Below are 70,960 nucleotides of genomic sequence, written 5' to 3' on the forward strand. Positions count from 1 at the left end.
GTGGCCAGTCTGGTCTGGGAGAGACTCCAAGCTGTAGAGCTCCAACAACATAGTGCAGGTGCTCCCAGGCCCTGCAAATATCCACCTGGGCAGGCAAATGCATGCTCAAAACCAACGGCTCTAATAAAAAATATATACAAAGAGCAAAGGCCTCAAATCCCCCTATTTGTCTCTTTCCCAGAGCTCCTGGTGCCAATAAAACTCTTCATAGCGGTGAAGTTGTTTCAGCCTCTCCTTCACTGCTTCTCCAAAGCCAGGTCAAATTTAAAGTCCTGCCATATGCCTGAGGGTCTGTTTTAATGCATTTGTCTCTTGTTTATAAAGATTAAGTCCCTCTGTTACACTAATTTGTCCACAGGCAACAACTGTTGCTTACAAAAGATAAAATTTGAAATCTCGCACATCTTGTTTTCAACTCTTTTTCAATTTTCATTTAAGCCATAAATGAGTTGTGGTTTTCCCTGAGGTTTCCCACTCACTCCACGCCCACTGGACACAGCACAAATAACTGCTCTGCAAGAAGACTTAGAGAACAAAACCTTGTTTTCTTGCAGGCAAATGCAGGCCTAGCTCAGAAGTGTCCCAACCAGAATTACACGGCAGAAATCTGACATCCCAGTTCAAGTGAATTGAGGTTCAGAGAAATGAAATTGAAGTTCATTTTCTCCACATTATTGTTAATTCTGTCTGTCTGGAAACGAAACCCTGCAAGGTTAGTTTCTACAGGAGGAGAGATTGGAAAGGAAAGGTGATACCAAGATGCTCGGCAGAGAGAGCTCCACGAAGTGTTTTCAAATTATTAAGCAGAAGAATCCAAAAAATCAAGAGATGAGGAGCCAGGCAGAGGAAGCAAGAGACTGAGGGCATGTCTGCTCCATCCTGGATCTGCATTTCTAGTCTGCCCCTAATTTGACTGTTCTTCTCTGTGGAGATATTTGATTTCCTCCAAGGTTTTAGCAACTCTGCTAGATGAAGCATTCAAAGGACACGCTAGAATTAAACATGTGTATGAATTACCCCATGAGCAGGAATAGGTTTGACACACGATGTGCTCAATCAGAAGCACTCATCACTTAGGCTGGTCCCACTCCACTGGGGAGCATGACTATGTGTGAAGGAGCTGGTGCTTTTCTACAGCGATTAAGGGGTAAGCAGGGACGAGGACACAGCAGCAGGAAAACTGCTCCCATGGAGAGGGCTCCTCATGGCTGGGCAGACTACCAACCAGCAGGGAATCCACCAGATTAAGGCTAAGTAGATCCAACAAGGCAGATTTGCCAGGAAAGCCACCGTGCCCCTTCTGAATCCAACATGCATCAGGCTGGTGGAGTTATCTCTGCAGAGACCTGTGCCTTCCTGACGGGTGAGCGAGCTGATGCACCTGGGTGCAAAGGACAGAAAGGAACTGGAAGTATTGCAAGGGAGGGGAGAAGGTAAAAGAGGCTGGAAGCTATGAAATTGGCTCAAAATGCACTGTAGGTGCTGTTTCTCTTTTCCCAGCAGCCAGCGATGAGACGCTCAGACCAGTCATCCACTACGCATCAACTACCACCAGAGCTGCTGACACTGACGGGAACTGTGACAGCCGTGCCTTCTGGCATCACCCAGGCGCCCCGTGCCATCTGAGCACTGGAACCAGAATGCTCCTCATCTGATTCAGCCACTGAGTCACAGACATCGTGCGGGTCTTCGGAGTGGGAGACGTAAACGTCTGCTTTGCATCTCCCCTGCCCCGGCACAGGCGCCGTCCCCACGCGACACGCTCTGCCTAAGCCACCTCTCCTCTCCTCCTCTGGGCCAACGAGCTTAGCCTGCCCCGGGAGCTGTGTGCTGGGTTTGTATTCACGCGTTCCTCCAGCAGGAAGTGGTCATCTAACCACGCACGGACAAGACTTTGCCTTGCAGATACTCCTCAGAAAATATAACGCTGACCTGTTCTGACTTTAAGGGCAGGAAAAACACCATGAGATTACCCAGTCTCGTTAAAGAAAGCACGCAACCCATCATCTCACAAACCCAAGCACTAGAAACCCCTGCTAAGCAGTATGCAGTGACAGATCTGCTTATTGCTGCGTAACCAACAACCGTGTGTTCAAGCGTTATAAACATACAAAGCCAGCCTTTGTCTCGGGGAGCTTCAGCTTGCAGCACGTTACTCCTCACAGCTCACCACCCATCCACCACGCTTCCGCTTGCACGTTTAGCTTCGACATGAAAAAGAGCCAACCAACGGAATTCCAGCGATGACTGGAAATAGCCCAGCACCGCTTTGCTCTGTGAGACAGCTCCGGCCCATGAAAGAATCTGTGCCCTGAACTGCAGATGTGATTGAACAGTAATTAAGCAATGAAACTGCCTACCAGAAAACCTGCTCTGTTTGGCTGTAACCACAACATAGACAGAAGCAATCTTAGCCCTGGCAGATTTTTTTTCCTTTTTTTCCCTTTATAAACCAGACCTTTCAACACCCACACACTTTACAAACAAATCCCATTCCTGTTGTGACACAAAGATCTCCATCTTGCCTAAGCCTTAAGTTTCAAAAGCTTTGCTGAAGCTGGCCAGACAGCTTCACCTTTAACAGAAAGAAGAAAACGAAATAAAAAACAAAGACACGTCAAGTTCTAACAGCAAAACCCCTGGCTCTGTGGGAGCACAGCAGTGCGGGGCAAACATACCCGCATTAGCTCCCAGCTGAACCAGAGATCCCGCACGCCCTGTAGCTTTTCTGCTCAGCAAAGCAGGGTAAGTCTGGCGGGGACGGAGCCAGCACCAACTCTCTGTCGTCTTGCCCCCACGCAGGCTCGTCCCCAGCACCCTCTCTTCCCACTGTGGCAAGCAAGGCGTTACAGGGACACAGGCAGTGAGGTGGGAGGCAGTGCGGGAGCTGGTGGGCGTTTGAGCTGTGAGTGGATTAACTGCTTATTTATCCTCGCTCTAATTAGAGTCAACACCTCATTTCACGACTGCAGATAACACAGAACCACGTTCTCAGGTACATTGAGCTGAAAATAGGCAGAACACAGGCTCTAGAGATGAATTCTCAAACCTCTGATTTAGGGCAACTGTTTCTGTCCTTAAAGTCTCTGCAAACCCAGAAGAGAGCAATGCACCGACGCTAGGTTGCAGTGGGCTTCACCCCACCCTTTGCCCTAACCACCCTGCATTTTCTGAGCGGTTCCTGCTCAATCACTCCGCACGGCACAACACGAGAGCAAGGCGAGGAAAGGCACGTCTTCCCGCAAGCGCCCAGCCGCAGGTTTGCACCCACATTGGCAACGAGTGTGTGTCCCCAGCCGCACTGGCTGCTGACACCTGCTGTCAACAACGCCAGCGGGGCCGTCCTGCCACCAGCAGGACGGGCACCTTATTATTGCCCAACATCTCAAAATGACCATTTCTTTTCTCTCAGAACTGGGGTTTCAGCAGATGCTCTTTAAGAGCTAATCCTTGCATATCCTTCAACTGTAAATCTTTGTATTTTAGCCTTTTTTTGTTAAATTAACTCAGTGACAGTTAACACAACCGCTTCTGCAGGCTCAGATTTTTGCAAAAGGTGTGAAAGCGAGAGGACTCAGAGAACAGCAACAACAGCACTTTCAGCAAGTTTTCACTGGGAGGTGCTGATTAGCAGGTCTCAGAAGAGCTCAGCTCAGGTCTTTATGTGAGCCCAAGTGAAAAACCGATTTATGTGCAACATCAGTTTAAGCTAAAGGCAAAGCAGGGAACAGAGCCTCAGTGTGACCTGTGCAGGCAGAAATGCTGCTCCAAGTCCTCAGCAAGGTGCTCTATGGTGATGGCAGCTCTCAGAGAGATATCGTGTTCCCTCACTGCTGCCTGGGTTTGGCTTTTGACAAAACATCCCATCTGTGACTCAGGCACTTTGGAGAAGCTCTCTATCCAAACTCTCTTCTCAAGGGCTCCAGCACTGGGAGTTGGAGATACGGATTTTATTACCATTTTTTATTACTAAGCTATGATCACCCAAAGAGCCACAGGCCCAAGGCTCAGTGCTAGGGGCTGAACCTGCTCATGGACTCGTCGCAGCACCCCATACCCAACAGCACAATTTACCCCCACAGACAGGACAGGCCTGACAAGCCTCATGAGGTACACGTGCAAGAAACTGAAAACAGACCATAAACACCCCGTTGGGTTTTGTCCTTGCCTGTCCCAATTGCTTTTACCCTTACGCAAGCTGTGTGCACGGCAGCAGTCATCATCTTCAGTGATCCCGGTTGCTGTGGAATCTTGGAGCAGTCACAAAGAAGCGGGAATAGAGGATGTGGGCAGATGCACCTGAAGGAACACACAGTAGCTCTGAACTCTCTGTAGATTTTACAAGACCGAGAGGGGAGCTGTTAACCCCGGGAAAGCACAGATGGGGAGGGGACAGGCTCTCACTGCCAGGGGGAAGCTGCGCTAGCAAGACAACAGGGAAACCAACTGAACAGGAGGGGTCAGGCAGCCTAAGAGGGAGGAACCCACCGCCTACCCTTGTGAAGATCTGCCCTAGCGAAGGGGAAGTGAAATGTTTTCACGAGTCACTACAGACACCGCGGAGGCGAGTGACAGTGGTCCATCACCCGGTGCAAGTGGCACAAATTTATGTCGAAGTTGATACCTAGTCTCCGCCTTGAACCTCTTCCCTGGGCTCTCCTCTGACAGTGCATCTACACAAGCAGGATCACCACCCAGAGCGAGAAGCCCAGAAGAAAAGCTGTCACCACGTGCAACAAGTGGTTTATTCTTTCAGACCTCGGGGCAATGGGCGCTTAGCTTTCCTGTAGCTTTCAGGTAAGCTGTAAGATGTGGCCAGCTGCTGGGATCATTACAGACCTAAAATCCATTTCTAAAACTAAAAAAATATTACTACTGCATCCTACTAAACTCTCCCTGCCAAACAGCTATGGTATTTCCCATGTCAATTCTTTGGTTACCTAGTGCTGCACTGATAACTTATGCACAAAGTAATCCTTTGCCATCTTCTGCCCAAAACACCTTGCAGTCTTTAAGCAGATCATTGAAGTGTTATTTACAGAAACATAGAAATATTGAGTGGATCTATAGAGGAGTAGCTGCTATCATTCTGTGTAGAGAGGACAAGTTAATTCACTAGGCTCTAGTGAAGCTCTAGGAGTCAGTCCGCAACGGCAAGGCGCAAGTACCCCCCAGGAAACTGGGCAAGGAGGCTGCACCCAGGGCAATAAAGAAGAACGTGGCAGGGCTCATACTGGGCGAGATGCAAAATCTTTATTCCAGTTCTGCATTGGAAAAAACACCACCTCCACAGCTCGCTGTTCGACAGTTCCGTCAGTGCAGGCAGAGGTCACGCTTGCCCAGTGGAGGCACAGGCTTAGAGGACACAGTCCTGTAGGCACTTTGAGAGGAAGCTCAGCTTCAAAGTACAGACACTGAACAGTTTGGCTTAAATTTTTAATACAAAAACTCACTAAAAATGCTAAAATGTGACAAACCATTGGAAATACTGTGACAAACATTGGCCCTTACGCAGTAAAAAACCAAAATAAAAACCCAAACTGGCAAGAAGCTTTGAAATGCATGTTTTCTTCTTCCTCCCGGCACACCGGACCATCGTCTACTTAAAACATTCATCTAAAAAAAATCGATGCCACCTTCACTTCGTACTTCAGTGCAAGAGGCTACTCTCGATGAACCAGTACAAATAAACCCAGTAAAAAGAGGACTGCATACTGTAAGAGAAAGAACAGAAGACAGAAGAGTGCATGTTCACATCTAAAGATGCAGTAATGGCAGCAAACATACAGGGCAAACAGTCCTGCCCGAGCATATAAAGCTCTCGCAAAGTAACTTTAGCCGGGGTGGGAGAAGCAGGCAGAAAATGAAAGAGCTCTTACCTTAAATTTTGGATAATCATTCATTAAGATAGTCACTATTCCAATATAGGGCACAAATCTACAAGAATAAAGGTTTTATTCAAACAAACAGTATTCAAGGGTGCATACGGGATAAGCACTGCCCTGGCACTTGTACAAAGGAAGAGCCACTCAAGCATACTTAAGGCGAAGGTCAACAGGCTTGCGAATTCTTTGCCCCAGGCAGGGAAGCCAGGGCAGCAGGGGTTGAGCGAGGAGCAGCCCCAGAGCCAGAGTGAGTTTTAGCCTCTGCCTGCAAAGACTCTGCCTTGCAGAGCAATTTTGATGAAAATTCTGATCACGCCTGAGTGTACACTGCCTTTGCACCGCTGTCCGTCCAGCATCAGAATGTCAGGATGCAGCTCACAGCTTGATACCTTCGCTTAAGCCAAGCTAAGAACTGAACTACCTTTGTTTTTTAACTCTCCACGGCACCTTCTGCAATGCTTTCAGGCAGGTCACAAAAACCCAGCGGGGAGAGTTCAAGAGGAGAAGGGGATTAACAGATGGCATCGGGGGAGGGCAGTGTAAAAAGCTGCATCTTTCAACTTCACTTACCCTCTCGCTCGCCCTACTACGTCCTTCTTCTCCAACCAGTGCTGCCCTCGTTTGTACAGCCCTCTGTCATCAACAGCGTTGTTGTCTCCCTTTGTCAAAAATTTTATGTCACCGTTTTGCCTAGCAAAGACAAGACAGGCAGGTAAGTCAGAGAAAAAGAACTTATTAAAAGCTGTTCTAGAGCAAGTGCTTAGAGACTAACACAAAGATACTAGAAACAACTGTCCCCTACATGTTCAAGCAGGATTAAAAAGGGAAACTCTGTCAAATGCAGCGGAAAGCAGACTGTTTGGAAAAGGCCTGCCCACAAAGAATGAATTCTGGCCCCAGCCAAGCTCTCCGGCAGAGTTTAAGAACAGAACTAGCAGGATGAGCCATTTCTAGCGAAGGTACTGCTATCACCTCTTTGCTTTTGACCTCTCTCATGTTGGTGCTTCTCTTGCTTCATATACAAATGTTGGGTTCTGGGCTCTACACTTCCACCCAAAATGAGACTTTGGGGTTAAAGTGTATGGTTCTACTCAGTAGCAGTCAGAAGCAAGCTGAAACTTGGAAATTATTAGGAAAGGGGGACAGAACAACACAAACGATACCATTATGATACTGCTTGAACTCGCGATGTGCCTACATCTTGAATGCTCTGCGCAGTTCTGAACCCCCTACATCCTTTTTTGAAATGGAGAGAAGAACTGGCAAAGGTTCAGAAATGGATAACAAGGTCTGGAACCACTTCCATACAAGAAACAACAGACCAGGACTCTTCAGCCTGGAAAAGACAGAACTGATGGGAGATATGACGGTAGTCCAATGACACAGACAGCAACAGTTTTTCACTGCCTCTTCTGACACAAGACCTAGAGGGCAAACAACGAAACCCAGAGGTAACAGGTTAAAACAAGCCAGAGAAGGTGCTATGCTTAACTAACATAGTGCAAACTAAACCATGGCTCTCTGGAAGGATATTTTGAAAGCCAAAATATTACATCAGTTGAAAAAGTGAGCAGGTAGTCCACGTAAAGAAGAAAAGGGGGCTATTAATACAGAACTGTCACTTTGTGCCTGAAATCATAATTTGCAGGAAGCAGAGAAAATACTGCTACACACTCTCTCTAGTCTTTAATTTGTCCTGAGGCAAATTAGTCAGCCGATCAGAAACATGACCGTGGAGCAGATGAACCTTTGCTTTGACCTGGAACCAGCTGCTGCTACGCTCTAGCTTTATACGCCACGTTATGAGCTCTTCCGCCGCCACTTCCATTCAGCTTCCTGGACAGCCAGCAAGGCTTGCTTAGAAGCAGCAGCCTGTGCCGCTACCGGGGGTCGGTCGGCCCCTCGCCCTGTGGCATCCGAACACAGACGCCAAGCGGGAGTGTTCTCCTTACTTGATTCTGTCGGCTTGTGCACAGAAACGACAGATCAAATACAACTCGGGAAAGCATGCAGAAGATCTTCAGAGCTCATGCTGTTTTCATCATGCCCGAATACCAATGTGTCTGACTTGACAGCAGAAGCTTGGAAGGAAAAAAGGGGTTTAAAAAAAAAAAAAAAAAAAATCTTTCTTCAAAGCACATCTGTCTCACAGTGTGGGACTAGCAAATACTCCAGGAGCTTACAGAAAGTCTGGAAAAAGATGAAGCTATACAAAGGTGCAGATAATGCAGTTTCAGCTCTGAAAACCGATGGTGAAGGAGTGCACCATCTTACTGAGCAGCTTCAACGCTCCATCACGAACCAGCGCGAGAAGCCCACAGCACGGGTGCTCTGCTGTCTGAAAGGTGAATGAAATCTGGTCTGGCTGTCCTACACCGAAACCATTATGTAAGTTTTGACCATAGACTCTGTGTTTAGTGATAAAGAATGAACTCAATTTCACTCTGAACAAAGAAGAAAAGGCTAAAAAACCCATTTCCTCACTGAAACAATACTGACGTGAACTGGAGCACGGGCCGCCACAAAGTCATGGAGAACAGGGTTTCTGTTTTCCTTCGTTTTGACACTCCTGTCAACTTTCAGAGACTTTTCAGTTTTCATTCAGTCCATAACTACAGGAAGAAATGGGAAACTCCCACCATTCAGAAGACACTCTTGAGTTCCAAACTGGCACCAGAAAAATATTCCTTAAGTAGTGAAAGAAGCAACTGATACCTCCGAGGCCTGCCTTCAGTGCCCAGCTTCAGGTCACAGTACGTACTTTTCAGTTTTATCTTTCCTGATATGAAGATCTGGTTTGTGTTTGGTTGTCTCATTTAAATGAAACCTAAAATACCGGAGAATGGCTTTACTGCACAGAATCTACGATTGGCACTATGGTTTTGTTACATTTAAAAAAAAAAAGCATTGGATACCTTAAGACCTAGTGCTGAGATAGAGCCAGGCAAAAATAAAAAAGGGTGGGGAATATCTGGAGGTGAACTGTCATGCAGAATGCACACTTCTGCTTCTCCTTCTCACACACTGGCTGAGAGCGGAGAGAGAAGACCCCGACCTTTCTTGACTGTTTAATAATCAGCCCACGCAGCAGCACTGGAGCCAGCTGAGCCTTTAGTGTACAACAGGGGAGGAGGAAAGCAGCGTTTCCCTTAAGAGTTCCGAAGACATGACAAAAAGTGCATACGCAACTTTAGATGTCAAATTTACGAAGTATACTGATCTTATTTTTAAATTAGTGGTATCGAAGAACAGTACTTTGACAACTGACAATTGTTAAATGCTTTTGAAATAGAATAAATCTGAAAGCAAAGAATCTGCTCTGTCCGTTGGGATACCTGCCACCCTCTCATAGCCAGGATTGCAGCTGGACTATTTCTGTGCACAGAGCTGATCGATCTTGACGCTGGGCGAGACAAATGGTCGAGATGTCCCAACAGCTGCGGCTCCTACGAGTACTTGGGGGAAGGGACCTCATTTAACCAGAGCAATCCTCAAATGCCACCTTTACACACGATTCAAGTGATTCACTTCACCTAGGAACAGCTCTCTCAGCCCTGGTAAAGCTCCCATTCAGTCACGTTGCAGCAGGCGATTACTCAGCAGAAACAGCTGCTGGGACCCCGTCCAACCGTTGCCCTCTCAGAGCTGGCTTGAAGAACCAGGGATTCAGTTCAAGATTTAGTCTTCACTCAAACAACTCACAGGGCTGGCTTGCATCCCCGCAGACCGGCCTGGAGCAGTCACAGTTGCATCTTCCCCAACCAGCAAAATAGGAAGGCTCACGGCTGCCGAGGAAGCCTTGCTTGGAAAACTAAACCCTGTTCAGCCACCAAACCAGAGTGACTGCGCTTCATTCCTTCAGACACGTTTGCAGAACAAACAGTATGCGGAGAGCACAGCGCATATCGAGACCCCAAGTATAACAACACAACAGCTCCTACAGAGAGGAAAAGAAACACCCTGCCTCTGCATGACAGCAGGAACCAGGAGCACAAAGACAAGCTTTAAAATAATGCACAACACATACAAAACACCCTTCTTCCTTAAGTTCTGCCTCTACAAACAAGAGTCACTTCACACACACAGACGCAGCCATACCTACAGGAGACAACACAGCAACATTACGCAGCAGCTTGGGATGGAAATGACGGCACAGGAGACACTGAGTGACACAGGGAATCCAGGATACCAGTGCAGACTCCCCAGCTTGTGAATTCTGCTGGATGATCTTTACAAGTACACCAAGGAGGACAGATTTCATCTGTCTGAAACATCTATGTTGCTTCTTCCTACAGCACCTGGAAATCTGTTACTGATGTCACCCCCATTCGTTTCCCCAATGAGATGAGGAAAATTACACTTTAGCTAAACATCTCCAGTACAATCCCCCAAATTCTCGACATACTTCTCATGAATTTTCAGGACGCGATGGACTATAGGAATTTCCCTTCCTTCTATCCTAAAGACCACGATTTCTCCCACTCTGATCGGATCTTCAATTCGGTTAGTGAGGAACAGGAGATCTCCTCTGTGAAATGCAGGCTCCATGCTTCCACTGAAAAGAGAAGAGGAGCAACTGAACAATATTTGAACACTCAGAAGCAGGTTTCAGAGTTTATAGTCCTTTATGAAAAAACACACAATAACCTCAATGAAAAGTTCCTTAGAAAACCACGTGGACTTGGGAGACCAGGTCTAACCTCTACCACACTCGGATTTTCAATCACCATGCTACCAGCAGTTCAGATTTGTTGGGAAATGAGCACTGCCAGCAGTTGGCGTTAAAAGCACACCAAACGAGAAAAAACCTTCTGCTTTCTTAATAACAACAAGGCTCACGATGAGCAGCACCTCCTCAGCTTCTGAGCTCTCCATTGGCAGTGCCGCACTGACAGCACGGCAGTGGTATGAAGCTTTATTTAATTTATTTTAATTTTTCGCAGGTATGTAGATCATCCTCATGAAGCAAGCACTGAAAGCATACAGGCTCTTGTATTCCCATCTGGAACAGACAGACGGGCGTGCTAAAAATTTGTTATTGTGATTCATCGCTTTGCTTAACGATCTCATTTCAGGCACTGCTATTCAAGTTATTTTTTTCCTGTCTTGTAAATGGCAATTGTTAAAAAATTATACTCAACCTTCTTAATTCCAAACAAACAATGCAGTACAAAACAAAACGATGAACTTTAAGTACTGCGTATGTTCGTGTTTTATCTAAAGACAGCGCAGAAGCTGCTATTCACAGCAGAAGATCCCATCGCCGAAGCAGGGATGTGACCCAACGGCCACTGTCTTACTCACTGGGAGCAACAGCGTGAAACATCATCCTCTGACTTCACAAACCTGCTGAGAGGGAACAGGAACACTACTCGCTTTTATTTTACGGGAATTTTGTTAAATGGCATGTGGTAACACTGATGTAGAAGCACAAGGAAAGGCCACCGCGGCCCTGTGCAGCATCTATGTGGCATCCGACAGTGCAGGCATCTGACGGCTGCCCAGGAACTCTGGCCATGGGAATCTGTCCAGACCACCAGGAGGGTGGGAGTAGCACTGGGGGCACCTCCCGCACGGCACTTCTGTGCAGGCAGCAGGCAACACCTAAAACACCTCCAGCTACCGAACAACACCCCTTATTTTCGGCCACATGTATAAAAGGGTACAGCTACAGCTACAGCTCCCCTCCTCCTGGCCACATCACAACTCACTGGGCGGCCAGGGAAAAAACCAAGCAGCTGCAAAGGAAGAGTTAGTGGGTACTTTTAAAGACGCAATGTAGCACATGCTAATGCTCACTGGACATTTCAGCAAGCCAGCTCCCATTTAAAAAAACCCAACAACTCCTTTTCACTCTATGAGTTTACTTGCTGGCATCTCAGAGATTTCCACTTCCTTGTCGCTCACCAAGATTCACCAGACACCCCAGCTGTTCATGCAGCAGCAATGAGACGTGCAGACAGGCAACAGGTGAGGTGCCAGTGCACTGCCACGTTCTGCTACCATGACTTCTGCTGTGGGAAGCAGCGCCATCAGCCTTGGAGAGCAGACGAGCTCTGCCACAAACACTGCTTTCACACAGGGACGATCAGGTCAAGCCACAGGGTCATCGCTCGTGCCAGGCCCCCTGCTTCCAGGCCTCCTGTTCTCAGGTTGCTTCCACTCACGGGGCCGAGCGTTTCTGGGGGAGCTTCGGCAGCCGCACACCAAATGCCCGGGTCACGCTCTCGCCATGGTTCTCCGGAGCCCGGTCTCAGGACCCAGCTGACCGGCGCAGAGGCCACCGGCTGACAGCAGCAGACAGCGAGATGCTGCCTTTGGGTAAGGCTACCAGCCCCCCACCCTCCCACCCACGGAGCGGGGACTCTCTGAGGGCCCCTCGCCCGCTGCCCCCCCCTCACACGGAGCGGGGACTGAGGGCCCCTCGCCCGCTGCCCCCTCCGCACATTCTGCTCTGACCCTCCCAGCGCCGGATTTACCTCAGCACCACCACGATGGGGCTCTCGCTGCCCGTCACCACCATCAGCCCCTTCCAGATCATGAGGGCGGACGAGACGATCATGCCGAAGTTCAGCACCTGGTAGTACAGCTGCGGGGGGAGGGGGTGTCAGGCTGCGCGGCCCGGCCCGGCCCGGCTCGGCCCCCCTTCCCGGCCCCCCTTCCCGGCCCCAGGCCCCCGGCCCCTCCCCGCCCCGGCTCGGCACCTGCCGCTTGTTCATCCGCCGCACATCGTCCAGAAAGTCCAGCGACAGCATCGCCGGCACCGACGGCGGCGGCGGCCACACCGCCCCTCCGCCCTGCCGGCTGCGCTTCCGCTTCCGGCCGCCTCCCTGCCGCTTCCGGCCCCGCCCCCGGGTTGTCATGGCGGCCTGTGCCAAGAACGACGCCCAGGCAGGCACCCTTGGATGCTTTTATTTGCGATACTTTGAAGTAAACATCATAGCAAGGCACAGAGGCCGCTGCGGGTTAAATAGATAGGTGATGGCTCGGAGTGCCCCCTGCTACCCTTAACTCTACGTAGGCTACCGGGTAAAACATCCCCTAGGCTAACGCACACCCTATCAAAAATACAAAGAGTCCAAAGTTCGTATCAAAACACGTCGAGACGAGGAGGTGAGCGGTCCGAATGCAATAAGATAAATAGTTCTTAAATTATTTAAACATCATCATAGTAAACAATAACGAGCGGGGTTCTGGCTCAACGTAATAAAAAAAATAATGGTATAGGAGACAATTATATTACACAAAGCGCGTGTGTGAGGGGGCAACGAGCGAGGAAAGAGAGAGTGACTACAGGGGAAGGAACGTCTCCCAGTGGCAGGGACCGCCGAGCGGCGGCGGGAGACAGACGAGCGCCGACGGCGGCCAGCCCTCGCGGCGCGGCAGGACGGTGGTTCCCGCTCCCGTCTCTGCGGCTGCCGCTCCGAACCAGCCCGCCAAGGAGCCCCGGCACCGAGCCGGAGCTGTCAGGAGTGCCACGACAGTTCCGCTCCAGCCAACGCCACAGCCCGCGGCAGGGGATGTTTTCCAACCTGCTGCCCAGCTCGGCCCGAGCTCTCTGCCGGGACGAGATGCCAAGCACTGGGCCCGGCTGCACCCAACCCCAGGACAGCTTCCAGCAGCGCAGCTCCGCTGACACGCAGCCAGCGAGTCCCTGAGGGGCACCAGGCCCTCCTCAACACGGCGCGTGGCTTTGAGCTGTGCTCACCCGAGGGGACAGGGGCTACAAAATTCTCTTTCAGGATCACTCGGGTCCAAGACATCTCATTAAATTGCCTTTTGGAAAACAGGGTTGTTATTCAGGCAATTAATGAAAAATCGGCACATCTTACAGCTTGAACCCGTCCCGTATTAACGCAGAAGATCCTGGATTGGCCCACATGGTCCTGACAAGCGTGTTTTGCTGAGACAGCGTTATGAGTTAAAACGAATAAAACAAAAGGCAGGATGGGAAAAGAAAAAAGAATCCATAAATAGAAGGAGAAAGCAAGCTAGACAGGGAAGGCAAGGCTGGGGTTCCAGGCAGAGGCTGAGGCAGTGCACACTCGAACAAAGAGAGCTCATCTTAAGGAAACTGCAGCTGCAGAAAGTGCTCCTCGATCCTCAGGAGTTTGACAAGCTCCAGCGAGGATTCTCGCCCTGCTTTCCCTTTTCACCTCTCTGGTCTGGCAGAGAGTTAGTGCTTAGGATGCAATGGCAGGGTTGTTTTTTTTTTTCAAATTTCCCTTACAAACAGAAGTTATCGAAAAGCAACGAAAAGCAACGTCCATCCCAAGAAATCAACAGAATATTTCAAAGATTCGCCCCATCCCCACCCCGTATTGTGAGTAAAAACCCCTCAACAAAAAACCCCTGACCAACCAAAAGGGTTTTTTTAAGTCTTAAGAGACTTTGAATGATTGTTTTGCGAGGTGCTATTAGGACCCTCCACACCACACGTCTGACTGTGTTCACAAAGAGCTGAGTCACTTTTGCACTCTCTGCATTTCAGGTTTTCTTCTTCCGCCGCAGTGTTTATCTCGCCGTTAAACCCCTCATGTCCGTTCTCACTCATCTCCCTTTGTAACTTCTGCCTTTCATCTTCCTCTTCCTCCTCCTCTTCCTGCTCCTCCTCCTCATCTTTTACTTTATGAACAATGAAGAGGTGTCTGTTCAGAGAGATGTGAGAGGTGTAGCACAAGCCGCAGAACAAGCACTGGTAGGTGGAGCTGTCTGTCTTGTGCTGAGGTATGTGTTCCTGAAACTCAGTACTGATGTCTGTCGCAAATCCGCATTTAGCGCATTTCCAATGCGCTTTCAGTTTTTTGGCTGGCGGCACGTCTGAACCCGCAGCGGTCTCTGTCTGGCCCAGCTCATCCGTTGCCATCCTCTTTGGAGATTTTGCCTTAAAAAAATAAGATTAAAACGTTACTTTATTGTTCGAGCCCACGGAAGGGTAAGAGCTAAATTCCACACGTGTATCTGAAGAATGCATGAGGGTGAATACACATCGGAATTTCGATACAAACTAAATGAAGCCATGCCTAGGGACTCCTGCTGCGTTGCCTTTCCTACCAGTACCCAAACACCTCACCCTAACATGCAGGACCTCTGCTGCTGTCCTGCGATGTGAGATGGGAGACCTGGGAGGGGTTGGCTGGGCAGAATGTGATGGGGAAGGAGAGTGTGAGCTTGGTGTAGGAAGGAGGAGCCCACAGAGCAGGGACAGCTGAGGGACACGGGGATGGTCATTAGCCCAGACAATGCTCCTCAGATTTAACTCTGAACATTTTCCCCTCCACTCAGGCTTTCTCTTCATGGCATCTCTCATTAACTCATCCCCTCCGTCTTATAATCCTGCAGCATGCTTCTCCTCCCATGAGGATGGCTCACTTGCATACGTCCCTTCAGGTGATTTTGTTATCTTCTTATCCAGCAGTCTTTGTTCAGGATACAGCTTATAGGGTTGCACGTGCAGACCCAGCTGGAGCCACGTGAAGCCACAGCCTGCCCTGGGTTAGCCAGCTGCGCTGGTATGTCAGCTCTGCTTGGGGGAAGCAGCCACCAGCTCATGGAAGTAAATTCTAGAGTTACCCCAGGTCTCCTTACAGCGTAAATACAGAGGGCAGTCAGTCTTGGCTGCGATCCCTCAATGCTAGGGTGCAGACAAACAATAAATTGCAGTGATATGGAAAACATGCATCTATTTTTAAAGTAAATGGAGCAAAGAAGCCCAATCAGCCAACCCTCCACTCCAAACCAACCCAAAATAAAATCAGCTGAACAGTTACATTTGCTGAAAGAAATGACACAGCCCTACTTAGGAAGAATGTAGTTATCATAGGTAATGCATCTAATCAGTATTTTAAAACAGCAAGGAAATTTTTTGTAACCAGCAGAAAAAATGGCAGGAAGAGGAAAAATGTACCAGGCTCATGCCCAGAGTGGCAGGGGGAAAACAAGAGTAAGAACAAATCTAAGTTTAGACCGGGTTACAAAGTAGACTGAAAAAAGGCCAATAAAACACAGGGCCACACGTTCAAGAATATCTTGAAAAATGCAAGATATGTTGCCCTGGTGCTGCTGCAACTCAGCTGCACTTTTAGTTCTGACCCTGACACTGCCAAGAAGCAAACTGGATGGAGCTGCGAGAAGGGGAAGGAAATCGTTCACATGGAGTAGAGGGCTTCACTGCTGCAAGGCTGCAGCTCAACGGAACACCCCAAGTGAACAGCTACTCGCCAGGTACATTTATTTTTCAATGAAAATATATCAGTTACTTCTGCTGTGTCTCTCTCTGGAGCTTTTGCTTTGGCCATCTGGGATAAGTCTGGGTTTTTGATGCCATGCATGAGGCTGATGTGATTCTCCAGCATGAACGGCTGAGGAAATGTCTGATTTTCATCTGTGCAGTACCTTGGAAATACAAAAATGAAGAGAATTTATTAGAGGAAATGCCCAGCTGTTTGTTTCCATCCAAACAGCTCTTTGTTATGTGCCAAACCAATAGGTGTCATTGGAGACAAATGTTGGTGAGTAATGTACTATTACACTACCAAAATATGCTGCAAATCATCGTTTTAATAATAAAACATTACCCCTGAGAAAAATATAAAACAGTTTAGAATTTACCACAGTAAGCATGAGTGAGAATGAAAGTAGGGCACATTTTATTTACAGTACAGTACTAAATAATTACAGGCACTAGTGGAGATCAGGCCCACCATGATACATGCTACACAAGATAAATAATCAAGATGGAAAACACATGAGAGAAAAATGACTCTCAGATGAGAGACCTATGCACAGATGGACCTCAGGACTTGTGTAACACCGAGGAGGCCTGCAGCAGAACCGGGTTTGCACCCAGCATTCCCAAGCACCAGTGCAGCATCCCATCCACAAGACCATGTGTATCATAACACACTTAAAATTCTTACAGAACTGCTGAACTTCCAATGTTAATAACAATAACCCAGGCAGAAGCACTCATGAACACATCGTTTATATGTAACTATTCGTGTTAAAACTTTGTAGGATTCAAGAGCTACCAGAGAGCATGGTTGACCTTTCAAAAGGAGATGTGAAGGGGATGGGCCATCTGTTAACCTCCTGTCCTGGATGAACGAGGTCTAGTGCAAATCAGTGCCAGGTCTTGCAGACGCATAAACCACCCCCCTGCAGCATAGTGAAACACACAGAGGTCTCTGTTAGCAGCTGGGATACCCAGGATGGACTTTGTACTCTTCTGCTGCCTGCCAGCATGACACAGGGAAGGTCTATCAGCTACGTATCAACCCCAGCAATGAGGCAAGTAACGCCGGACTTCTCTGAAGTGCACAAATTGCAGCTGAAATGTAAGCAGCAAGGGATGAAAAGCAACAGAGGGGAGATGAAGCTTCTCTGGGCAACAAAGACATGTTGTAAAAGGAGAGAATAAGATTCCTACTGATCTTCCAGTAACCAGACAGAAATTAAACAACAGTCAGTAATGATGTGAAAACGCAGAAGTGCTCATTGAATACTTCTGTTTTTTAACAGGAACGCTTAGATGATAAATCACTATTTAATAATGATGGATTTTTTCTCCCACATGGAGGAAAGATGAGAGGTTATTAAGTGGTATTTATCAAAAATAAACATGTTGAAAATCAAGCTTTCCAGACAGTTTGTACTTAAGACTTGGAAAATAAGAGCAAGTTCTCATAACAATAACCAAGTGCATTATGAAAGAAAATACACAAAACACCAGAATATTTTGCAATTCATCCTAATTTAGAATTCTTTTTATATGAGCAAGGGAAGATGCTTTCCTAACCTGAATTACTCCAGTGACAAGCTTGGCAGAAAGATGTTCAAGCAAGTCCTCCACCACTGCTTTCACCTTACAAATTTAACAGAAGGCAGAGACCTAAGCAGGGCAGGGGCAGAAGGGGGAATGTCAGCTTGAGATGTTAGAAGCCAGAGGGAGCTCACCTGCAAGACAGCGTGCTGGAGTCACAAAAATACTCAACTGTCAGATCAATGACAAACTTTACTCATGCTTCATACGGAAATCCAGGAGAAGAGGGTGACACAAAGTTAAGGTGTCAAAACCCCTGAAAGGAGCAAAACTAGTAAAAACTGCTTGGTGGAAAGAAGGAAAATGGACACCAGCAACCAAGGGAAAAGCAAAGGAGCAGCAGAGATGCGATGCCTGACAGAGTGCAGAAAGGAGCCGAGGAGGAATTCAAAGAGATGGGAGAATTTGCAAGCAACAGTGATGGAGGAGACTTTTAGAACAGTGCTCTGGACAAACTACGAGGGATCAAAGGGGACACTGAACAGAAGACCTCGGATCCAAACGAAGAGCAGCTGTTGGAGATGCTGGGACAATTATTTCAAGGGAGAAGTTTCATGTGAAGAGTGCTGGGATTTCAGTAAGTGTCCCACTACAATGATTAAAGAGAGCGCAACCACTGTCCAATTAAGACTTCATCAACAGATTTTGAGAAGGAGCAACTACAAGCTTGAGAATTAAACACACCCACAATTCACTTGAATTTCTAGCTGTGTCTTCTCAGCTGTAAACATAGCATGAACCTTGGGTGATGCTGTGGATCCACGACTGTGTGTCATTCTGAAAAGTAATAGAAAAACTGGACTCTGGGACCTGTACAAGCTAATGCATGCAGTAGGCTGGCACATCCCAGGTTGTTAGGTATATCTGTGCAAATCCTTCTTCCCAGCTAGGCCTTATATGTTCATTTTTATTCCGATACACTCCACTTTGAAAACAACTGATCCAGAGAAAACACAGTTATTCAAATCAGGTGCATGTAACTCCAAAGGCCATCACCCACAAACTTAAAGCAGAAAGAAACATACTGGGAGCCAACATTTCATCTTCTCCAGAGGTTCCAAGTTAGAGCACAGTTACAAGAAATGGAAAGTTTAGAAGTCTTGGCCAAAAAACACGTCAGGAATGTATTCCTATCAGGCCCCAATGGTGATGCCAATACTCTATCCATTTACTAAAAGCTATTGTGGCTCACTAGGCAGTCAAAAGAAATAAAAGTACATAAGGGATGTACTCTTCAAGACAGGCTTTTAGTAACTTAAGTGCAGTAAAGTGACAGCGCACTCTTCAGAAACACTTGCATTAAACCCAAATTTTAGTTAAATAAAAAAAATCCCTCAACCTACATCACTGCAAACTTTCCTTCCAATACAAATGTGCTTTAATTCTGTTTCAGAAGGATGTCTCAGAATGAGACAGGAAGCAAGTCTGCCAGGTCGCTCAGCATATGACTTATTCTGCAACAGAAGATGAGAATGCAGCAGTTGTAGAGGCAGTTTTGTAAGCACTGGGCTTTGTCCTGAACTGAGACAGTATTCACAGTTAAAATATGTTCCCCAGCAATGATTTTCATTCACTGCTTATTTACATAGCTCATCTGAAGTGTCCAAATCCATTTTCCAACTTCGAGGTGCATCTTCCCAAGCAAATGCAGCAGGCTTAATTCTCCATTGCCCTGCAGCTTGCGCAGTCAGTTCTGCCTGTGAAAAGCGGTGGCAAGATCTAGTGCCCTGGTTCATGAGGATTTTACACACCTTCTGTACAGTTCTTTCACGGGGAAGGCACAAGAGTGATGCATGACTACACCAACCACGAAGCAGAAAAAGACTGGCCCAATATTTTACTGGCCGTTCCACAAGGGTGCGCAATATAATTCTCATTTTGCACCTGCAGATCTCAAATCAAACCTTACGCTAAGTTTCCAAAGGGCATTGTGCAGTCAAATGCAAGGACTTATTTTAGCCACCAAGTCTCTCATGTTTAACACATTCTTCTTCTCACTCTCCCTCAGTAACTTATAGCCTGGAGTAGATAGGAGCAGACACGATCTATTACAAAGAGCTTCCAAACTTGAAGGATTAGCCTGTTGTTGAAAACAAATTTGAAAAGTGGCCTTCAGTACGTACCAGCAAGTATAAACTTTCTTTGCTGTGTCGTGATTATTCCGGATGTGTCTACGCAGACTGTTGGAGGCATTAAATGAGCGTTCACACTGTCGACAGGGATATCTCTTCATAGGCTAGCAGAAGAACAGAAATATCTTTTAGTAACAGGGGGACAGAAGGCACTGACTGGATTCTAACATTCCCATGCTCTTCATCTGGACCTTACCTCTCAGGTGGAAAAAATCCCTCTTCCAGTGATAAAGATCACTGAGATTTTGGGGTCCCGCTTATACTCAAGCCCAACAGTTGGCTAATATCAGCACCAGTCGTATAAAAACCAGGACTAATTAAAGCACATGCATTTTTTTTTTTTCTAATGGGAATTGCATTAGCTGCTTCTTCTGTGGGCTCATTTCACCACAGGACGGTCTGCAGAATTAATTCAGTGGAAGGGCCCTTCTGCCCCAGAAGAAGGCAGGACCCCAGTGTGAAGTACAAGTCCACTTACCCTCCTCTCTCCTCATAATTCAGCACAATAATAGGGCAAGATGTTAAAGAGCATCAGATAGTCTCGCTTGTTATCCATGTATGATATCCACACCCCCCTACGCAACTCTGCCCTGTAACTAGCCTCCTCCTTTTCCTACAGTCCTGCACACATTTCTTTCAAAATCTTCTTAGACTAGTTTAATGAATACATGCATGTATTGAGCTTAAATATTTGGCAAATTTCATACTTCTACAGAACTCAAATGGGAAAATCCAGCATTCTCACCCTGCCCCCATCTTCTTTTCTTAATACTTATGAAGTGGCACAATCCAGCACTTCCCAAGTCAATTTAGAAGGAATCAAAGACCATGATCCAGATTTCCACAGCCTCTGCTCATGGGACTCGAGAAGGGTAACTCAGTGTATCAAACAAGAAGTCCTGATGACAAAGTACTAAGAAATCTGGCTGCACACAGTATCTTGGCCTATGTTCTGCCAGCGAGTAAGGATTAGCTTGACAGAAGTAGGTCAAGGTAACAGAAGGCTTGTGCTGGATGAAACCCACAAAAATGATTTACAGTTCTTATATAATGATAGCTCTGTGCACTGCATGAGTCTGTTACTCTTCCCCAGCTAGATGTCGCGATATCTACCAAACAATACATCACACAGAGGAACTGTATGTCCTTCTGTAACTTCGAGCGTAGATAGTTTAGAGCAGACTGTTGAACCAGCAAATGGAGAAGACAGGACTTTCCATCCGCTTACCCAGATGAGCCAAAGAGGAAGCCTGACATTAGGTACAGTGGGAGAAGAAACAGTAAAGAGGATGAGGTACGCAAGTTGTAGAGTATACGATCAAGGACAGAAAGTGTGCTTGCAACAGGCTACATCATTTTTTTTGTTCAGGCCCTGAGCCTCAGTGAGCTGGTAAACAGATTCTCAGTTTCTTTTTGCCCCAAATACTAACAATTATCAGACTCTTTTGACAAAAATACCTTGTTACCCAGTTGAAATGTTTCATCTGAGTCCTTACCCTTCCATGACTTCTCTTCATGTGAGACACATAGGTTTCCCGATCGGGGATCCACTGTGAACATTCCTTGCAAGTCCAACCAGTTCTTCTCAGTCTGGACTTGGACTCGGGATTGTGTCCTTCCATCCTCATGTCCTTCCTTGGCAGAGGGGAGTAGGAAGTCCCGTTGGCTACCGACAGCTCCTTTGGTGGGGCATGAACCTGGTTCCTTGATGCCTTCTCAGATTTATGTCGAAAGTTTGAGAACTCCTCAGGATTTTGGGGGACTCCATGAACACCCTGGATAACAATAATAATGGAATCACACACAACATTTATATGTAACTCATACTATACACCTTTATTTATAAATAAATAACATTCATTATTTAAATAAATAAGCCCTGCACCCGCTAGAACAAGATGTTGATGTCTTACTCCCGCATATCCTCCCCTTTCTCCTTGAAGCTGGCTCCAGTGCTTTTCCCACTAAGAGATTTTCCCAAGAAACATGAAGCTTCTATTTATGTTTCCTGCATGACAACAGCAGCTCCTTGGTGCTGCCTGTTTTAACATTTTGGATGAGCTCTGACAACTCTGGTTAAAGAGGGAAGATGTAATGGAAGAGACATGTTAATTGTCATTACTTCAAGAGCCTAAGCTCTAAAACCAGAGAGCTTTGGTAAGCTCTGAATGAAATGTTTGCTGTTATCTTGAGGGCTCCAAAGCTGCTTCATCTTTGCTCAAGGGGTGGGAAGAGACAACAGGCTCTCTGTTTCTCCAACTCTGCTTTCTTCCAATTCTGCACCGCTTACCGCTATTTACATTTTCACAGTTCAAAACTTTGCTCCTGACAAATAAAAGCAACCATAAAGCCAGAAACCAGCCTTATAAGGAATACGTCTCCAGGCTCTTGGTTGTTCAACAGGCCACAATCCAAAGTCCCCCAAAAAGTTATTTTAACAAAGACAATTGAACATAAGGAAAATACCCCAGAAACGAAGAGCTGTGGGAAAGCAAAAGCAAGTAAAACAGCAACATACCAAAGAAATCTCCAGAAACTCGCCCAGGAACAACAACAGTTCATCCGCACAAAAGGATAATTTAGAGGTTTAATTGTGCGCAGAAAATAATAATGGGTAAAGTTTCAATACACGCAGGCCCCGGGCCTTTGGAAGTCTTTCTGTGGGTTAGACAGCAAACAAATTTCAAAACACAAGGTCTCATCTGAGAAGCCTGTGTGTTTTGCACCTGATCCAGCTGATGTCCGCAGAAGCTCCTTCATGCAATGGCAGGGCAACAACAGCTGCTCCCCACCACTGCCACCTATTTAGGGCAACACGAACACTCCACCCTTCTCCCCATCTGGAAATCTTCAGAGTGTTTTCTGAGCAAAGAGTACATTAGTATCCATTACTCCATTTTTCCTGTTATTATCCCACTGGTGGTGGGGGGAGGAAAGGAGCACAGAAAAATGAACTGACTTCTCTGCAGAATCAATAACAGGAACCGGAGCTTTTAACTCCTACTCTTACGCTTCAACAACGGAAAGCCAGGAAAGATGAGAAGGCACACAGTTTCTTTATTTTGCTTGTAGGCACACATTCGACAGCACCTCCTATAAACTCTGTATTGCATAAAGGATCTGACAGGAGAGGAGATGGGCTAGTGCAATTGCTACCGTGCCACAGCCAAAAAGCCTTCTTCAACTACCACCTCAAAGAGCTGTCGATGCCTGAATACAGCCTCACGGTTAAAAGACAGAAGTTTTACAGTGGAGATGTCAGGGTGCTGGTGCACAAACTGCTGCAGGCAGGTCCCCGGGGGTGGGATTTGCAAATGAGTCCAAACAAGCGGTGTACCTCAACTCACGCCCTTCTTTTAGCATTAGAGCTGAATGCCTCTTTGAAGGTCCCAGCCTTAATCTCAACTCTGTTTTCCTAGCTATAATACAGGAAGATTAGCAATCATCAGCTTCACAGGAGGGCTTCAAATTTTAATTCATTACTGCCTGCAAAGCAGTTCCAGATTTGCAAGTTAAAGGCATGGGGAAGAGAGCAAAGTAGTTTTGAATGGTTTTTGCTTTTAGGAGTAAGCTAACGAACTTCTGGTTTTTAAGTGTAAGTATAAACAAAACAAGTCACTGATTAAAACAATTATGTCACTTTTTTCCTAATCAAAGGCAAATAAGTCTTTGCAAGCTCTGTCTTCAGAATGCCACCAAGAAATCTTCCGAGAGGATTTCCACAGCAGTGTTAGACACTGTACATAGCAACATACTGACTAAGACAACAGAAAAATGCAGGCTCATACATTTATGGGATAATCAGACCTGCGAGTCCTCACACATGTCTCACTAGAAACCACCACCAAATGGACAATAGCTGGCTTTTCATGTGTATAAAAGAGCGATGAATGACAGCGAGATTACTGCAGTGCTTATTGCAATATGAGCTGTCACTGAGGGAAGGCAGGTTTGAAGCACTCTCCGGACCACCAATTCCACCGAGTTTTGGGGTTGCACACAACTATCCATTTCAGACCAACTTCTGGAGCAGCCTGTGTGGTGCCAGCATGGACACACACAAGGCAGGGGTCCCACCTCCTGAAGGCTGGCATCTCCAGGGCTATCACTTCTGCCTCCGCCACTCCCCGCTTGCAGTCTGTTCTGCAGGCAAGAACACTTGCCTGTTCTGCAGGCAAGTGGAGCAGCCAGGGAAGCGGGGCGTTAAATGCCATGCGGCCTCTCTCAGAGGCAGCTGCAAAGGGGCCAAAGCTCTCTAGGCAAGCAACCAACGAAGAGAGATATTCAGCTTTCATTCTATAAATTGAGTAACACTATGGCCAGAGAACACTTCTGTCTGTCTGTCTAAAGATAAAGCTCCCACCCCGGTTCAATCACTTCTTTGGGTTTAATATAGAACAATTAAAAATCAAAAATATTTACCCTTAGAAAACAAGCTTTTGTCATGAGGTTAAATTACATATAGATGAGAGTAACTGCCTGCATTATTACCAACTAACACAAAATGCTCCGCTGATGTTTGCAGATAATACTGTGAATCATTATAGTGTATTTATCCACTAATGAATTCCTGAAGCACCTTCCACTCCTTCAACCAATTTCATCACACAGTTGATGCAAACTCTCCGTGAACTCGAAAAACAGGACCTTGTGTCAGTAAGTGGTGGGAGTTACCTACCTTAACGTGCTGCATTAACTGCTGTTTCTGCACATATACCAGCTGACACTGTGGGCACTTAAACACTTCCACTAACAACTTGTTGGTGTTCTGCTGGAAGTGCTCTTGGAGCAGCTTCTTCCTGTTAAAGACTATCTCGCAAGAGCATTTGTAGATCACCCTGGAACAATTGAAAAAAGTAAACTCAGTCCCTCTTTGTTAGTTATCTTAAGAAGACAGTGGAAAAAGTTAACTTCAGAAAGGGATGGGCTTCTGAGGAGGGCTGTGCTCTCAATGCGTTGTCAACACACCCCACGTGGACAACTGAACCATTAACTCAACTGGGAAGAACAACAAAATGCCTCAGGCACACACCACAGCTTTCTAAACATAAGTTTACTGTTATGCAGATGCATTACTACCTACGGGGGGGGGGGGGGGTGGGGGGGGGTGGGGGGGGGGTGGTAAGTGCAGACAGATGGGAGCAAACTCAAAGTATACTAGCTAGCTACACATTACTTTCAATCCCACCTTTCCATAGTTCCTCCCTTAAAGCACAGATTTTCAGCACTAGCTCAAGGCTTGGAGGGGAAAGGTACAGAATGGAAAAAACAGGAGGTTTCTCTCTAGCGATTTTTGGGGGCAATGCTGCGTGGTGAAACTCTCCTTTTCGAGTCCTAGATGCCCTAGAGCCATCTACCAAGAGGTGCCACTGTGGGTCCTGCCAGACAAAGAGGTGACAATTAAGCTTCTTTTATGGATGTTCAGCTCTTCCCTGCCCAAACTCCTCTCCTCTTGCCCAGGAGACCACATTAGTACCAAGGAGAGCATGCTGTGGCTAGGAACAGACCCCCCCTGGCAGTGAAGGTGGCAGATGTTCTCCTATGAGTACAGAAACCAAAAACAGAAAAAAAATGGGAGGAAAAAGGGGAATCCTGGAGCTACCCAGCAAAGGAGAAGAAAAGATAAACCCAAAATACTTACCGAGTAGTCTTGCGAGTCTCTGCTGGGTGCTGGCTGGTCATGTGAGCTGTGGTGCTGTCAGCCGACTTGAAGGCCATCGGGCAAAAAGAACATTTGTGGAAGACTTCGCAGTGTTTCTTGTGGATGTGCACTTTCAGCATGGCGAGGGTCAGGAAGACAGCTCCACAATGGATGCACCTGGGGGACACACAAAGAAATCTGAGCTGAGTTACAGCCACAGTGTTGCTTCCAACATACATGCAAAGCGGCACGGATGGAGCAAGCACCAGGCTACAGCAGGTCCTCGTTTAAGTCTCTTCAAGAGCAACATGGAAGAGCCAAGGAGGAATACGATACAGGAACTCACAAGCTGGGCAGATCTCACAACTAGATGTTAGTGACAAGCAAACAAGATCTATAACAGAAGCCTTCAGAGACTAAAACAACCCAGAAAGAATACAGAAATCTGTGGTTCAGCAAAATGCCAGCCCTGTATCTGTGAAAGCAAATTCCAGCACAGGTACAAGTGAAGAACTAAAGTACAAGTATCTGATGAGATCTCCGGGTAGCAATAAGCAGCATAAATACCAGTTAGTCCTCAGTACAAAATAAAAAGAATATTCAGCTAGGAAATCTTCAGTAACCCTGTACAATTGCTTCTTATATGCCACTAAGCACTATAAAATAATGACAGCAATAACAAAGACACTGACAACAGCAACAGAAACACCCAAGGAACTGATTCAGCTCATTAAAATCAGTAAGACACAGGTGGTGCCTGGAAAGTGCCTGTCCAGGAACTGGGTGGACGCTCCGGGAGGAGAAAGAGGATGAACCACAGGTTGCTTGGCAGCTGAAAACCTAGACCCAGGGCCAGGAGGAGAGCAAGGGTCTCCCCACCGGTCCCAGCCCGCCTCTCCTCGCAGCGCGCTCCTGCGACAGGCCTTGCCTGATACTCCCCCCAAGATGGCAACAACCGGCAGCCTGACTATATTTAACTTTAACACTCCTCCTGAAAACCCACCCGCCTGCTGTGCTCCGAGAGAAGCCACACACCAACACTACAAGGGCATATGAGGATGCAGACACCGGCCCTCTCCTACCTCGGCCACACCAGCTGCGGAGTTGGTTTACCACCCCCACAGGAGCACCTACGCTGACCCAGGAGCAGAACAGCATCTCCTAAGAAGATTCAGCCAAAATGACTAACAGTGGATGTCCGCTTAAGCCAGCACTGCATGTACAGACCATTAGAGTGGAGGAGCTCGTCTGGGCAATCTGGGGGGACAGCACTTGCACTAGTAGGATGCGAGAGACACGCTAGGGATAACCTTCTCTGTTGAGCCTGGAGTTAAGCTGCCTTATAAATATTTTTCTGCTTCATTCTGAGGTCTGCCGTTTGCCCGTGGTGTGATTAGGCCTTGTCCATTCAGCAGTGCCGCAGCATGGACGCTGCCGTTGCAGATGGACGCCAGCTATCGAGCAGCTAGAAGAGCTCCAAGCCCGTATCAAACACAAACAAGCTGCTAGATTATCCTTCCTCTGAAGGAGCCTCCCGACAGCATTTAGGAAACAAGCCCGCACTTTGAAGTTACACTTCAAAAGACCATTAGGCAGAAGCCAGCCCGAAGGAGCCAAACCCTCTCTCCCCAGAATATACACAGAAACTCTGTTCTCTTAAATTTAGAGAGGGAAGTGGTGACAACTGCTGGTGTCATCTCTGGGGAAGCATGAAAACATTCTGCTCGGGTAGCTCTGCCTTCAAGCCTGACCCTCATTCACATGAGACAGGGAGAGAGACTTTCCAGTATAGTAACACCAGGAACCGTGTTATTATGGAAGAATAAATTCCCCAAGTATAAATGGAAAACCAAATGCTATTCCTGACATTAAGGTCTGGCTGGTACATCCAGGAATCTCTGACGAGCTTCTTCCACAAACAGTCCCTGAACTAACAGGAGACTTTTACGCTTGGGTTTTGGTAAGTACTTCATTTAGAATTAGGGATGAAATAAGTACTAACTCGGGGTCAAACGATCACAAGTTAATTTAATTTACAATAAATAGATGTTTAAACAACAGCCGCTTTGTAATCAAGAATCCCAGTGCCAGAAGGATGAAGTTTGATAAAATAAACTAATTAGCAGAACAAAGTGGATGGAGGATGTCAGAGGCTTGCCATGTAATTTCTGCAAATTGCAAATTCTGCTATCATCTCCCCAGCACAGGGGAATAATTTGCAAGAGAAGACTCTCTGATAGCCTCAGAGCAAGGAGGGGTGGCGTACAAGTCTTGGAAAGCATCCTGGGAGAGAAGATAAATCTACAAGATGTCGTCTTAACCTTCTGAACATTTCCTATGCCGTCACCTTCGAGCCCCTCAACTCTCCAGATGGCACCAAGCAGGGTGTCCCAAATCAGTGGGGACAGCTGGAAGGTGCTTGGAAAAGGCGGGGAGGTGACACTTGGAGCCAAGTGGAAAAGAGCATTTAGGACAGGCTTGTTGATTTTACTTTTTAACTGCAGAAGACCTTTCTCCTTTTCAGTGTAATCATCAGCCATGACTAAAACCCAAATAAAACCATCTTACTCCAAACTTAACTGAATGCATGGGGTATTAGCAGAAAAGGAGACAGAATAAGGACTGATCACAAAAACGAAACCAAACTTATGCACCAGAATTTCAAGAAAAACAGGGATATAGTGAGAAGCAGCAAAAGTTGAGCTGATCCTTGGAAGGATTTAAAAGACCTCCTCGGCTTTTCAGCTCTGCAAGTAACAAAACTGAAAGAAAAGAAGTAAAGTCGCTATGTGACTACAGGGCAGATGCCACGGATTATCCCGATATGGTTCTGCAACTACAATTTATTCCTTCTGTTTTCAACAACGCCAGTGACATCAACCCCGCAGCACAGAGAGGCAGGATAACAAGGATGGCACAGCCAGAAGTTCACCTGTTTGGTGGACTCAGTTTTCACAGATGAGCTTGAGCAGATGTGAATTAGAGGAGAAGTTAAAGAAATCTAGCTTCTAGAAAAGCTGGGTAAAGCTAAAAAATCTGTAAGTGTAATTCTTGAGCTCTTTCTTGATTTAGATCTTCATTAATGTCCCTGGCACAGAAAGCAGATATTTGCTAGTGACATCTGCAGACGGATGGAAGCTCTCATTGCTGACAAGGATTAAGGTGTTGTAAAGATATTACTGGAATACATCTGGAATGAATAATGTTTTTAAAAAACGCCAGGTCATACACTTAAGAGTCAGGACCAAGCTCTGCCATACACTGCGAGCCCATCAGCTGGAAATAGAGAAGAAAGGACTTGCACTGGATCACTGCTAAAAGACTGAGCTTCCTACATAATGCAGCTCAGGCCAGCGTAACCCTGTGACACATTATTGATCAAGGCATCGATGGGGATGGAGATGCTGCACAAGCAGCTCAGCGCGATGAAGTTGTGCCTGCATTTGGGATTCTCAGGTGCCACCGAAGTCCAAAGAACTGCACCATACCCATGGTTAATTTTCTGACATCTATTCCATTCCCATTTTTCCACCTCAGGGAAAACATTTTTTTCCCAGCTTTCCTCCTTCTCTCAGATTAGCTCATTTTCAAACAGCCAGAGCATCACAGCCATTTAATTTGCAATGGAATTAATTCTTTGTTGTGGGATGTGCCCCTCAAATCAGACCCCACATAAAAAAACCTTATCTGTATATAATTAAATTCAGAATTGGTTTGTTATTTGTCTCTTGGCTTCACGGTTGAAGGAAAAAGCCCTTGAAAACCTACGTGTGATTTCAGAACAAACCACACAGCAGAGGCTTCCTGAAGTTGCAGACATCTTCAAAGAACAGCTCTAAGAGCAGAAATTGCCCTATTCATTTTAAATTTCTAAGTATTTAGTGGCAATCAAGAGAAAAAACTTTAAGGAATCTTAAAAGGTCACCTAGTCTCATGTCCCAAGCAAATCATCTGGGTCTTAAGAGCTGTGCTGCAGCTGAGGTGATCTAAACATGCCAAGGAGGAAAGGCTTGTAGGGAAAAGTACTATCTTTCATTAAAGCGATCAATTTGGTTGGCGAAAAGACAACGCATGCACATACACAGCACCACATCCAGAACCTTGGGAGCCTTCCTCCATCTCTCTCAGTTCATGATAAGTGTTTGAAGAGCTGTAGGAGCATAGAAGAAAACAAGCTATGCCTTCTCGTGAAGGCACACATAGAATCATAGAATCATAGAAAGTTTTGGGTTGGAACGGACCCCTAGAGGTCATCTAGTCCAACCCCCCCGCAGCGAGCAGGGACACCGCTAACTAGATCAGGTTGCTCAGAGCCCTGTCCAACCGGGTCTTGAATGTTTCCAGGGATGGGGCCTCCACTACCTCTCTGGGCAACCCGTTCCAGTGTTTCACCACCCTCATTGTAAAGAATTTCTTCCTTATATCCAGCCTAAACCTACCCTGTTTTAGTTTAAAACCATTACCCCTCGTCCTGTCACTGCTGTCTCTACTAAAAAGATTGTCCCCATCTTTCCTATAGGATCCCTTTAAGTACTGAAATGCTGCAATCAGGTCTCCCCGCAGCCTTCTCTTCTCCAGGCTGAACAAGCCCAACTCTCTCAGCCTGTCCTCATAGGAGAGGTGCTCCAGCCCTCGGATCATTTTTGTAGCCCTCCTTTGGAACCCGCTCCAACAGTTCCATGTCCTTCTTGTGCTGAGGGCTCCAGAGCTGAACGCAGTACTCCAGGTGAGGTCTCACCAGAGCAGAGTAGAGGGGCAGAATCACCTCTCTCGACCTGCCGGCCACGCTTCTCTTGATGCAGCCCAGGACACGGTTGGCCCTCTGGGCTGCCAGCGCACATTGCCGGCTCATGTCCAGCCTTTCGTCTATCAGTACCCCCAAGTCCCTCTCAGCAGGGCTGCTCTCGATCCTTTCATCCCCCAGCCTGTATTGATACCGGGCATTACCCCGACCCAGGTGTAGGACCTTGCACTTGGCCGTGTTGAACCTCATGAGGTTCACACAGGCCCACCTCTCCAGCTTGTCCAGGTCCCTCTGGATGGCATCCCGTCCTTCTGGTGTCTCGACCGTACCACTCAGCTTGGTGTCATCTGCAAACTTGCTGAGGGTACACTCGATGTCGCTGTCCATGTCATTGATAAATATATTGAACAGCACCGGTCCCAGTATGGACCCCTGAGGGACTCCACTCGTCACTGGTCTCCATCCGGACATTGAGCCGTTGACCACTACCCTTTGGCTGCGACCATCCAACCAATTCCTTATCCACCGAACGGTCCACCCATCAAATCCATGGCTCTCCAATTTAGAGAGAAGGATGTTGTGGGGGACCGTGTCAAAGGCTTTACAAAAATACAGATAGATGACGTCCATTGGTTTTCCCTTGTCCACTCTTGTTGTTACACCATCATAGAAAGCCACTAGGTTGGTGAGGCAGGACTTGCCCTTGGTGAAGCCATGCTGGCTCTCTCGAATCACCTCCCTGGCCTCCATGTGCCTTAGCATATCTTCTAGGAGGATCTGTTCCATGATCTTCCCAGGCACAGAGGTGAGGCTGACAGGTCGGTAGTTCCCAGGGTCTTCCTTTCTACCCTTTTTGAAAAGGGGCACAATGTTTCCCTTTTTCCAGTCACTGGGAACTTCCCCTGACTGCCGTGACTTTTCAAATATCATGGAGAGTGGCTTGGCAACTACATCAGCCAGTTCCCTCAGGACTCTGACATCCCTCAGTCCATTATAACTGACATAAATATAAGTTCAAACCTTGAAGAGATTTAGAGGATTAAGATCTCCAATCTTTTTGCTGTAAATATCAATCCTGAGATGCCCGTCTGCACCTTGAATTCAACACAAGTGTTTTTCAGCTTAAAGCTGTCTCAAAATCATTTCTGCTCTCAGAAACCTCCTCTTAAATCCCCTTTAGTAATTTCCCAATTCAAATGTGTTTTGTCATGCAGAAAACCATGCCAGGCCTGGGCTACGTCCTCTTTCGCTTCTGCTGTAAGGAAGACACATTTCCAGAGATCTAAATCCCAGTTTCCCGCTCCCTCTCACCATCTCGCCACAGACCCTCTGGAGCTGCACAAACCTGAATCCGACTTTGCGGGAGTAATGCAGGCAGTTCTCCTTGACGTGAGTTTGGAAATAGGCAGAGCGGCAGACGGCTCCGCACTCCGGGCAGCAGTACGGGGACTTGTGAGCGTGGATCCTCTGGTGAGCGCAGTAACTGCACTGATTGGGCAGCATCATCTGGCACACTTGACACGTCTGACGAGAGAAAGGTTATGTTAGTAAGTTAGTTATTCTCTGTTGCCTTTTTTCCCCCATAATTCACCCTAGAAAACTTTCAGGTTTAGAGGAAGCTCCAGAACACTCCTCTAGTATTAGCACTAACTCTGCGAAGCCCTTCGGCTAACCTCCTTATCATCTTTTTCCACAACAACCCTAACAGCTTCCACAACTAGCCATTCCCAGTGACAGTATCCATTCTTAAACCATGTCCTCTGTTGTGGTTTTTCCCCTAGGAAAGGAAAACAAAACATTTCATCTCTTAGCTCAGAAGATGTTCTGCTTGGTCACTGCTTTCATTTCCGCATTAAGGCACTTGAGAGGGAAAGCACATTTCTCAACAAGCCCCCACCCTGCACCAAAATCACCCCAAAAAAGCAGGAAAACTCCATTATACCCCGACTTGAAACCCTTACTGTTGAACGGAGTGCAGTCCTGACATGCAGCACCCTTCCTCACCAAAACCACAGCTGTGTTTCTTGAAAAATTTCTTTGGACTAAATGAAATCTGAACTTTCAAAGACCACAAACCATGCGTGCTATGATACCCTTATAAAAACTTCTCGATAACTAGAAATGCTGCAAAGACTCTTTCTCTCCCTGTTTCGGCACCCTTTATGAAATCCATTTTTTTCCCCCTACCCTTAGAAGGGCCACACTTAGTAGCAGTACAGTTTTGCAGACGCAGCATCATTTAGAATCATAGAATCATAAAGGTTGGAAAAGACCTCTAAGATCACCAAGTCCAACCGTCAACCCAACACCACCGTGCCTGCTAAACCATGTCCCGAAGTGCCACATCTATACATTTTTTGAAAACCTCCAGGGATTTACTTGACATGTAAAGCTTTTTACATGGACATATCGTCCCAGTTCCAACAGCAGCAAAACCTCTGCTCCCTTTCACAGGTGCCTCAACTCTTCTGTATTCCTTCAAAGCCCAGGAGCAGGTACTCGGCCTTTGTAGGATGCACATTACTTAATGCCTAAGCAGGAGTAGAGACGGAGTAGATACCAGCCCTCCAGCCTTGACCCCTCTAGGAGCTCAAACTCTCCTCTGTCATTAATAAACCCATGCAAAACTACTCGTCTGCTCCTAACTCTAGCTTAAGAATGAACTACAGCAAGCAGCTAAATATGGATTGCCGATTCAGGTAATTAACTACATCATTTTGCCCACTTCATTTAAAGAAGGTTACGGGGCTCATTAGATCAGAGATGGTGAGAAGTTGTACCAGAGGGTATGTCAACCTGGTCAAACAAAGCTTTTAACATAGCACGTGCCCACACAGACGGACCAAACCAAGCCCTGCAGACTGCACTGCTGGCAACCAGGATAGAAACTCAGGACAGAAGCCCCTAAATCTGACACAAAAAAAAAAAATTAAGGGCCAATTCCATTTTCTGTATCACTGCTATTTCATGCAGCACCTCTGTGAGGCTCCACTGTATAACATCCAGGAAACTGTCAGAAACACTGCAGGTAATAGAAATGATCATTTATAATAAAATGCAAAGCTATGACAAACCTAGAAAGGTTCACGGGTGGAGAGGGGAATAAGAAATTAGGCTCTTGAAGGAGGAAACTGCAGAAATTGCCAAACACATCAAAAACCTTGGACACGTGATCTGAGACATGTTGCAACTTAAATTTAGAGGAGAAAAGGTTTCCCCAGGAAAGAGAGAAATGAGTGGAAGAAACCATATTGTAGGACCCCCACGCACGTACCCATATGCAATTCAAATAAGCTCAAGAGTATTTCAGGCCTTCCCCAAATGCTGGAGAAGTCCCCTAATTTCAGCAAACTACTGAGCCATGGTCTGAGCCATGAAATATAATTGGGAATGGGAAAATGGGAAAGAGAAGTGCCCTTGGGACCTCTCTGCAGGAAGCTGAGCGGGACCTTAAATTCTCCAAAGCTCTCTCCAATGTCCACATAAGAGCTACAAGAAGAAATTAATGTTCAGGACAGTTTTGTTGTGTTTTATGACATTTTTTTCTAACCGTGTTTCAATTTGCAATGGGAAGTTTAACTTCTTGGCATTGTTAAATCAGGACTCCTCTCTCTTCAATTCTGCCTAGTATCTAAGGCAGACTCGGCACAACCACAAGTTGAAAGCACCTTTGCCCTTGTAGCTTAGCAAGCAACATTTTCTCTCCAGATCCTGCCTTGTCAAAGCCAATTTAGTTTCGATTTTAAGTGTGCAAAAAGACGGTTTGGGGCTCACCGCTTCCTCCCCAACACGCCACACTCACTGCCCCCAAAGGCACCCTGGCAATCAGCACACATTAAAAACCCGAATTTTCACTGCTGTGTGTGCTTGTGCTGGATCTAACACCTGCCAAAATCACCTGATATCTCATGGGCTCCATCCTGGACACTGCTGCCTGGGGACATGCAGGCTACAGCAGAGAAGCAGCAAGCTCCCATCAGCTCCCTCATTAAGTGAAAGGCTCAGCGGGGACCAAAAATATGCTAATGTAGGGCAGAAAAGTTTGGGGGACAGCTAGCAAGAGGCATCAAAACTAGTGGTTATCTTCTTCAGGCTCTGCAAGAGCAGGAAGCCTGCCAGAGAGTGTGTACACTTTTATGGGAATAAAAAGCAAGACTCGGCGAGGATAAGGCTAAATGAATACATTGCATCTGCAGACGCCGGGAAAGAAGCTGGAAGCATTCCCACGCCGACACCACGGTTTGCAGGCGGGGCACAAAAAAACCAGCCCAAGCCTCTGAGTTCAGATCGTTTCGTGGAAGAGACAAGTTAGGGAGTAAACACACAAAACAAAGCACGATGAGTCACAAGGACAAATTAGTAAGGATAAGGAAAACTGACATCTTTAACCACCATTGCTTCTGTACTTGGGAAAAGTCAACACAGCTTCTCCCTTCCTGCTACACGAACTCACCCGAGCTCTCCAGAGGAGCCAACAACCACGTGCGTAAGGAAGATGTGACCTGCAGATGGGTCACTCTACCCAGATTTCCATAATGGTTTTCCAACACCCTTCAATACAGGATTTTAAGGAAACTAAACTGCCATGGCATAAGAGAGGTTTTTGCATTGATAAATTAGTAGAAGAAAGGAATAAACAGTCAGTTCTTTGATGAAGGAAGGTCCCCGGGAAGTTCTGCTGGGATTTGAGCTCTTCAAAATAGTTTCAAAGTATCTGGGAAAGGGAAACGAGCAGCGAAATGGCAAAGATTGATGATCATAACTCCGTAACTCAGCATGTTACAGATACGGGCTGACCACGAAGAACTGCAAAAAAACCATACAGGACTGAGGGACCAGGTAATAAAATGGCAGGTTATATTTTTCCATTGAACCAACCAAGGAATACAGTAGGGCTGAAAAAGGTTCAGTGGAGGGAAAATATTATAACTGGCATCTTTACGCTCATGGTCTTCTTTTTCTTAACACCTGCAGAAGATGCTAGGCCAGAAACCCTGCCCAGGGGCATCGCAGGAGGGTCCGTTCACCCATTTTACGCCAGGAGCTGCTGCCTTTGTCAAGAGTAAATGGGCAGCCGCATCTGGGCTCCCCCACCGAAGGCTTCGTCTTGGAGACAGAGTGGCTTTTTCTTTTGCAACTCTTCTGCTTTGTATGAGAAACTGTAACTTGGTTCCAGATGTCACATTTTTATCTCTCTCCTAGTTTTCCATGACTCTTCAAAGAAGTCTGGCAGCAATTTGAGACATTCATTAGTCAGTTCTTTCTAAAGCATGTTACCAGGATATGATTTTGAGTTGTGTAATGTCTGTGTGTTTCATATACTCCCATAACCTACACTTTAATCAAGAGTTATTTATTACAAGTTTTCTTTAATTCCGGTTTGCCCGCCACATTTCATTTGGGCTTTTCTTCCAGAAGTCACATTCACACACGCACAAGAATGCTCAGAAGCTCAGACATTTCAGAATACTTGATTTTATTCCCATTTTTACTTATTAGCTTCTTCAGAAGGGAAAAAATAAGAAATACGCACTGAAGTAGAGTGAAGGTTGAAAAAACATACCATTGCAGAAAAGTTTGTCTATTAAACCCAACCCTTTGGCCACAGAGGTGTTTGCAAATTAGGAAATTTACAGTTAATGCAGAGCCTTGCTCTGGAAAGTGCCTGCGTAGAGGCAGCACCATTAACCTTTCTGTTTCATTGAAACAATTGGCTGCCTGACTCTGTGTCAAATTTGATCCATTCATGAGCGTGTTTCCTTGGGCCGGCAGTGCAAAGCACCCCGGCGCAGAGAGTCAGAGCAAGCTCCCATCCCCTCAGACGCAGGCGTCAGGGCAAAATTCCTGCGGCAAATTTTCTCGCTCAGGTAAAGCTGTGAGCAGCGAGGGCAGAATCCCCCTTACCACACCCCTGAAAGACAAACTGCGGGCACAAAACTCCGCACTTCCCCTTACTCCCAATGCCCAAGGGGAAATGGAACCAGCTTCATCACAAGCAAAGAAACTTTACATCGGTTTTAAAGTCTCTTTACTGTTACAGAGTTAAGAGACCTTGGTGAAGCTCATGCCTGTTTAAGAGATGCCCACAAACTACAAGGATCCTCCTTGACGTGATCGTCACGTAGCTTCAGCTGAAAACATGGGGCTGCACCGACTCTATGGCACGGGATCAGGGCTATGAAAGAGGAAAAGATTCATACAGCTAACGATCTCCAAATTAAAAAAAAAAAATTACTAAGGACTCAGAGTGAAACAGTTATAGAGGAACAAAAGTTATATTTTCAGAATTCAAATCTCTTAAAGAGCGCTTGTCCTTTACATATTTAAACCAAAAATCCCCCACCAGCAGTCCCCCAAAGCCCCAGTTCTTCCCAAATCCAGCCTTTTGCGAGCTCTAATTTTTCTAATTTAGGCAGAGCTGCAGGGGCAGCTGATACTTCTGCAGCCAAGGGAAAGCAGGCAGGCAGAGATTAGCAGGATGCTTCTGCTATTAAAAAAAAACGGTGGCAAATTACTACTTAAAGTTAACCTTTAACTTCACATTAGCTTTCACTTAGTGCCTCACTCGGATAAATGCCAGCAGCCTGCATCCCTCAGCATGGATGCTCCAGTGTGTAACGGTGTGATGTGCTGGCTCCAGAAGCACAGCTGGTCTCACCATCTTCGTCTCTGCAATTCCACACTCTCCTTCCTCACCTCCCACCGGTACGACTGTTTGCTGGGCCATGCTACAGTCAAGATCCAGGTGCTTGGAGGATTATTTTTGACTTGGTTTATTTCAGCAGTCTAGGTTACAATGCTGCTACACAAAATTTTACCAGTGTGAGGAGAAGTGGCAAGCACAGAATTTTGTTTGCTGTCACTGTGATACTAAACTACACTACTCCCCAGGCTTTCCTTAAATGAACAGGCATCCTTGCATTAGCATGTTCAATTTATAGATTAAAAAAACCCTACAACAGAAACTCAAGATTATAAATTTGAAGAAGAAAAACCTAGAACCCAACTGCTACCCTAAAATCAGTGCGTTCAAGTTTCAGTGACAGAACACGTGTCAAGTCCAGTCCTAACGCAGACGCTTTATCCTAAGGAACTCCTATACACTCTTACATTGTCATAGCCAAGGACAGCGAAGATATTTTTATTTCCTTGATTATAGTTGCTGATTTTAAGATGTCAGCCTAAGGATCCAGTGCCACTGAGGGAGTCTGCTTGGCCTTCAGTCTACAGACATGACCACAAGACGCCCTTCAATTCAAAACTTCTCCCATCCATCCTCTCTTCTGCTACCTCCAACTTACTCCCCCTCTCCGCCTCACAATTATCAATCCTCAGCCTCATCATTGCATCCCACCTCCTCCTGTTGACCTTCTTCACTCTCATTTATATTCCTGCACCTCACTGACTGCCCAACACTCCCAAACCTAGTGTCCTCCTCAGACCGTCACCAAGGCCAACTCCTACACCCCCTTCCCACCTGAATCATCCCAAGCAACCAGGGTGCTTAAGCCTTAATAAAATAAGGCATTCAACTAAAACCTTACTCCCTGGAAGTAAAGGTTGTTCAATAACCACAAAATACACTTTTGTGGATGTGGAAAAATCCCTGGTTAAAGCATCAGTGTAGACCTAGAAACTTGTAAGTTTTAGGAAACAAAGTGGAATTGCAATGGAAAAAACCACTAGTATCACAGATCTTAGACAATGTTGCATCAAATAAGCTTAATTCTGAATTTTCTTAGTCTGTAGCTCTTTTCTCTTTATGATCTCAGCTGTAATTTCAAGAATTTCAGTTTTCACATCTTTTCTTCTGACCCACTGTACTGGGTTTACGTGGCAAGGTTTTGGTAGTGGGGGGCTGCAGGGGTGGCTTCTGTGAGAAGATACCAGAAGCTACTGACAAGTCTGACAGAACCAGCTCCAGCGGGCTCCAAGATGGACCTGTAGCTGGCCAAAGCTGAGCCCCTCAGCACCAGTAGTGCCTCTCTGGTGACATATTTAAGAAAGGGTAAAAAATGCTGGGCAGCAGCTGGGAGAGGAGTGAGAAGATGCAAAAGGAACAGCCCTACAAACACCAAGGTCAGTGAAAAAGGAGAGGGAGAAGGTGCTTCAGGCACCGGAGCAGACGTTCACCTGCAGCGCATGGAGAAGACCATGGTGATACAGACTGTCTCCCTGCAGCCCACAGAAGTTAACAGTGGAGCAGATGTCCATGCTGCAGCCTGTGGAGGACCCCATGCCGGAGCAGGAATATGTGCCCTGAAGGAAGCTGCAGCCCATGGAGAAGCCACATTGGAACAGGCCCCTGGCAGAGCCTGTTTTCCATGGAGAGGAGCCCACACTGGAGCAGGTCTTCTGGCAGGACTTGGGTCTGCATGGGGGACCGATGCTGGAGCAGTGTATTGCTGAAGGACTGCACCCCGCGGAAGGGACCCACCCTGTTTGTGAAGAATTGCAGCCCGTGGGGAGGACTCACGCTGGAGAAGTTGGTGGAAAACTGTCTCCCGTGGAAGGGACCCCATGCTGGAGCAGGGGAAGAGTGTGAGAAGGAAGGAGCAGCAGAGACAACGCGTGATGAACTGACCACAACCCCCATCTCCTATCCCCCTGTGCTGCTCAGGGGGAGCAGCTGGTGAAATCGGGAGTGAAGTTGAGCCCGGGAAGAAGGGAGGGGTGCAGGAAGATGATTTTAGTTTGCTTCTGTATCTCACTACCCTGCTGTGCTACAATTAATTTGCAATAAATTAATTTCCCCAAATCCATTCTGTTTCACCCTTGATGGTAAGTGATCTCCCTGTCCTTATCTCAACCCACAAGCTTTTTCCTCATATCTTCTCCCCTACTGAGAAAGGGGAACAACAGAGTGGCTGGGTGGGCACCTGACAGCCAGTGAAGATCAACCCATCACACCCAAAAACGAACCGCTCTGCCTCTTGCATTGCAACTTGAAATCTGAACTCCCTGTTGCTAAAATGATCACTGGCTGGATTACACCCAGTTTTCACATCCCCACTTTCAAGTCACCAGTATAACCCCTAAGGCTACATGGCATATGTCCCCTCTCCTTTCTTATGATGGCAACGTTAAAGCCCTCCGCTCTTCTCTCCACTCTGCAGGGCTGATTTCTGCCCTTCGGTCACTGGTGATGCCCATCTCGCAGCCTCCCAACTCTGCTTCTTTCTCCTCACCTTGCAATTCTTTGTGCCTTGCATCCCATCAAAGACAGTACCACAGCTGTTCAAATGCCTATTTTGCTATGATCTTCACCAATCACTTTGATTTTTCACTGATTCCATTCTCACTTGACCAATCATTAATTTGCTAATCCCAACCAAAAGATCTCAGCTCCTCCTCCAGACGGAAGACATACAGGACACTCCTCCACTCACCCCTTCCAACAGCCTCTCACAGGCCGCATCATCACGAGTGGCTTCTCCCTGCCTGGGATCTCATGACTGATTTATGCCAATCTAATGAGTGCCTGCCCCTCAAGGGGCAGTCACAGAATGGCTGAGGTTGGAAAGAACCTCCAGAGGTCATCTGGCCCAATGCCTCTGCTCAAGCAGGGCCACCTACAGCTGCTTGCCCAGGAATGTGACCAGATGGCTCTTGAACATCTCCAAGGATGGAGACTCCACAGCCTCCTTGGACAACCTGTGCCAGCACTCAGTCAACCATACAGTGAAAAAGTGTTTCCTGATGTTCAGAGAGAACTTCCTGTGTTTCAGTTTGCGCCCGCCCCCATTGCCTCTGGTCCTGGCACTGGGCACCACTGGAAAGAGCCTGGCTGCATCTTCTTTACTCTCCCTATCAGGTATTGATACACATTGATAAGATCTCCCTGAGACTTCTCTTCTGCAGGATGAACAGTCCCAGCTTTCTCAGTCTTTTGTCATATGTGAGGTGGTCCAGCTCTTTTTTGGCCCCTTGCTGGACTCTCTCCAGTATGTCCATGTCTCTCTCGTACTGTGGAGCCCAGCAATGGACACAGCTCTCCAGCTGTGGCCTCACCAGTGCCGAGTAGAGGTGAAGAATCACCTCCCTTGACCTGCTGGCAATGCTCCTCCTAATGCAGCCGGGACATCATTGGTCTTCTTGCAGCAAGGGCATATTAGTGGCTCATGGTCAGCGTGGTGGCCACCAGCACCACCAGGGCCTTTTCTTCAAACCTGTTTTCCAGCAGGGTGGCCCCCAGCATACATCGGTGCATGGGTCGTTCCTCCCTGTGGGAAGGACTTTGCACTTCTCCTTGTTAAACCTTTTGAGGTTCCTCTTGAGCCATTTCTCCAGACTCCCACAGTCACTCTGGCTGTCAGCACGACCCTCTGTCTTATCAGCTACTCCTCCCAGTTTTGTGTCATCTGCAAACTCACTGAGGGTATACTCTGCCCCATCATCCTGATCATTAATGAGGACACTGAATGGGGCTGCACCCAATATGACCGCTGGGGTACACCACTAGTTACTGGCTTCCACTAGACTTTGCACCACTAATCAACACCCTCTGGGCCTGACCGTTCAGCCAGTTTTCAATCCGCCTTATCATTTGCTTATCCGTCCCATACTTCATCAGCTTCTCTATAAGGATCCTATGGAAGACAGCACCATAAACCTTACTGAAGTCAAGGTAGACAATATCCACTGCTCTCTCATCATCTACCAAAGCAATCCTTTCATCATAGGAGGTTATTGGCTTGGCCAAGCATGACCTCCCCTTAGTGATCTGTCCTCATCACCTTCACATTCTTCAAGTGCCTGGAAATGGTTCCCAGGATTAGCTGCTTCAGCACCTCCCCAGGGAACAACGTAACGCCGAGCAGCCTGTACTTCCCTGGATACGCCTTCTTGCCCTTTTTCAAAGACAGGAGTGACATTTGCTTTTCTCCAGTCCTCAGGTCCCTCTCCTAATCCCGTAATCATTCCAAGATTTTTCAAGAGTGGCCTCACTGCCATCTCCCTCTGCATTCAGGGGTGCATCTCATCAGGACCCATGGACTTGTGTATGTCCAGTAGGTATTCCACAGAATCACAGAATCACAGAATAGTAGGGGTTGGAAGGGACCTCTGTGGGTCATCTAGTCCAACCCCCCTGCCGAAGCAGGGTCACCTACAGCAGGCCGCACAGGACCCCGTCCAGGCGGGTCTTCAAGACCCGCCTGGACGGGGTCCTGTGCGGATAGGACCTGACCTGTCCTGTTCCAGACCTGACCTTCTTCCACCTAGGACACATCTTCTTGCTCCAGACCTTCCTACTAGTCTCCAAGTCCTTAGATTCCTGAAGGCCACTCTTTCTAGTAAAGACTGAGGTGAAGAAGGTGTTCAATACCTCTGCCTCTTCCATGTCCTATGTCACCAGGTCCCTGCCCCATTCAGCAATGAGACGACATTTTCTTTAGTCTTTCTTTTGCTACTCATCTAGTTAAAAAAAGTCCTTCTTTTTTTAACATCCTCCACCAGATTAAATTCCAGGTAGTCTTTGCCCTTCCTACATCATCCCTGCATACTCGCATAGTGCCTCCACATACCTCCCAGGTTATTCGTCCCTGTTTCCATCTTCTGTACACTCCCTTTTTAAGCTGGAGCTTTGCCAAGAGCTCCTTGTTCATCCATGCAGCCATTGTGGCATTTCTGCATGACTTACTGTTTGTTGGGATGGACCACTCTTTAGCCCCAAGGAGGTGGCCCTTTAAGATCAACCTCCATTCTTGGACTTCTCTTCCCTCCAGGGCGCTATCCCATGAAACTGCTTCAAGCAGATCCCTAAAGAGGCCAAAGTCTATTTAAGTCCAGTGCTGTGATCTTGATTTTTGTCCTCAGCACCCTGAGCTCTGCCGTCTCATGGTCACTGTGGCCAAGGCTGCCTTTGACCTTCACATCCCCACTGAGCCCTTCCTTAGTGGTGAGTGCAAGGTCCAGCAGAGCACCTCTCGTTGTTGGCTTTGCTGTCACTTGGGTCAGGAAATTGTCATCAATGCTCTCCAGGAACCTCCCGGATTGCTTATGCGCTGCTCTGTTGTCGCACCAGCACTTACCAGGGTGGCTGAAGTTCCCCATGAAGACCAGGGTCTGTGAACGTGAGGTCGCTTCCAGCTGTCTGTAGGCAGCCTCATCTACTCGTTCTTCCTGGTCAGGGGGCCTGTAGCAGGCAGCCACTACAATGTCACCCACACTGGTCTGCTCTTTAATCTCAACTCATAAGCTCTCAGTTGGCTGCTCACCCATCCCCAGGCAGATCTCCAGGCACTCCAGACGCTGCTGCCTCACAAAAAGGGCAAAGCCCCTTCCCTGTCATCCTGGCCTGTCCTTCCTGAAGAGCCTGTGTTCCTCCATCACAACACTCCAGTCATGCGAGCCATCCCACCACCTCTCTGTGACGCCAAGATCAGAGCCCTGCGACTGCACACAGATCTCCAGTTCCTCAGGTTAACCTCTCATGCTGCATGCATTAGCATCAGACATTTCAGAGTGCCACCTCCTCCTCACACCCTTCCCCTCATGGGCAGGGCTAAGCACACCATCACCTGGGCTCTCATGCTCCTGCCCGTCACCCCCAGAGCTCTGCGGTCACTTTTGATACTGTTCAGGTTGCCCTTGGCAGCATCGTTGGTGCCCACACGGAAGAACAGGGGAGCAGGAGCCCTCCTCACGGTGCCGAAGACACCAGCTTCCAGCCTTCATTTCCATTCTACCGGAGACAGACTCTGCCTTTGTCTCCAGCTGTCCCCTCCCCCTTGCTCCCAGCCATGTCTTGGCCCCCAGTTTGCACCCATACTCATCCTCCTCTTCCCCCAAGCTGGTCTCAGTCCCCCAGGGCTGCAAGGACCACCAGGGCCAGGTGAGCAAGCCCAGACGGGGAAGGAGAAAAGGGTGGGATTGTCACCTTGTGGGGCCATGGATCACACACGGATATAAGCAGACCATGGAGCCACACCCTAGCTTTTCTTCCTCTCCAGCCTCTGCTCCTCATCACCCAGTGCTCTGTTTTGGCCTCAGGGTACAGGCTCTGGCTCCTGCCCTGCCACTCATCTCTTTGTCTGCGCTCCCTGCCTGGAGCTCCATTCCCTCAACACGCTTTCATCGTAACATCCTCCACCCCTTTGCTTCCAGAAAATCCAGAGGGAAAATTTCCATACAAAACAAAATCCGTCCTCGCTAGTACCTAAGGACTGCATTAATCACCCTTGGTTTGGGAAAGGGAGAAAGCAGTGTTTTATGGGGCCAAGGGAATTTTTGTTTATTTCCAATCCTCTTGTTTTCTAAATTAAAACATGAACACGCAGGAGGGGGGAAAAAAGGAAGAGAAAAATAGCAATGACATGGCTGCTGTCTTTCTTCCTTGCTACTTTGCTGCTGGGAAATTACCAGTGCAGCATGTGGTCCTACTAGCTTCTGGCAAGTTTCAGCCAATAAATTATAAAGCATTGATTTAAGAGGGGGAAGGAAGAAGAAAAAGAAAAAGCAGCAATAAAATTGCTTTTAAATAACTCCAGTGTAGGTGGTGCGCACACAGGCTACGTCACAACTCATTGAAAAATTCTTATTGGACAAATAAAGGGTGACAGAAGAAGAAAAAAAGAGGGGGGAGAAAAAAAGCACGAAGGTGCAAGAAAATTCAGAGGTCCATAGTTTATGTTTTGTACTTTATTCCAAGTTCCTAGCTAGCTCGGTGGATTTTGGGTGGTCAAGTCAAAAAAGACCAAAAAAAAAAAAGTATGAAACATCTCAGGTTACCAGTAAATGGACAATTACACCCAAGAGGGTCAGGAAGTACTTTGAATTCTTGCACATTATTGTATACTGGTCTGTCCTTGCCAAAAAAACAAACAAGCTCTGTCTGAAAAACAATTTGTGTCTTTCCTCCATTAATTCTGCTGCAAACCTCTTGGAGAATTGACTCCTCTGATGATCAGGGACTGTCCCCTCATATTCCATGTAAACCTATTTCAGTCTGTTCTTGCATCATTGTTGCCCCTAACTTTAAAAAGCTCTTTTCTACAAACATCACACCAGATACAGTGTGTCCTCTGTATCCACTTTCACTCCTTAAGGAAAAGCACATCTGAAATGAAGGCACCTGGAGCTCCATGGGTTTTGTTCATCTCCTGTAGCTTGATCCCAGCCCTGAAAAGGCTACAAAACCCTGTCTGATCTACCCAGGGTGATCCCCACAAGTACAGGAAGCACGTCTTTTTTGCAGATTCAGCTTCTGGTGGAAAAAAACGTGCCACAACCCTCACCTTAATACTGTGCCTACTACAGTACTGAAGGACACTCATCCTAATTTACCAAGTCTTCGCCCAGCTAAACTCATAAAGGTTTTCTCATTTCCCCTCGAGATCATCTTTGCATTTCCCTGGTCACTCTTTCCTCACTTGTTCCAGTTTACCCCAATAAACAAAACAATACACTTCTCCAGCTAGGTTATTTCTAGCAGTGACAGGGAATGTCAACGCAGCCCTGACAGGTACTGCAGGTTAACATAAATCCCCTGCACTACGGTCATCCTGGTTTTTCAGAGCCTTCTCTAACAGGCAAGTCCTGCTTTTCAGTTGCTTCATCCCATTCCTACTCAGTCTTCGTGACCATCTAGATCCTCCTGTGAAATATTCCAAATTTTCCAAGACTTCTTACTCTGTTGGTTCAGTGTAGCTTATCTACACATTCGTCCTCCAAGGTCCTTACTACAAACATTAACTGCAGATGTATCCTAAAGCCGTCCCTTGGGAAGTCTTACAAGCAACCTGTCCCCAGCTGCCGTAACCTCCCTTCTACCTGATTCTGCGCCAACCTCATAATTCAACTTCTTCAGTACAGCTGTTCCTCACGTGGCACTCTACCAACCATTCCACTGAACATCAAGATTAGGATCTGCCTATTTCTCTACTGCAAAAATAAATTATAGAAGATGTATATCAGATTAATTTGGCATAAACTGCACTTATTTATTCATACCCTTTCCCCCCCCCCCCCCAAAAATCTTGCTCTAGAACATAACACTGCTTTAATCAGACCAAACAGACTTGAAGTTACATAAAACATCTGCTACCACCTTTTGAACATCTGGACAAGCATAATGCCTACATGTAGCACAGCTTCTAGTTTGAGCAAAATCCAACCTACCAGACATTCAAATTCACATACTGCTTTCTTCTTGCAGTTCTGTGCTTGAAAACTAGTAAAGAGATCCCATCAAGTGACTCGGTTTGCAAGCTTGCAAAGATTGCAAAATTGGCCTCACTAGTCTCCAAAAAAGTAACTGCGATCCCTTATGATGATCCACTCAAAACACACATCCAGTAAATCCATTTTTTATATTTCTGAAGTGGATTAGCTCACAGTTTGCAAAGCCTGTATCCTCGCTGTAAGCCACAGAGATCCCACCACGGTGTTTGGCTGAGTTGAACTGCCTTCATCCTATGCATATTCTACATAAAAATAAGCCAGGTAGGATTTCCCTGCTGTATTTTGAACAGCTGCAATCATGTAGCTGCCACAAGTCTACAATGTAATATTAAGGTCAAGCTCTCAATCATTTTTCTAAAGGTCTTTCCACTCCACCTTCTCAATCACAGCATTACCCCCCTTCTCTTCCTCTCACTTGCTCCAAATCTCCTCCTCTCCCTGCTGTCCAGACCACATCCATATCTCCTTTCCTTCCTCCAGAGCAACTGTGACCCAGCCATGTCATTCTCATTTTCGCCACACCTAGGAAGCTCATTTACCCACTATCAGTCTTATTAATATGGACTTTACCCAAGGCCATTCAGAAACATAAGACTGAGTATCTCCCAAGTCACCAGTTGGAATGAACCAACAGAAAACCCCCAAATTGCCTTATTTTCATTTTAAACAGATATAGGAAACGTGAGTATGTCACAGCAATTCACAAAGTCATAGTAAGAATTTCCAATTAAAATGAGAAGTCTTTAGTAGCAACACAGGATAAGTTTTCTTGTGGAGCAGAGCCAGCTTAGGCTGCTCCCACTCTCCAATCCAATCATTCCTGCCTCTTACCATGGCTTGCTTGTTCTTCAGCTATACACTGCAACTTCTGGGTAACTGGAAATATCATACTGAAAAATAAGTCTTTTCCCTGCTACTTCATTTCTTCATCAAGCCTATCGGATCAACCCTTCCTCCTGTGCAAGGTGACAAGCCCATTCCATACCAGGCATAAAAAGTTTTTGAGTTGCAAGCGCTAGAACTCAGCTCTTCAAAGTCTGCTCGGTCTCTCAAGTTATGGCCACGTTAGATGTGCATGTCATGGTTAATAATCCAGATCTGGTGTCATTTAACAGAAGAGCTGCTAAGAATATCGACCAAAAATCCACCTAGGTTACTTTCCACAGATCTCCCTCTTCTAGTACAAATCCACGTGCTCCCGATAAATCACTTTCTTTGTCTTCAGCCAGAGATGCTCTTTCTCTTCTACATCCATCTATCATTCCCAAGAAACCTCTTTTTTCGGGACAATCTGGTACCAGGCATCTGAACAGTCATGGATGATAAGCTTTAGGCTGTAATATAGTGGGGACCTGCCCTGCTATTTTTTGAAGCTCTTTAAAAGGCGTAAGTCAAGCCAAAGCCTTACTTAAAAAATACGTAGGACACGCCGTACTTTCTCAGGGAGGCATGGCAAAGAGTTCATGTCTGAACCCCATACAGTTGCTTCTAAACCAACGTCTCAATACAGTGAGAAAAATGTCAGGGATGAAGGAAGGAACACACACCAGTTTTTGCTCAAATGCGCAACATTACAATGCATACTAGATAATTAGTCTCTCGAGATTTGGAGATGCGGTTCATGTCTGAGCTTGCCCACAACTGTTAATACCACCTCTGCACCCTGGCAGATTGTCCTGCGACAGCAGCACGCTCCAGATCAAACACAGGTACACGACTACCACCTTTGTGCCCTTTTTTTAAATTACAAGTACCAGTATATAAATCAACGGCTTCTGTCACATGGAGGTAGTGGTTTTGATCCACTACTGGGGGCACTAAAAGATTTATTAAGTTGAATACAGGTGTTACATCACCTTCCTCAGCAAAGCAATTTCTGCCACTGCCCAAAAAACAAGTGACCTGGTATAACTCTGGAGATGGAAACCAGAGTGAGAGCAAGAACAGAAGAGGACAGGAATATTTTTCCAACTGCTTCTACCACCCACGAAAGCATTTGTAAAACCATTTGCTTGATCATCTCCAGCTCCTACCAACATTCCTCTTTTTTCTGACTGAAATAAAAATAGCAACCCAAGAAATTAGCTTCATTAATGCAGAGTCAGGGATATCCTCAGCATCTTCTCAGAATGGGTTTGACCAGTTCATGTCTTCCTATTAGGGGAGCTTATAACGCTTCCTCCAACAGCCTTACCTACGTCCTTCTCACACCATGTTTAATACCAGACTCTTTCATTAACACCCCTGATACACAAAACCTTCAGCTTTACATGCCTCGTTACTGATGGAAGCTACGCAGCATGGTACCCAAGCGAGGCATTTAATGTCAAGGCAACCTGCGTCTTTTCCCTCGGACCGCCCAGAGAAGCTGCACGTGGTACCCACCTACTGCAGTGACCCCTACGAGACCACCAAATTTCACCCATCCTTTACCTCTCAGCCCCATGACACCAAATACCCTGGGTGCTGCTAGAAAGCAGCGGGACGGTTTCCACTAGCTACTGCTAAATCTAGAGGCACACATTTATGAGCACATGGGCACAAATTCTTATTTCCTTTAGTCATTTCATAGTTTCACTGAAACAGATGTTCTAGGAACAGCATGGAGCACCACCAGGCAGTGTGGAGGACAGCAGATACCGAGGAAAAGGACTCCCAGTAGCAGGAGGATGAATGCACGCGTCCCGTTGAGTATACGCATGGGAAGATCAAACAGGGAGGAGATGGTTTTACAAGCTCTAATGTCGCCTCTTTTTTCCAGTTTTTCAACACTTCTATTTAGAAAAATACTACAGAAATAATCTCCCATCTAGCACACCTAACTTGAAGTGAGAGGCTTAAACTCATTTCTTGGTTAAGTTACAGAATAAATTATCTGATTACAAGCTAAAAATACTTTCTACCAGACATTCCTTCTCTCTTTAAGGAGCTCTTGAATTGATAATCTCACAACAAAAATAGGAAATACATTTCTAATGCAACTGATCAACATTTCAACTCACGTTGGAGCATTCACTGTATCCCTTCATCTGAAGGTTTTAATTCCAGACTGCTGACATTTCCTAAAAACGCATTATAGTTGAAAAATAAGTTACGGTGTTGACAGAGCACAGTGCTTGATGCTCTGCCATAGGCAAGAAACCTGATTATGCGGCCATGCCGATCCCTTCTGGCCTCACCATTCTTCACGACATCAAAACCATTCAGCCATAATCTATTTTTTTTACTCCTGATGAATTTAAGAGAAAGATAACAAAGGATCTAAACAGGACCACAGTGACCTCAATACTCCATTTAACAAAGGGAGGCTCTGGGGCATACAGGTACTGTGGCAGCCATGGCAGAGACTGACGGTCATCTCCCTGAATGTCTCGTGTTGGCCTGGAGTCCTTGTTCGTGGAGCTTGTGGAGGGGACTCCACTGGGAGCCTGCCAGCTCTGCTGGCAGCCAGACCAACGTGGAAAGCTCTGACCTGATCTAAAGAGCTAAGGAGAGAGGATTCCTCCTCATGTTCAACTTCAGGTTGGCTTATACTTAAATGGGATTGACCCTATGCTCCAAAACAAAAAAAAATACACAAAGCCTATGATCTTGGTACACAATGAAGAGCATCTCCTCCTCTTCATCAGCAGAGACCCAAGCTGGAGCTTCAAAGGTGATTCAGACCCCCTGTCTGCTCCTCCGAGGGAGGTGCGCGAAGCCAGTGGAGACCCGAGCAGGGCAGCACTGGAGCAAGACAGGAAGCCACTAACAGGGCTCCCGAGCCCTCCTACGGAAACGTGGCACTGGCTCATCCCTTTCCTACCCAAAGGGGTGAAAAACCACCTCCCATCCCACATATCAGACTACTCACCTCACAGCCAGTCCTGGCCCAATATACACTTTATCAACCTAAAAGTAAAACCAGCGCTCGACATTCGAAGTGTTACATGGATGATTTTGGCACAAGTTCTAGGAAAGGTAAAATCAAATTGTGTCAGATGTCCTCCAGCCATGCTTAGAGCACAAAAACCTGTTTCAGGTAACGTTCCACGGGTCCTCCCCTACAGCACTCCTGCACATCTCATCCAAGTGGTCTTTGATCTCCAACACCTTCCTTTGATGCTCAAGGATCTCCATAGTCTCCTTACCACCCTCTTTTTGTTGGCAAAGGCTAAAAAGAGGACAAGCAATGCTAAAAATCTTTTCACGCACACACGTCCAGGCTCATGTGTATCCCAAATCCTCCCCACAAGCAATTTTTTAGGCAAAGCAATTCATTTGCCACTATGACGTCTGTTTCTTTCCCTAGAGGACAACCTCTTTAAACTCGGAGAGATTTAACTAATAACATTAAAATGATGACTTACCAGTCTCTCATTATCTTCTGAGGTTCTCTGGTAATGAGCTGCTAAAGCAACATAATCCTGTGCCTGCTTGTTACACTCTAAACACTTAAGTCCATGACGGATTAGTCTCCATGGGTCCGCATAGAGAGGCAAGGCTGGCTGAGTGTTAGCAGAAATTCCTACCCCACCTCCTGAAGCAGCACTGGGCTTACGCGAAGGAGAGGGGGAGTGCAAAGTCTGGGGAGCCAGAGAGGCTGGAGAGCTTGTAGGAGAAGGTGAAAACATTTGGTCTACAGAAATGGGTTTCATTAGCAGCTGAGAACACTGCATGATAAATCCTTTGCTCTTGTGATCTCTTGCATGTTTAAGCAAGCTACACTTGTTAAAAAAAAGTAGCATAGTTGAACACTGAGTGCACATGACTTCAATATGAACACTTCGTCTACTATAGTGTTGAGTCAGGCTCTTCTCTAAGGCAAATGAGTCCCCACATTCCAGGCAACAATACCCAGAGGCAGGTAAATTAATACTGGTGTCAGGCGGAGGGCTAAGGTTTGGAGTATAAATTGGCACCGGATTGGCACTGTGTAGCACTTTATTAAACGCCTCCACGATGACAGGAGCAGCTTTTTTGACTTGGTGCACTAGTGGCACAGACATCTGTGTCACCTGAGGCTGATTTCGCCTCTGTGTAGACGACTTCGCCGTAACAGAAGCAGCAACACTATGCGGGACCAAGTTGAGATTTGCCAAGTGCACGGCTTTGGGAAGCAGGCTAGAGGTGGTCGCGCTGGACGGCTGCACCACGATACCCTGCTGCTGCCTCTTAACGCCAACTTTCACGGCACCACCACCACAGTTTGGCAGTGGAGATAAGGACACGGCACACGTGCTGTTTGCAGCAATATCTGTTTTCACACCATCTGCATAAGGGCTCGCTAGCTGCATAGCCACAGCAGCCCCATTTTTGCTTGAATTCTTGCCAGCCTCGCCTTCCATAACTGCACTAGTGTCAGGGGACGGGAAAGATTTGATAAACTCTTCAGCAGATGAGGTTTCCACAGGTGACTCTTCTGAAGGCTTGCCCAACTCATCGTTTTCTGGCAAAATTCTAGTTACAGTTCTTTTAATTTCACCAGAGGATGTCTTTATAGTCTTTATCCTAACTTTGGGAATAGCTGGCGGCGAGCTGGCTGCCATAGAAGGAGAGCCTTTCCCACTGCTGTCGCTGCACACACTTCGAGGACTCTCAGGCTGCTTGCTGGCCTTCCTCACCACCTCTAAGGGGCTTCGGGGACTCTTTGGCGACTTGGGCATTTTTGGACTTCCCTTTGTCCCATCTTTAAATGGACCAGGTTCCTTGGTAAGGTTTGGCTGATCGCTTTTTAGAATACACGCAACCTTTTTGGCCTGAAGAGCTACTAATGCCGCCACGCAGGATGACAACTTCGAATGAGTTGGCTTTAACCTCTGGCGAGGCGGTACCGATGAAGACATGCTCAGCTCGGGCACAGACCCCTTACTTTCTCCTAAACTACTGTGAGGGAGGTCTCCAAACACCAAGCCTTCTCCAAGAAAGCTACTAGTATCTACCAAGTCCTTGCTTGACTCCACAAACCTCTCCGCCACTTTGTCTTGTTCTCTCCTGCTCATTTCCAGCCTACTCTCTGCCTGGCAGTGGATTTCCATCTTTTGTTCTTTTTTACAGTATTGATCAAACATGCTTAGCTCAGGCTCTGGTACCTTCCTAAGATGATCTAGCACCGAAGCTCCTGTCGGTATATACATTGAAGGTGGTGGAAAATACGGAGTTTGGGCATGTTTGGGTTTATCACCAATACTGTTCTCTTTGAACGCGTCCTCCGGTTCAGGGCTGGAAATCGGGCTAAACTGACTGAACGTTGGCAAAGGCTCCGACTTAGACTGGTCCAGTTTATCAGAGTAACTTCTTGAGCTGTCGCCATTAATAAAAGTTGACTCAAACTTGCCATAATTATGCACCAAAGCATGAGCCTCTGATGGCAGATCGGACCCACGAAACCCATTGTGTAACAGACCAGCCGTGAGGTGATTCCCCTCCTTTTCTGCTTCAAAGGACTCCTGGCGACTCGTGTTCTTCACTATCACGCTCACAACTGGAGCATCAGAGGGAGGCAAAGAGTGGGATAAGGACACATTCTCATCTATGCAGATTCCCGATGACTTAAGGTGATTCTCGTTCTCCTCTCCAGTTGACGGGATGGTCTCCTTGGCATCAAGGCTAGTCGGATCAGGGATGTCAAAAGCAGCCAAGAGGTCATCAAAGTCTGGGGTTTTCATGTCCCCCATGATGAAAGCTACAATGAAAAGCAAAAAAATACTTTGTCAGGTACATTTCCCCCAAGAACAAACTTTGAAAGACTCATTTGCATAAACGTCTTGTGTGACAAAAACCACAACTGCCCGAAACATTAACACAGCAGGGTACAAAGGCTACAAACATCTGCAGCAGACACTTCAGCTTCCATTTTAACTATTCCATAATAGAGCGTTTAGACACAAAGCTATTAGCCCAGTTTTTCTCAACACAACAGTGCTGTTTTGCAGTGCATCACAGGGAAGGAAGCTCCCCTGCCCCTGCTGCTCTTGGAGGACCAGTGAAAGCTCAGGTCCCATCCTGCTTGCTGGCAGGGGCCGGTGACAAGTGACAGGAGCTGTTCACTCCTGTCCTGCAACACAACCTGCCCTCTCCGGGTTGTGGGCAGAGCTGCTCCCAGTGCTTCAAGCAACGCGGTGGGAGACAGCATCCCCTTCTCCCAGGGTCCCCGAGAACAGAGCTGGTTCAAACATGACCTTTTAAATGACACCAAGCTTAAGGAGGGCACATCTTTTCAACCTGTCAGACGCATCGCTTCTCCAACACCAGCTGTTGTCACGAGCCTCAACAGACGAGACTCACCAGTATGTTGCTACAGGGTTTCTTTTTTGTTTGGTTGGTTTTTTTCCCCAGAGTTAACAGGCAAAGATCACTGCCTATTTCTCAACAGATTGTCACATCTGAAGAATCCAGTCCTCCTTCAAGGAAAAAATGCAGGAGTAAACAGGTGGCCCAAGAGAAACAGATCTGAAAAGTGAGATGGCTCCCTCCCAGAGCAATTTAAATAATAGAAGTCTTCAGTAAATATTTCAATACAGTAGCTCAAAGCATGGTAAACCAAGCAGGGTTTATTTGAAACAGGGACAATCCTTAATTTGGTAACTATGCGAGGCAAAAGTGCCCAAAGACAGAATAAAGGATTTTATCCAAATCATAGTAAGAAATGGCATTCCAAGCCAGCCCTCTATAAGCCCTCCAGAAGAGAAGTGGGGACTTAGACGCTTGCCACAGAGACCTGCAACAGCAACAATCAAGCTCTGATGAGATGCATAATGAAAGCTGACAGCACAGAATTACTTGAACATTTGTGTTCACTACTGCCAGGGAATACTGGTTTTCCTTCCTTATTTTTTAATGAAAATATTTTCAAGTTGATGCAACACATAGACTTCCCAAATATTTAACAAGCCATTCTTCTAATACACGTTTCATTTAAACCCCAAATTTACGTGAACCAATGCATGCTGTATGCAGGGGAAGAAAAAAACCCCAAAGAGCGTCAACTGGACTAGCAGAGCACCAGCTCCTACTTGGCAAGGAGCACCCACGGGCAAGGTAAGTCCAGCCACGCTCACTCGACTTGGGCTGCATCAGTGCTGCCAAAGCCAGCGGCAAGCGAGGGAGACAGAGAGGGTGGCAAGAGCCCAGAAGAAGGGGGAAGAGCTGGGAGCAGAGGTGCTGCCAGAGAGCAGGACACTGGGACAAGGCGGAGGGAGAGAAAGAAGCTGCCTGATACCGTCCCAAAAGGCCACTGATTTAAGACTGCTTTCATTATTTACAATTGGGTCTAGAAGTTTGTCAAGCATCACATTAAAACCAAACAAAGCGCAACCCTTCCTGCCAGACTGCTGGTATGGGGAACAATTTACAGAGCTGGTCCAGGAGCAATCACTTCAGCGTGGGACAAGAGGACATACTGGTCTTTGCGCTTTAGCTCAGCTGTGCCTACAGGCAAAGCCCAGAGGCGTTGCTTTGGCTAATCTACTGAAAAACACTCTGTGGAGATTTACTTGGCTTAAGAGTGGCTTGCTGTGGTTTAGCTTAAACTTGTTCTCATTTTTAAATTAAACCACAAATATGAACGTCCACAGAGGGCTGTGCAATAATTTACAATCACATCCCTCAGCAAGGTAGGGCAGCTGTGCGTTAAGTCCCTGGAAGCCCCGAAGATTATCCACACGCCTCACATCACCAGCACTCGATAAGGACTGCTGAAACTTCACAGAGTACTGCGGCTGGCAAAGAACATGGACCTGAAACTTCTCCTTCCTTTGGGTTGGAAAACTCGTGCCAGCTGGGAGAGAGTTAAGCACCACTTGGCTCCCAAAATTTTTGGCACACAAATCCTTCCGCAAGGAAGACATTTCAGCCATAACCCGGAATGCTCAAGCTTTATATAGAGAAAAAAGAGCTTGCCAATCGCTCCTGACTTTTCCGTTCTCGTTCATGAACACCTATCCACATCTTCGGATGCAGCAGTGTTTAAAAACACAAGACAAAATAAATCCAAGGTATCTGCAGCACTGCAAAATATGCTTTTCTTGGAAGAACCCTTGTGTTTTCAGAAGCTTTTGCGTACATCTTTGAGTCCTATAAAAGACTAGTTTATGCTCTTTGCTATTATGAGAGCAGAAGTCTCTAGTCAAGTATTTCTCCATAAAACTGCACCTTAAACTAGTCATACGTGAAGTAACAATTTCTCAAAATAAAGCAAAATTGGATCCAGATTCTAGAGAAGACCAAGTAAGTATCTTGCCGATAGAAGTGGTTTTTAAATGACACAAATTTAAAATTTTGACGAAACACCATTTATTTCTGTTCTCAGATAACAAACAGCAAAAATATATTAAAGAAAATTACACCAAAGCCTCCCGCAAACTGGCTTGTGAGGAAAGCTGAAAATAAAGACCTCCATCTTTCTTGTGCAAAAGACTTGCTGTAGAACCCAAGCTTGGAATCCAATTTTCTCTCTCTGCTTGCCTATGAAAACATGGAGGTTGAGATTTATTTGCAAAGCAACAGAAGAAGTGAATAAAATGAGCAAAGAAGAAGGACTTATTCTTACAAATATCTGAAGGGTGGGTGTCAGGACTATGGGGCCAAACTTTTTTCAGTGGTGCCCAGTGACAGGACAAGGGGCAACAGGCACAAACTGAAGCACAGGAAGTTCCAGCTGAACATGAGGAAGAACTTCTTCACTCTGAGGATGACGGAGCCCTGGAACAGGCTGCCCAGGGAGGCTGTGGAGTCTCCTTCTCTGGAGATATTCAAGCCCTGCCTGGACAAGGTCCTGTGCAGCCTGCTCTGGGTGACCCTGCTTCGGCAGTGGGGTTGGACTGGATGACCCACAGAGGTCCCTTCCAACCCCTTCCATTCTTGATTCTGTGACTTACAGAGTAAAACCCACGTATTTCACTGTGCAAAACCAGCCTCCCAGTAGTACGCTTCACCAGGTAGCAGGGACCTAGAAGCCTCCGAGAAACCCTGTGCACTCGCTCGAGGCAGCATGTCAAGCCCCGGGGCCTTCCGCTGCGGCTAAGCTCCACACCTCAGCAGCCGGGCAGAGACCCGGCGGGACCAGCGTCCCACCCACGCGCCGCACAAACCTTTCGCTAGCAGAGCTATTCCTGGGGCCTCTCAGGGATCCGCAGCAGCTCCACGGCGGCTTCTGAACCAGCGCGTAGCATACTGCTCAAGGAGGAGGTTCGAGATTGCCACCTAATAGGAAAGCATGAAAAATCAATTACGCCACGGTTAAAAAATAAAGGAGTAATAATAAATATTGATGAACCTACAGAACAGCCGCGAGGTGCGAGGGAAAGCGTCTCCCGAGGGCTGCTGCCGCGGGTGCCGGGGGCGGGAGGGCAGGGCCCGCCTGCTAGGGGAGCGGACTGGGAAGGCAGGGGCGCGGGGCTCCCAGGGGACAGGGACACGGCGGAGCCCCCACCGCCGGCGCCGCGCCGACCCGGCGTTTTTAACACCTGCCAAAGTTTCGGGAGCCCTGCGGGGGAACGCGGCGTGCCAGCGCGGGGGGGGCGGGGGGCGCCCGGCCTCTGGCAGCCCCCCCCTTCCCCCGGTCCGTGCCGCCCCCACCCCAGACAAAGGCCCGGGCGCCCCCCCGCTGCCCCGCCGCCCGCCCCCGCGCTGACAGCCCGGCCCCGCCGCCCCCCGCCGCACGTGGGCCGGCCCCGCCGAAGTTAGTTTGTCCCGGCGGCGCCGAGCCGGGCCGGGCCGGGCCGGGCCGCGCCGCAGGGGCCGGAGCCGTGCCCGGGAGGCGCCGGGGGCTGGTTGCGGAGAAGGGGGAGGGAAGGCGGCGGGCGCCCGGCGGGCCGGAAGAGCCGGTGCGGCGGGCAGGGCGGGCGCTCAGGGCTCCGTCTGCCGGCGGCGGGGCCGCCCGCCCTGCCCGCGGGGCGGCAGCACCCGCCCGGCCGGCGGGAGGGCACGGGGAGGGCGGAGGGCGAGCGGGAGGGGCGGGCCTCGGCGCGGCCGGGCCCGGCCGGGCGGGTAGCACTCACCCACGCAGGCGGCTCCTCCGAGGGCCCCGCCGCCGCCGGAGCCCCGCGCAGGCCTCACCCCGCACCGGGCACCAACGGCCGCAACATGGCGGCGGCGGCGGCGGGCGGGGCCGGGGGCGGGGCCGGGCCGGGCCGGGGCACGGCGCACCGCCCCCCCCCCCCCCCCAGCTCCGGCGCCGGGAGCCTCGGCCTCGGCCCGCCCCGGCCCGCAGGGCCCTGCTGCCCGCCCGCCCGCTGCCCCGGCGCGGCCTGGCCCGCGGGCTCCCCGGGCGGGCGTCCCGGCCCGCGCCCGGCTGCCGCGGCGGTGGCCGCTGCCGCCCTGCCGGAGGCGGCCCCCGGGCCCGGCCCGCGGGCTGCCCGGCCCCGCGCTGCCCCTTCCTTACGTTTCCGCACCGAAAGCCGTTTTCTGGAAGGGCGCGCGCGCTGCTCGTCCCTTCTCCGGGTGCTTGGACTCCGTCCGCGCCGTGTCCCGCGTCAGCCGGGTCTGATTCTCCTGATGTTCACACGAATCGGCCTGGAATTAATCACTTTCTCCTCCAAACGTGCAAATGGCGTTAGATTTTTGGCCCCCACCCCCCAGCCCTATGGAGCTGGCGTAGGCCGTTGGCATTTACCGACTGCAGATGCTAATGGCTCGACGCCTTGGCCGATAAAACTCCTGGGTATGCACTATCAAGTCCTACGGTTAAATAAATAAAAATACATTAATCGTAGCGGTTTGTGCGTAACATCTTCCGCAGGGATGGGTTGAGCAGCGTGGTGAGGGCCACCGGGAGAGCCGCGCCCAGTGCTGGGCCCGCCGCCACCGGAGAGGCTGCAGAGTCCCGTGAGGGGCCGTGAGGGGCTGGCGCACCCCAGGGAGGCCAGGCCGGGAGCCGGGGCTGCTCATCCCGCGGAACAGAAGGTGCGGGAGGATCCCGCCACAGTCTGCAAATACCTGAGGGGAGCGTGCCAAGGGGCCGGAGCCAGGCTCTGCTCAGAGGTGCCCGCTGAACATCGGGAAACACTTTTTCACCATGAGTGTGATCGAGCGCTGGTGCAGGTTGCCCAGGGAGCTGGTGGAGTCTCCATCCTTGGAGTCATTCGAAAGCCGTCTGGATTACCTGGGCAACTGGCTGTAGGTGGCCCTGCTTGAGGTTGGCCTGGGTAACCTCTGGAGATTCCTTCTATCTTCGACCGTGCTGTGATGCTGCGAAGCATTTTGTGCTCTGGTGAGACCTCACCTGGAGTACTGCGTTCAGCTCTGGAGCCCTCAGCACAAGAAGGACATGGAACTGTTGGAGCGGGTTCCAAAGGAGGGCTACAAAAATGATCCGAGGGCTGGAGCACCTCTCCTATGAGGACAGGCTGAGAGAGTTGGGCTTGTTCAGCCTGGAGAAGAGAAGGCTGCGGGGAGACCTGATTGCAGCATTTCAGTACTTAAAGGGATCCTATAGGAAAGATGGGGACAATCTTTTTAGTAGAGACAGCAGTGACAGGACGAGGGGTAATGGTTTTAAACTAAAACAGGGTAGGTTTAGGCTGGATATAAGGAAGAAATTCTTTACAATGAGGGTGGTGAAACACTGGAACGGGTTGCCCAGAAAGGTGGTGGAGGCCCCATCCCTGGAAACATTCAAGACCAGGTTGGACGGGGCTCTGAGCAACCTGATCTAGTTAGTGGTGTCCCTGCTCGCTGCAGGGGGGTTGGACTAGATGACCTCTAGGGGTCCCTTCCAACCCAAAACTTTCTATGATTCTATGATTCTATGATTCTATGAATCGTAATAACCCTCCCATCGTAATAAAAGACGAGTATTTCTTGAGTTCGTCTTTCCTGTGACATGACATTTTTACCATCTACACCTAGTACTGGACATACAGCATTGTTCATACTGCGTTTGTTTCTCATCTAGTTGAATAATTATTTTTTTCCTTGTCAGCAGTCCTGTGGGCAAAACATTTCTTCTTTTTTTTTATTGACACTCGTAGCTTCACATTTCTGAATTGGTGTCATCACCCTTCTCCTTTCGGAGGTGATAGTTGGTCCCTCAAGACCAACAACAGGGCAAACCAAGTCATGCAGAGAAAACACTTTCAATATCACAACTGTTACCTGTATTTTTAGCACATCTCTAAGAAAAGCTGCTCAGGAGCTGTAAGTTGTATCTGGTAAGAGAGCTGACATTTCTTACACAATTTATAAAGATCTGCCACAGTCCTGAACAAGTTGTGGCTTGCAGGAAAGCCACTATAATTTGAAGGATTGTGCTAATTAAGAAATATAATGCCAATGGGAATTAAGCTCCATCCCAGCTGGCCGAGGAGGAGAGGCAGCCCTAGATCAGCCGGGTGGGAAGCTGTATTCCCCTCCTCAAGACAACAGAGACATGAAAAGGACTAAGGAGAATCTATATTCTTCTGTAGGATCTAAAAATCGCATTTCTTCTTTTATTTTTAGTCCAATCTTCTGCCTTTTTTTTTTTTTTGAAGTTCAAATTTGTCCCTTTAGGCTTGTTTCATGATCTGAGGTAAAGGATTTGATGTGGTAGAGACAAAAGCCGTGGATCTAAAAGCAGCCCTCCGCATGTGGGACGTGCCGAGGTGGGAGCAGGGAGCAGCATCGGTGGGAACCTGTGTCCTGGTGGCACCTCAGTGAGGGAAGCCCCAGGCTGAAATGCGCAAATGTCCAGCTGCATTTGGGATCTTCGCTTTTAATGCTTCCTCCTGCTTGGGGTGCTTGCTTTTTAGCTGGGGGAAACTGGTTCTTCCCAGGTGCTGGCTATGTTGGAGGGTGTGCGCGTGCGTATGTAGGCAGGCGGGCTGGCAAGTACGGTGAGACCCATTTTATTTATACATAACAAACATGACAGTCTTGAGTGCTCATGCCTAGGCAACTGTCAGTTTTCAAATCAGTGATTAATTTGTTTCTGTCAGAGCTCGGTGTTATAGAGAATTACCTTGAGCTGCTTGCAAAACTTGCGTGTTACAAAACTATAATTAATGTTTCAGAAACTCCGGGGAAGGATTATTATTGGCAGGGTGAGAATGAATCTCCAGACACAAACATTCCTCTAAGATAACAGCGTAGCCTTCGGCATTACAAACACAAAAAAAATCAGTGTAACTTAAATCAAGGTAATTAATTACACAGATGTCATCTGTATACATTTAAAACCATTTACGCCTTTCACTTTGGCTTTTTTGTCTCCCTGACTCCCAGGGCATGCCCTCTGCATTGCCCCAAGCAGATTTTTCCCCCCTCTTTTTGCGTCTTGACTCGTAGGTCGATTAACTGATGTGTCTCTTCAATGAAGATACCTCTGTGCAACCACTGATGCACCGCAAACGTGGAAAAAACTTGCTCTTACTCCACATCCGTGCTCAAGGCAGCTCGTAGTCAGTGGTTGTGGTACTCGCTTGCAGCAATGGAGCCCTGACCTTCAACTCCTGTGTCAAATCAAAGGGAACAAAGACGTGTATCCCAGCGAATTTGGGAATAGGAGTAAGAACCTTAATTTGGCAAAATCCTGTTAGAGAAGAACTGTTTCATGCCCTGTCGTGTTTCTGATTCCCATTTAGTGGAGTTGGAGACGTGATGAGATAGACTGAGGTTGTAGCCAAAGGCTGCTGGAATGGCAAGGATGCACATTTCCCACTTCAGCTTTCTCCAGTGCAATAGCAAACCCGTTTTACTACTTGACTAGAAAACTGGGAGAATACCTTCCAGACAGCCAGTTCTCTTTACCCACGAGAACTGCAGGCTCTGGTGCAGTACGGACATGCTCCAAGGCCTGGGCAAGCAAGGACCTCTTGCGCAATTCTCTGTGCCGACAGCAGAGATGGCGAAGAGCCCTGGGCTTCATATTGCTTTGCCAGAGTAGTACTGACACAACTGCTTGCAGAGCTCTGCACCTGATTGCTGAACAGGAGCTGGGTTCACAGTGACCCCCGTCTTCTCGAGGTGGCTCCAGACGGGCTCACTCCCACACTCCGGGCTATGGCAAGAGGACCTTCTTGAGATGGCTCTCCTGCTGAAGCAATGCTTCATGTGACTGCAGCCCCGGGACTGGTCTCAGGACTGGCGTGGCCAGGGGATGTCATGGTTTCCCTGTAAATTTCTCAGGGTGACGAGACTGGCTTGAGCTGTTCTTGCCTTTGTGCCTCCAGCTGCCCTGTGTGATGGCAGCGAGACCGCTCTGTGAACCAGCGAGAACAGATCCAGGCTTTTTCAACCTCTTTGGGGAAGCAATTAAACTTCATTACTTTCCTCATCAGCTCACACATAGTCCCACAAGCGGCTGTGTGGGCAAAAAATGAAGACTGCGGTAGTTGACTCCCAGGTGGGAGCCAGCCAGAGGGAGAGCTGCTGGGGCAGAAAAACCAGTGGCACCGAGCCACAGCCCACGTCGCTCCCAGAAACTCTCCTGAACTTTGCTAGAAAGTTTAACCAAAGCCTGAGAAAACTGCGGGAAGAATAATTCTACACGGGTTCTCTGCCCTAAACTGCCTGTAGCACCCTCCCAGCAATTTCAATGCGGTTGTACCTTGAAAAGTACAACCAAGAAAGCTCAGGAGATTGCTTTGCACATTCACAAAAAGAGAGAGATGGTAATGTAGACGTAGGCGCAAAGTTGGTCTGGGTTGCAGGCATAGCTGAGGGGCAAGGGGGATGTTTTGGGTTTGGTGGTAGCCGTTGTGTAGTCCCACAGTTTGGCCAACGCATTGAACTGCAACAGGGAAGGTCAGTGTGGGCAGGCTCAGTCCCAGACTGCGCTTTCTGCATAAAGCCTTTTCTTCAACTAGTTTCTCCAATTAAGCTTAATAGTAAAATGTTTTCATCAAACAGAGATACCCCAGAAACCCTAACAGTCTGCCGTTTCACTCCATCCTCACCTGCTTGAGATGGGTCTGTTGGGGAAGTGGAGCTTGTGTCTATGTGTTACAATAGCCTTTGGTTATAATAAACTATTTTTTTCCCAGCAGGAGGAATGAGCAGTCAATATGACCATGTCTGAAGGTAAGGTAGGAAAGAAGAGGTGAGTAGATGAAGTCAGACTGTATGCAAATTATCTCATATAGCTAGGAGAGGCATTTAGGAGAATGTATGAATATGTTCCCAGGTGTCAAACGAGAATTAACTGCCATGTAGCCCCGAAATGAGGCATAGGATTTGTTCTTTCTGTGATAATCCTAAAGTGAATCTGATACTTCTGGCATCATTCTGTGGCTGAAGAGTTTTCATATTTACAATGCTAAAACTGAAATAATTTACAGAAGCTAATTTCAGCGCTACAGTAAGAATAAAATAGCTCAGAAATGAGGGCTTCTGGTGCACAGCCCCACTGACCGTGCCATTTCTGCCCTGGCCCATGCATACTTGAGCACCCATCTCCTGCTTCTTGGTGTTGAAATGATCGCACTTTCTCAGGTGCTCGCAGGAGACTTGCTGATCCTGCCCGGGGTGCAGTGGAAGGGTTGTCGGGGACTGTGAGGAATCTGAGAAACTTAATCTGGGGTCGGGCAGCAGGCTGGGCAAGTTCCAGCCCAGGGCAGAGTGGCATATATTGAGGCTTTATCCCACAGCCTGTGCTGAGGAGCACGGCCGGATTTTAAACTGTACCCAGTCTGGGGTGGAGGCTTTTCTTCATAGCTACAGCCAACAGAATAGCTAGCAAGCAAAGGATTTTTCTTCTTGCTTTCCAAACATTGCAAGTTCCTAGGAATCCCACAGATGAGGTAAAAAATCCTCCATGTTTGATCTCTGCCCTGCCAGTTTCTTTTTTTTTTTTCCTGGTAAGTATTAACAAAATATTTTCACTCACTCATTTGAAACGTAGAAACTCAACGGATTTTTGTTTTCAGAATTGCATGTTACTGTTTTCTCTCTCAGCACAATAGTAGGAAAACACAGCTGAACCTTTACACTGGAAAAGTTTATGTATGAATTCTGTTTGTCACAGCAGTAGTCTCCAAGTACTTGTTATCGCACCATTATTGAAGTTCACATACTAAACCAGACTGTTCGCTTTGCCAGGATAACAAAACGCCGTGCAACCAGTTCAGCTCACTTCACCTTCTCCCAAGAAGAGCCACGACTTGACCACGCAGCCACTCTGATGCTGGGGCTGAGGCGGCCAAAGCTCAGTGCTTGACTCTGCTTTCTGGGCAGCGGGCCAGCTCCATGTCACCCTCTCACAACACCAGAGCAGCTGCACAGTCCTGCAGCAACACACAATGCGGTCTGGCTCGTGCATTTGTGTTAGGAGCTGGTTTTCACCTATGTAGTGCCCCGATGTGTCCCCCCCAAGCTCCCTGGAGGGGTGCTCCAGGGCGCTCTGCTGTCTCTTGCTCCCTGGTTAGTCCTTCCACCGAGCTCGCAGTCAAAGGCAAGATCAACATCTCAGAAAAAATGCTAAATTTTCAGTCATCTGGTCTGGATTTTGGTAACACAAATGTCTTGCCTTCATCTTTGTATCTGATATTATTTCACACATGAGGGCAGAGCCCTCCACATCTGCTCGCTTACCCCACATTTGTGCAGTGGAGGGATACATGTAGACAAGCTACTGCAGCTGCAGCGTATCTTGCTTTCTTCTTCACCTCTCTGCTTGTGCTGCCTGGCACATGCGTGCCTCTGCCTCCTGCATTGCCTCTGCCTCCTGCATCACCTCAGCCTCTACATCTCCTCTGCCACCTGCATCTCCTCTGCCTCTACACCTCCTCTGCCTCCTGCATCTCCTCTGCCTCCTGCATCGCCTCTGCCTCCTGCATCTCCTCTGCCTCTACATCTCCTCTACCTCCTGCACCTCCTCCACCTCTACATCTCCTCTGTCTCCTGCATGACCTCTGCCTCCTGCATTGCCTCTGCTTCCTGCATCACCTCTGCCTCTACATCTCCTCTGCCTCATGCATCTCCTCCACCTCTACATCGCCTCTGCCTCCTGCAGTCTCTCATTTCTGCATTGCCTTTGGCCCCTGTATCTCCTTTAGTGTCTGCATCATCTGCCCCACTTGGGGTGGCATGGGCAGAGCCATTTCAGCTTGGGGCAGCCCACACTGGTGCCACATAGGACATAGTTCGATGTCCCTCTGTAGGCTTTACTGAGAAAAAGCTGGAGGAGAGGGCTGGTATTAAGCAGCAGTAACTACTGCCCTGGAGAGGTCATAGCCTTCAGCATCATCTCTCAGTGCTGCAGCTCCCAAGAAGTAGTTTTAGATGGCAAAATCTATTTCCTAAAAGTTGATCTTTGCTTGCCAATGACTTTCTCTCCCTTATCCTCCTGTTTTTTTATCCCAAGTGGGAGAAGGACCTTGGGAATTTGTACACCACATCTTTCCTTCCTCACTTATCTTGCTTTGTCCTTAAATTCAAACCCAGCTTTAACTGAGACAACTGATGGTGTGTCCTATGCGCCCTAGAGGCTTTCACTGCATTATAAGACTGAGCAGGCAGAACTGGTCTCCACTCTGCCTTTGATAGGAAGTTGCCTTCACACTCATAAGTTCCCAGAAGAAGAACTCACTCCTGAACATGGAGTCAGGCTGTCACCGAGGAACTGCAGCCTGCACGCTGATACGGGAACTGCAGAGCTGTCAGCAGGGCGTGCGACTGACTGGCTCCCAAATCCTGTACCCTCGAGAAGGCGCTGCAAAGCAGAGGTTTCTTAGGCTTGTGCCCTGCTGGCAGATTTGGGCCGTAAGTTAACAAAATATGGGAGGGTTCTGGCACCAAAAGGCACTAATTTTTTTTATTGCTTTGTTTAACAGTAGAAGCTATCTATCTCATCTGTTTACTTCTCTGTAAAGATGGCTGGGGTGTGGAGAAAGGAAAAAAATAACACTGTGTTATCAGGACACAGCATCTCATAAGAGGTGCAGGACACTCAATGCTTTTTGTTCAAACTGAGCTTTGGGAGAAAGATGAAGAAAGATAAGAAATGATAAGGGGCTGTGACAAGCAGGCTGTGACAGAAAAAAAAAAGAAAAATAAATGTGAGACTTATTGTGGAAAAAATTCTTTTTATGCCTTAAAAACAATAGGGGCTGTGAAGATAAGAAAGAACTGTACTAGCACAGTCAAAAGTAATCTGCAAATGAAGTTTTCTATAGCAAGCCTCCTTTGACCCCATTAACTGTGGACATTAGAGTATTTTCATGTGCTTTTTCATCCTGTTAGACATTCATTGGGCCCTCAGTTACACTGTGCTGTCACTCAGGATGCTAAGCGATGGGCTGTGGTTGCTCTGATGTGTCAGTGAAAGACGTTTAAGTGTAGGACAAACAAATGTCTCTGGCCTTCAAGAAACAATTTTCCAAAGGTTGAACTCATATTGACTCATACCAGCGCAGCAGAGAGATGTGCTAAGCGTTCTTATTGCAGCCTACGTAGAAGCAGAAGCATTTCCTGTGAAAGAAAATAGTGGAGAGGAGCCAGAAATGAATAAGCAGCCTTATTGGATTGTGGATTAAAAAAACCCTCTTCCTATGAAAGGGCTGAGTACGGCTCGTTAAAGCATTGATGGAGACAAAGAGTAAAATTACGATGGGGTAGACAGGGTGAAATTATAACCTATGGCTTTGGGGTAGAAAGGAAACGAGTAATAAAGAAATTGGCCTGTGTGGGAGGCAGCAGGTTTCTCGTCTTGTCCTGGAGCCTCTTGCCATGTTATATTGCTAGAGGTAATGGACTGGGATGAAGGGGTTTCTGGCGAACGCCCTTTCCATTCCTGTGTCCCCTTTCCCCCAGGGAATGCTGCCCAAGCTGGACAGAGTCCCTTCTGAGCATCAGCAGGTTGCTCTGTAATGCCACTTCTATCGCCAAGACCTACAAACCCCCAACTTTAAGGTGCGTTTCAAAGAGAGGATCTGATCTTGTAGGTGTCACATTCAGGATCAGCACCTGCACATCATGTGTAAAACATGCTTGCACTTCCAGCATGGTGTCATTGGTCTGGAGTGGATGGTGGTCGCTTTTCAGACCTAGGCTTCTGTATTTTCTCTCCAGGGGCCACCAGCCCTCCCAGGGCGGAGAGCAGGAGCAATGCATTGCTCTACAGACACGCTTAGACCCTGACTTTGGAGCCAGACCCTGCAGTCAGGACCAGCAGAGAAGGATGGACGTCACGCAAATACTTCAGGAAGAGCTGCTGCGCTTCTGCCAACTGCACAGGGACCTTGTGGGTCTGAGATTGTCCTTTTGATTCAGCCACTTAAATTGTGAAACAGCTGGAGTTTGCTGATGTGCTGGGGGTTTGCAATGTGTTTCCTAATTTCCTGCTGGAGGAGCTGAGATGGGTTGACTGGGCTGATATCAAAGGGAAGAGCGTTAAATAGGCTCTTGCTTTGTCTCACCAAGTGATAAGCATCCATAACCTGAGGAGCTTCAAAGCCTGATAGACACAGCATGCAGACCACTTAGAAGGATCAATCTTAGGCTTTCCACAAATCTCTTTTATCCAAGATCCTTCCATTTTTCCTCCCAGATTGACTGTATTTTTCAGCGTGCTACTTGGTGTTCTCCATTGCATCCTCAGCAGGACTGTCCCAAGTCAGTGCCAAGACCAGACCCTCCAGATGAGATTTTACCTTTCCTGTGAAGCTATTAGCTCTGTCATTACCATTTCACAAGCAGCAGACACCTCATTCAAGGGCTACATGCACGAAAGAGCTGAAGACACGTGTGTATCCAAAATTCACTGAAATTTGAGCTTAGGCTGGGGGTGCTCCCTGCCCACAGTGCTGCTCCAAGCTTGTGGTTGCAGATCATCTCGCTGCTTCTTGTAAGTGTGGTCACCAGGGTGGGTCCATGGTGTCTCCCTGGCTGCAGGAGAGGGAGGCTGTGGGCACCTGATCCAGTACAGCCAGCCTCACGGGATGTCCCACTAGCAACGATGATGTGATGGGTGGTGGCAGATGGGAACCTGTGAGAGCACAGCGGGTCTCAGCAGTCTTGGAAGGGAATCCAGCGGCTCTGTTATGCCAGCAGTGCACTGGGAAGGATGATGCCAAAACTGGAAATATTGTGTTAGTAACTAAATTTCAGATTTTCTCTAATTGACGCAGGTGCCAGGGAGACTCTTTTGAAAGACATACAGAAAGTGAAAGGATGAGAGTAACTCAGCAGCAGTGGGACTTTGGCAAACAACGTAGTGAATGAAGGTATCATCAATTTAGCAGTAGTGCTAGTGGTGTAAGGATATCAGGCAAGGGCTCTAGATAGAGTGCATAAATCTAATTAGACCAGTTGCTACTGTTGAGGGGAAAAAAGACAAGCTCCTCTGTTGAACCTCCACTGCTTGTCCCATACCACCTTCAACTGGCACCTCTCCAGAAAAGAACGTTACCCAAATGGCACATATATTGAAAAAAAAACTGTCCTCTGAAGTCATCTCCCTCCTCTCCCTTCAAATGCTACCGTAGCCATCACCCAAACCAAACTTGCAGGGAGCAGCAGCTGCACAGAAGCACGGCAAGCCAGAGCACCACATGTGACTCCTGTCCTGCAGACATGGCCAAGATCACTGCCCATCACAACATGATCAAACTATCCTGTGTGCATCCCACACTGTGAAATTCTCTGTTCTGGGAGGATTCAAATGGTCTCACTAAAAAAGTGAAAAACACAAGCCTACTACATGAATTTGCATAGCTCTGTGCATGAGAAACCCCACCATCAGCAACGAGAGTGCTGTCCTAAAGCAGCTGCTCTGTGCTGTCTCTGACCTCTCAGGCATGATCCTCCAGGGAGACCTACAAAATAACTTCAATAGAGAGAATTACAACTTTTAGCAACAGGATTTACAATTCGTATCTCCACCGAACAGCAGGGATGCACCACTTTTCTCTGCCCGTGCTCTTTGCTAAATGCATTTGCATTCAATGGGCCTTCTCTTTTTCTCCCTGTCTGCTAGCTGTAAAAGATGTAATCCTGTTTGTCCTAGCTAATGTGCCCCTCTGCTCTCCAGGAACCATCTCCCGTTCCTCTCAAAATTATCTACTAACACAATCAACCTACACTTAGAATTGATCTTGTGATACTATTTCCCTCCCGCAGGTTCATAAAAGAATTTTTTAGGAAAAGTGTGAGTCCCCATCCTACTAGTCTGGACAGCCCCCAGGGCATCCGCACACATGCCCGTCCTCTGTCACCAACAGGACAAATGACTCAGGACAATGTGAAGCTTCAGCTGGTGTGGGCAGGGAGGAGTGTACTTGTGTTGGCCACATTTCTGTTTTTATCTTTTCCTCACCAAAAGAAAGCTTCAGGAGAGCATCAAGAGACAGAAGACTGCAGCAAAATAGAATTTCATAGCAATTTTTGTAGACTCCTAGAAGGACTTGGAGTGAAAGGACCCCCTGGAGGCCAACCTCCTGCTCAAAGCAAGTCTGTCCACACACCTAGAACGACTTGCTCAGAGCCCAATCGACTTGTTCAGAGCTTGCTCAGGCCACTCTTGATGCATCTTTTCAATATATAAATGCGGCTTACAAGAAAGATGGAAAAAGACTTTTCTACCAAGGCCTGTAGTGACAAGCCAAGGGGCGATGGTTTTAAACTGAAAGAGGGTAGATTTAGTTTGGATATAAGGAAGACATTTTTTATGATGAGGGTGGTGAGACACGGGAACAGGCTGTCCAGAGAAGTTGTGGATGCTCTGTCCCAGAAGCGTTCAAGGTTGGATGGGGCTTTGAGCAACCTGATCAAGTTGAAGATGTCCCTGCCCATGGCAGGGGGTTGGACTATATCTTTAAAAGGTCCCCTCCAACCCAAACCATTCTATGATGCTGTGATTGTGATGCCTAGTGTGTCTGTGACCCTAATGATCATGACAGTGCCAGTTTAAAGACATGTATTTATGAGCTCACGTGGAGGCAGGGACGGGGCGGGGAGGGGGGGATGTCTCCAGTGAGAATCAATTCTTTCCTGATGTTTCTGGTGTTAGAAATTGTGACAGTTTACCTTGCTTTTCTCTGGAAAGCAATGAGGTTATCGGGCAACCATAAGCCCCCTGCACAACGCTGGGGCTGTTTTGGGTTGCAAGGCAATGCCTTAGTAAAAATCAAGGGCCTGGGCAAAAAAAACCCGAGAATAACCAAAAATTACAGGAAAACATGCTCTTGGAAGCACCTTCCCAGAGAACAGAGCAAGTGAAGCACCATGGTTATTTTTGTAGCTGTCTCTGGCTCGTGAACTATCCTTCTTACTCAGCCCGTCACTTCTGCACGGTGCAGTGAAGGCCAGTCTAGACTGGAGGCTGCAAACAGCGACCACGCCATGCACCCTGCTCATCACGAGAATGGTGTGCGTTCATGCGTGCATCCTGGCGCAGGCTCACAGACAGATGCCTCGAAGAAAGGAAACCAGAAGATGGAGCCCTAGGGGTGCACTGGTGCACACCAGTGCAGACGCTGCTGTGCAGATACGCCACCGGAGCACGTTGGACCCATGCGTGCACGCTCCCCAACACTCATACTGCAAACTGCAGAAGGGCACGTACACGCAAGTATGAAGACATAGACATCAAATCCTTCCAGAGCTCTCCACCACACCAGCTCTCCTCCAGATCTCTAACATTAACAGTCATATTTGTATTCCCCATGAAGTCCGCCTACAAAAGCAGTGCATGGACCCCACGAGTGAGCACCTGAGAAGATGCAGAGGCCTCAGATACCTGGAGATAAAAGCAGTCATTAAAAAGGCATAAACAAAGGCCATCATGATTGTTTTGCCACGTCTCCAGGCTTGAGAGGCGGCTGAAATAACCTTTACATAATCCCATTAGCATTTCCAGTGAAAACAACGGCATTTTAGGAGGCAGAACAATGTATTCTCTTATCATCCAGAAAGGTCAAAGGTATTTATCTGATTTAATATTTTATAATTGATATTAAGCAACACAGCAGAATAAGGCAGACAGACGGGAGATGGCTGCAGTGACATAGCAGAAGCTGCCCTCTACTTTTCCAATAATGTATCGTCCAGTGGGCTGGGCAGGAGCCAGGTTTGGGAGCAACAGCCCTTTTCTGTCGACTCTACAGAACAGAGCCCTGCTGAGGTAAGGATCCCTGATACAAATGCCAGCTCCTCCACACTCACAACGTTGCCACTTAACAGTATTTCACCGTCACATCTCTGAAGGATCTGACACTCTAACCACTACAGTCGCAGGGGATGAAACATCCTCACTGTCATCTTCTGCCCTTCCCCTGGTTGGGCAGGATGCTGGCACAGGCCTGGCCAAACTGCTGCATCCTCCACAGTGGGAAGGGGTGACACAAAAGAAAGCTCAGGAGAAGAGACTGCTGTGGATTGGGAGAGTGAGAAAAGAGGAAGGGGGTCAAAAACAGGTCATGATGCCCAGCAGGAACGAAGGCAGTCAATACACACATGGACATGCATTGACGCTGTCCACCACGATGACTCTGCATCCAGCGTAGCAGCAGGTCAAGACCAGCACACCTTCTCTGGGTCCATGAACCGCCCCATCTCATGGGCGCTGTTGTGAGGGAGGGACAAGTTGTTGGCTCAAGGGACTTGTGGTCCAGCATTACTTTGGGTGCCTCAGTGGTGCACAGGACCTGTGACGATGCAACACCTGGGTAAGTATCTCACATTTTCATCTCTGTTAAGGGAATGAAAATTAGGAGATTGTTCTTTGCTGAAACATTCTGGAAAGTCATAGCTGAAATCTCTTACTTGTCTCTTCATCTGTTTATTTTTACCACTTAATAACATGTCTGTCTCATCAACTATTCCTGACACCATAGCAAGAAAATCCAACTCAGTGAAGACAGCTTTATCACAGAGACATTTGCTCTTCATTACTGTGTGACACCACGTCAGTGCTTCTTGTGTGTGTGAAGTCTGGTGTGTAATTTCAAAGAGTGTCTTCCATCTCTTTGAGGAGGTGACATGACCAGTATATTTGAAATTGTTGATTATTACGCAAAAGGTTATCCAAATTGTGAAGATAAGAAGCAACTTCAAGCACTTCAAGGAGTCTCATTCGTTTGGTGATACGCTTTCCTCTTCACTGCCACATGATGTCATGGACCTAATTTCAAGTGATTAGTAACAATGGCAAAACAGTCATTGAAATAATCTTTGATAGAGAAGGGAACTCTCGGACCGTATGAAGAGGCCGTGCTAGCAATAATTTCTCGCCATTAACGAAGTCTTAGCCTGCAGGTTTCACCATGACACCAAACCTGCTTCTGTCTTTGCTTCCCAAAGAGCATCCCAGCTCCCTGCAGAGGGGTAGCTTGCCTGAATGCAGATCAGCAGTGTTTATCTTCTTTTTAATTTGAGTAATCTCAGATTTATTGTCTTCACAGTGGATGGCTTCACTCACCCTTTTTATTTAAAACTATCCTCCCAGTTTCATTACTGAACAATCCCCTTGTTGGGAAAGGCTGGAAGAACTGAATTTGAACAATCTTACATTTTCAAATGAGCTGGTTTTACCACCTTTCCCTTATTTTATAGACCTGCCATAAGTTTTTGTTTTTAAAAGTTTTGGAACCAGCTGAGCTGAACCAATGTCCTCGTTTGCTTTTTGGACAGGGAGCAGGGATATTTCACTGAAAACAGAGT

At 47.5% G+C, this 70,960-nt stretch overlaps 2 protein-coding genes across 5 annotated transcripts; both read right to left on the reverse strand.

The window, feature by feature from the left end:
• Positions 1-5,225: 5,225 nt before the first annotated feature.
• On the reverse strand, positions 5,226-12,705 carry SEC11A (SEC11 homolog A, signal peptidase complex subunit). 2 transcript variants are annotated; one of them, XM_075432004.1, is made up of 6 exons: positions 12,590-12,705; positions 12,365-12,474; positions 10,291-10,440; positions 6,456-6,575; positions 5,880-5,937; positions 5,387-5,714 (listed from the first exon to the last, which is right to left on the reverse strand). In XM_075432004.1, exons 1-6 carry the CDS (start codon positions 12,638-12,640, stop codon positions 5,664-5,666), a joined length of 540 nt encoding a protein of 179 aa, XP_075288119.1. In that variant the 5' UTR covers positions 12,641-12,705; the 3' UTR covers positions 5,387-5,663. The 2 variants fall into 2 exon arrangements, with proteins under 2 accessions (XP_075288120.1, XP_075288119.1); XM_075432005.1 differs by lacking the exons at positions 5,387-5,714; positions 5,880-5,937 and adding an exon at positions 5,226-5,380.
• Positions 12,706-12,788: 83 nt separating this feature from the next.
• ZNF592 (zinc finger protein 592) lies at positions 12,789-56,486 on the reverse strand. Of its 3 annotated transcripts, none has more exons than XM_075431435.1 (10): positions 56,386-56,486; positions 55,477-55,588; positions 49,756-52,070; positions 31,569-31,747; positions 25,480-25,656; positions 24,517-24,676; positions 21,335-21,613; positions 19,830-19,942; positions 16,145-16,280; positions 12,789-14,769 (listed from the first exon to the last, which is right to left on the reverse strand). In XM_075431435.1, exons 3-10 carry the CDS (start codon positions 52,060-52,062, stop codon positions 14,260-14,262), a joined length of 3,861 nt encoding a protein of 1,286 aa, XP_075287550.1. In that variant the 5' UTR covers positions 52,063-52,070; positions 55,477-55,588; positions 56,386-56,486; the 3' UTR covers positions 12,789-14,259. The 3 variants fall into 3 exon arrangements, with proteins under 3 accessions (XP_075287550.1, XP_075287552.1, XP_075287553.1); XM_075431437.1 differs by lacking the exon at positions 56,386-56,486 and adding an exon at positions 55,666-55,894; XM_075431438.1 differs by lacking the exon at positions 16,145-16,280 and having other exon boundaries at positions 14,593-14,769.
• Between the last annotated feature and the right edge of the window lie 14,474 nt (positions 56,487-70,960).

This window comes from Opisthocomus hoazin, chromosome 10 (assembly GCF_030867145.1).
Source record: "Opisthocomus hoazin isolate bOpiHoa1 chromosome 10, bOpiHoa1.hap1, whole genome shotgun sequence".
Classification (NCBI taxonomy): Eukaryota; Metazoa; Chordata; class Aves; order Opisthocomiformes; family Opisthocomidae; genus Opisthocomus; species Opisthocomus hoazin.

Coding starts and splice junctions, on each gene's coding strand:
- SEC11A (XM_075432004.1), bottom strand. CDS start 12,640: ATGCTGTCGCTGGACTTTCTGGACGATGTGCGGCGGATGAACAAGCGG. Junction 12,475..12,589: donor GGCGGATGAACAAGCGGCAG/GTGCCGAGCCGG, acceptor CTCCCCCCGCAG/CTGTACTACCAGGTGCTGAA. Junction 5,715..5,879: donor ATGATTATCCAAAATTTAAG/GTAAGAGCTCTT, acceptor TTTCTCTTACAG/TATGCAGTCCTCTTTTTACT.
- ZNF592 (XM_075431435.1), bottom strand. CDS start 52,062: ATGGGGGACATGAAAACCCCAGACTTTGATGACCTCTTGGCTGCTTTT. Junction 25,657..31,568: donor TCCCGCAAAGTCGGATTCAG/GTTTGTGCAGCT, acceptor TGTGTCCCCCAG/GTGCATCCATTGTGGAGCTG. Junction 16,281..19,829: donor AAGAAAGTTTATACTTGCTG/GTACGTACTGAA, acceptor TGTATTTCCAAG/GTACTGCACAGATGAAAATC.